Here is a 72089-nt window from a genome sequence, read left to right on the forward strand (position 1 = left end):
GGAAGAGAGAGTGAGGCTGAAGAAAGCTCTTAAATCCAATTGATGCACAAGGCAAGACCTCACTGGTGATGTCATCGGTCCTTCTCAGAAACAAAGGATGAACAATAACTAACAAACTGAGAAGGAAATGGCAAACCATTCAGTGTCTTTGACAAGAAAACCCAAGACGGGTCACCAATGGTTGGTGTGAATGAATGAAATTGAAAAAATGAGTGAATAAAAAACACAACAATCAAGGAATCCTAAAAACCCAGGGAATTGTGTGTGTGTGTGTGTGTGTGTGTGTGTGTGTGTGTGTGTGTGCACTCACACACACTTGGGAAAGAGAACTAGAATTATTCAGGCTGGGTATTTCCTGGTGCGTTCCCACTTGACCATTGCCTGGGAGTAGGTAGAGGGTTAGTTTTGGTTTTGAAACAACATTGCCTTAACTCTGCCCTTATGAAAACAATAATTAATAATGGCACTTGTGATTAAACATAATTAACAGGAATGGAGGGAACAAACACATCAGGAGTAGGCGTGGGTATGGTCCAAGTTATAATCTAAGAGTAACTAGCATATTTCTCTTGGACGAGGTCATCTCAATAATATAAAATTGATGTAGTCCAAGTTATAATCTAAAAGAGTAACTAGCTTATTTCTGTTGGATGCTCTTCATAAAAGGAGGTCAGATCAATAATACGAAACTGCAAGCAGGGATGGAGGGCTAGCACAGAGGAATCTCAATGGAGGGAGCAGTCAGTCCCAGACAATAGGAAATAAACTTTTGTCTTACCAAGGTTCTGGCTAAGCTAAGGTCTCTTTCTGGGGGCATAATATGAACCTCTCCTTGCTCAGGTGCACAGGTACCACAATGGACCCAGATACTCTGACCTGGCATCTCTATTGTCAAATTATTTTTCAAAGAAATTATATACAAAGAAGATCTGACATATTTTTTAGGTTAATTTAGAAGAAAGACTTAGTGTAGCCACAAAGGGATATTATCCAATGGTATAGTGTGAATTAAGTACTATATATCATACTGCTAGAGGACCATCTATCACCAGAAGGAACTCTGGGTTAACTGTCAAACTCTCAGCTTCAGAGAACTGGCTCTCCTTCTTTCTAAGCTTTGTCCCCTTTTTGCTAGCTAAGGCTTATCTCCCTAATCAAAAGCAGTGATGTCAAACTCAAATCAAAAGGGGTAGGGGATTAAGGATCCTGAGGTGAATATTAATTTAGAAAACAACTATTTGTTTTGTTGTATTTTTGTTTATTTGGTTAAGTATTTTCTATATTTTCATCTGGGTTTAGGGGCACTCTGAAATATTGTAAATCATATGCAGGCATTTGATAGCTTTGGTCTACAGGATGGGTCAGATTACTTAATTAAATTGTCAGCTCAGCCCCCATCTTCCTGGCTTCTGCTATTCATTATGCCACTGTGTGCTTCATTGATTCATTATATGGAATATTATATGAAACTTTAATTAGAATGTTAGGACTAGATAAATTAGGCAATAATCATACACTTAATACAAGTTAAGTACTTAAATAATCAACTTCAGACCAAGAGTTTTAAAGAACTTAAAGAACTACTGCATGATTATGGATTATGGACAAAGGAGAATTTGATGATTAACCATAGTCCTATGCAGAGAGGACCCAGAATCTGAACCCAGAGATAGGAGAGAAAAGATAGAGAAAAAAGAGGAGAGAATGAAAAGAGTCATATTTCAGAGTGGCATAAATTAAGTTTTAAGTTAGAAATGATAGGCATTATAGTTGGTATTGATGAGTAAGGCTATTGGAGGAAAGTTACAGATTACAGAGAACCAGAGTTACTCAGCAGATCAATTAGTTTTGCTGAGAAGTTCATGCCCAGTTCAGGGTTAGTCAGTCCCAGTGTGGGTCATCTTACTATAGCAGTGGAAGAATCTGTTCAACATGGAAGGCACATTCATCAGGGAACTTTAATGATAGTTTCTAGGACAGAAGGAGGAACTTTAATGATAATTTCTAGGACAGAAGGAGGATATCAAATTTTATCCTTCCAAAGTTGTGAGTTATTCTGAATATAAGGGTTTTCCTTATTCAGGTGCCTCCTTGACAGTTTTCTTCTATTAATGTATGTTCACTTTTCCCTATAAATCTTGAGTGCATTGGTGGGAATGTAAACACAGGTATGTGTGTGTGTGTGTCTGTGATAGTGTCAGAATTTCTTTGTCTTATTAAATAAATGGTTATTTTAAGATCTAAAAATATCATAATTGTGAGTTGTTGGCTGTATGAATAGAAATTCATGACTGGGAACTCAAGAGCTTGTGCAGAGACTAAGGGAAGTTAACTGGATTACTCCTAGGACCCTAAAATAATTCAAGTGTAACACTGTGGTGGTGATCTTCCTACAGGTAAATATCAGTGTGAAAATAACCAGCCCAGAGAATCAGTAGATGTTCACACACACACACAGAGAAATGAAGTATTACAGAGAGTATGGATTCTTCCCTCTCATAGCGTTTGCAGTCAGATAATACCTGGCACTGAACTCTCCTCCTAGTTACCACAGTCTGCCTTGCTTGCTTCTACAGATCTGATCCACTCAGTGTTAGCTTCTCCATCTACGTCTCCAGCTGTAAGTAAAAAAACTTAAAGGCTCAATGGTCACAAATTTGGCAGAGGATGAGTTGGCCATTATTCCGTTTTTGTCTTTCACCTTTAGCACTTCACCGTGTCCCTTAGTTTGATGAAATCATGGCATTCCCCCTTGGCAATCATGGGGGCCTTTTTCCTTCTTATCCCATATCATAGCTGCCTTCACTGGACTTGATAGGCCCTGATAAAGTAAAGCAAAAATCTGGTGGCCGATAAGTTTTAGATTAGGCTCCTGTGTTCAAGTGAGGTATTTCAAGGAAATATTTGTCATTCAGCAAAAAAGATACACATACATTATAAAAGAAATGGACCATTTTATTTCTTCAATTCTATAAATTGAAATGTCATTTTACATGTAACAAAACATTTTACTTTAAGTTTATTTCTTTACAAAGAGCAAACTCTGTCTAAAAGACACTTTGATTCTATGGCACAAATGGTTTATTTGTTTGGAGTGGCAGTGAGCTGGTGCAGTGGGGAGTATAGGATTTGGGCAGGAAGGGCCTTTTTTGGATACTTACAGGTATGGGACCCCAGAAAAAGCTCTTAACATTTCTGGATCTCCCTTTCCTCACCGACTATATGGGACTATAACACTTATCTCCCAAGGTTGTGAGGAAGATCAAACGAAATAACATATAGAAATTTTCAAACCTTTAAATACTAAATACATTTGAGTTATTATTACTTGGAAATTTCCCAAAACATAAGCAAAGGTGGGGCTAGGAAAAAAGACAAAGACAGGGCGGAAAGCTTGGAGAGAGGAGGGAATAATTTTGTTCAACAGCTTTATTATTATAAGTGACTTACTCAGGGTCACACAGTCAGGAAGTGTTAAGTGTCTGAGGTCAAATTTGAACTCGGTTCCTCCTACTTCAGAGCTGGTGCTCTATCCACTGTGCCACCTATCTGTCTCAACAGCTTTTATTTGTTATGAACATTATCTTTTTCTTTTCTTTTTTCTAATGGAGGAAAAAAAATGAGAGGGAGAAAAAATGCATGATGATTGAAAAAAAAATTATTTTTTAAAGAGAGGAAGGAAAGAACCATTTATCAAGCCCCTATGTGCCTATCACTGTGCTGAGCTTTAAAAATATGATCTCATTTGATCCTCAAGACAAATCTGAGAGAGAGATGAGTAGGTGCTAGTATTCTCCACATTTTTTCCTCCCCATTTTACAGTTGGAAAAAACTGAGACAACCGGGATTATATCCCAAGGAGATCTTAAAGGAGGGAAAGGGACCCACATGTGCAAGAATGTTTGTGGCAGCCCTTTTTGTAGATTAGGCAATAAACTGGAAACTGAGTGGTTGCCCATGAGTTGGGGAATGGCTGAATAAATTATGGTATATGAATATTATGGAATATTATTGTTCTGTAAGAAAGCAGGAGGATTTCAGAGAGGCTTGGAGAGACTTACATGAACTGATGCTGAGTGAAATGAGCAGGACCAGGAGATCATTGTACATGGTAACCACAAGACTATAGGACAATCAATTCCAATGGACGTGGCTCTCTTCAATATTGAGATGATTCAAACTAGTTCCACTTGTTCAGTGATGCAGAGAGTCATCTACATCTAGAGAGAGGACTGTGGGAACTGAATGTGGACCACAACATAGCATTCTCACTCTCTGTGTTATTTGCTTGCATTTTGTTTTCTTTCACAGTATTTTTTCCTTCCTTCTTGATCTGATTTTTCTTGTGCAGCAAGATAACTGTATAAATATGTATACATATATTGGATTTAACATATATTTACTATATTTAACATGTATTAGGCTATCTGCCATCTAGGGGACAGGGTCAGGGGAAGGAGGGAAAAATTTGGAATAGAAGGTTTTGCAAGGGTCATTGTTGAAAAATTACCCATGCATATGTTTTGTCAATAAAAAGCTTTAATAAAAAACAACAACAAAGAAAGAAAGAAAGAAAGAAAGAAAACTGAGACAACATAATCTTCCCTATCTAGGGAAATAGATAAAACTCATAAGCATCTGAGACTGGATTTGAACTCAGGACTATGCTGACTTTAGATCCAGTGCTCTTAGCTGCTTCTAAGAGGAGGTGCTAGCATAAAAGGGAAAACATCCAGGTTATGTTACACTTTGAGTACATGATTAGGTATGATAAGATTCTTTCCTAGAACACCTGAAATATCCCAATGACCCTGGGGGTACAAATAGCTTTCTTTCCCATCAGTAATCATTCTGGTCTTAAATAGACTAATTGTCTAATGGTCTCACTTAGTTCTTTTTCTCCTCAAAAAATGCCCTAATATTTTTACTTTAGGCAATCTAGCCTCTTATAAAATCTCCCTATGTCCCTCTTGACACTGATTGCTAATCTTATTCAATCACCTATCTGGACTGTCCATAAAATGTGCAATTGTGCTTGCTGAAGTTCCAAGGATTGTATTGTGGGTAGCATTTATTATGATGCAAAGATAGATGATTAATATCCTAAGAACCTTATCATTTTGGCTGCATCTGAAAAAAGTCACTTTTGTGAGAGTAGCCAATTTAGATCATCTCTGAGAAATTGGATCTGGAAGCCATGTGATCAGTTTGTGTTCTGACAAATGTTAGAGGATGCATTTGTTCTCTTTGGCTTATTGTTATGGATCATTTGTCACCATTGGTTTTTCATTCTGCCATGAAGCTTAAAAAATAATTATAGCATTTGTCAACATTGTAGCTCCATGAACTGACTCTGGGCAGACCTAATTTTCATCTATGGGAGGCTCAATTGGATTTTGGGGGAGGGGGAAATGGTAAATAGAATTCTTTTTATCATGAAATGAGAGAGGAGAGAAAAAGAGATTACCCTCCCACACTCCCAGTATCTAAGAATTACAAAAGCTAGCATTGTGCTTTAAGTTTTATGAAGTACTCTACAACATTATCTCATTTGAATTTCACAAAAACCCTAGCAGAGATGTGAACAATAGATTTCAGAGGCAAAATGTGAACTCATGTCTTTAGGCTTAATCCAACACTCTCTTATCTATATCACTGTCTCATAAAAATATTTCGACTACTATCCTTGAGGTAAGAGGGATACTATATCTAAACATCTTAATATCCACCACGGAAAAATCATTAGCCAATTCATGAATTGGCTATTCTATTCATTGTTCAAAGCTAATCTTTTATTAATTTGAAATCAGAGGATCATAAAATTTAGAACTAGGAGGGTCCTTGGTGGTCACTGAATCCAATCCCCTCATTTTAAAGATGAAGAAATATGTTTCGGAAATGTACCAGTAAGAAAATAAGAGCTGAGCCTAGATACAGAATAATAAAATGCAAGATATGAAATTTGCAAAAGTTGAAATATATTTCCATTTAACCATAGTCATCCTTAACTCTTGTTATAGCATGACCCCTTATGTTAAAACCAGATAAAACTAAAAACCTAAATATTAGTCTTGCAAACAGAATCATGATCCATGAATTTTCTAGTTGTTTTCTCATTGCAGACATTTCCAATTCTTCTACTTTTTCTTTTCTAGCATCACATTCGATGAAACTAGAGCTAAAAGGTTAATATTCCAAGTTAAGGAAGTTGAGTCCTTTCTTCTTAGAGATTTGAAAACATTCTAAATAGAAATCTGTTGCTACAACTCAAACTATATTTTCTGTTTCTATATCCTAGCTGCATCTTAACTTTTTTTTTTTAAGACCATCTACAAATTATGGTTGATCTTTACTTCTTGAAAACTATCTTTTACGACATTAGTCTTTCATCTTTCCTCTTTATCTAGCTTTCTTTACCCTTATTCTTTGTCCAGCCATGCATTTTTCCACTCTCTTTGGGAAGCAGGTGATCTAAAGTTGGGTTTCTAATATGCCCTACACTGATCACTTTGATCTCTTGGTAAGATGGCATAATAATATTACCTGTATGAGACACAAAAGTTCTTTGTCAGGGAACCACCTCCCTACCTAGCCAGATAAAATTGTCAGTCTCAGTTGATGGCTCTGAGGTGGTGGGAGAATTCCAAGTTATGTATGCCTTTAGCTGTCAATCTGGTGGCAGATATTGAACTGCTGTGATTTCATTTCAAGGTCTAAACAGAATTGAACAGATTAGTTTAGGCAGAAATATCCCCATGAGATGAATGCCATTTCTTTGAGGATTGCATCACAAACAGATCTGTCATACCAGGAATCTACTATAGCTCCTCTAGTCTTTAACCATCCTTTTAAATAGAATGATAGGGGTTCCTCTTTCTGCAGGGTCCGTAATGGAAGAGGATAAACATCAACACCATCAAAATACCAGACGAGAGGCAAAAGGCAGTCAGTGCTATCTTCAGAGCTAGGAAAAACAGAAAAAGGCAGATAAGCAGTTTTTATTAAGAAGAACCTAGAACTATGCAACAGAATTCATTTTCTGCTGTCCCTTGAAATTTTAGATCCTGAAATTGTTAGCCTTGAAATGGACAATGACCCATGAATTCTAGGCATGAAAGAAATAATAAAGGGACACTCATGAAGTAATCAGGCAGCAGATCTAAAAGAAATGAGTATCTCCTGCCTCTTCCTCCTGTCTCTTTGAATTGGATGGGGTTTTATAGAAGGTAGTTTTCATTTTTATGAATTTGTATTCCTGGAGAAAATCTTAAATAATCCTTGTTATATAAAGGTAAGTAATTCCAACCAAACAGTTTGATTTTTAATCTGTCCTCTCATTTTCATTTAGTCTTCTAATAGCTGGGCAATCAAGTAAGGGAATTATTAAGTAAGGGAATATCTTTCTTAACTGCTAATTAATTGTTTTTGGCCTATAAATCTCCAAAAATAAAAAAAAAATGCTTACATATAACCATTTATTCCATTCTGAAATATATTTATATATGTATATGTCCACATATATTCTTATGGAAATAAAGGATAAACATATTTGTTATAAGAAGGATGTTTGACTCATAGATCTGTCAAGGCTGAGGACATACTGGATGGGAAATCAGAAGTCCAGGGCTGAAGTCCTAGTTCTGCGAGGGTGACCTTAGACAGAGAAGGTGGGTTTTTTTAAAGGCTACATAGAATTGGGGAGAAAGGGAAGGTAATAACCTTTTAAATCATTTTCCTGGCTAATTTATGACTTTTTTCCATTTAGTTTCATTAGATATTTTATGTTTGTCAAATAGAGTAATATAGGGGTTATTGGTAAGAAAAGGCAGATATTGCCATTACCATCAATATTTTAATTAAAGATTCAAGTTATAGCAAGAGGCAAATTAGAGTACTATGTGCAGATAGTCCATTTTTTAGACTGTCAGTATTCTATGTTGCCCCACTAGTGCCTAGAATCATGTGAGCATTTGCTTTATGTGCATGTCAAATTAGACATGAGCTTAGACAGAATCTGGGAGATAGTGGAGGATAGAAGAGTCTGGTATGCTAATGGTCCATGGTATTTCAAAGAATTAGACCCAATTGAATGAATGAATACTATGTCCAGTGGTCTATAGTTTAAAAACTGACCAAAAAATCATTACACAAACAGTAGAACAATTTAGGGACAAGAAGGATAATGGAGAATCCTACTAAGACTCTGAAAATTCTGAATTACAGAATATTTTGAAGGAAATCAAGCTTTATTGTTGTCAAATATCATATCAAGAAAATAGGTTTTGCCAAATGTTCACTGTTAGAAGGCCTACTTTAATGAAAAGATAAGAGCAGTTTGTAATATACATACTAACCTACAGTAGCAATAACTTCGATTAGATGCCAATTAGATTAAATACTTGTCATTGTATTTTTAAAATGCTTCAGAATAATTTGTCCTCAAGTAATCTACATTTCCTTTCTAATATTACTTAGACTACATATTTGTCTTGCAAATCTTTCCCTGCTCATTTCCCCTCTTTTATTTTTTTTTTGAGTAGATGATGTCACTTTAAATAACTTAATCTCAGATCCTGGCAGAGTGATCACAAAGTATTAGTGAAGTCCAAATTAAATGCTTTCCCTTGATAAAAATGGATCTTTAAAAAACCTTTATGGCATTATTTATTTTCCCTTTCATAATATTAGGAGATCTGGGCTCTCTGGAATCTATATTAGAGGACATTAATACCATTAAAAAAAAAATACACTCCTGTATATAATAGACTACTTTGAAAAGACCCATTTTAAAGTCACTTTTTGAATTTCTTAATATTGGCTTTTCCCTTTCCCCTTCCTCTTATTTTATCTATGACTCATTGAGGGACTGGGAAAAATTATGTTTATCATTGAAAGCTAGGATCTAGATCTGAGCCTATTGCTTTATGCCCCAAATTATGTTGATATAATTAATCATCATCATAGTTGTTGTTTCTCTTCTAAGAGAGGGCTGAAGAGGTGTCCTTTGGAAGGTGCTGTCCACTTCTCCCCACCTGAGGCCATCTTAATTTGGAGAAGCTCTACTTGTGACTTTAGCATCTGGGGGGAACCATCTCTTGGAAGCCTTTCCCTTTTGCCTTCAGCCGTTCTGCTGACAGAACGATAGCTTGTAGCCATCTTAGTGTCATTCATATGTCAAATTCCCAGCAGCTTTTATTCTCTGACTCCTATGGGGAAACACTTGTTCACTGGAATATTTCTTTAGTTACTCCTTAGGTGCAGAAATCTGCCCACAGCACCCATCTAATCATAGCCCACCTTGCTGTTCCCCTAAGCTTAATTAAGGTCTCTGGAAACTCCTCCTGCAAGATCACATCTACTCTGAAATCTATGGCTCCTCAGTACCCTGTGTCCTTGGAGCTTCTACCTCCCTCAGATCGGAAAAGTGGACATATCAGGAAACTCTTCCTAGATTTTAAGGAATTTAAGGAAGGGTCATAGGAGACCCATCTTACTTGACTGCTCTCTTAGATTTTATCACACCCCTATTTGGTTTTTGAATTGAGACATGCAAGTACAGAGTTTGGTTTCCAGGCTCTAGACATCACCATAATTTGAGAATTTACTGTCTATACACTAAGAGATTTTTATTTTGCAAAAATGTCCATTTTTATTTGGAAAGGTCTTCTTATCTTTTCTAACTTTATCAAGCTCACCAAACGAGAGGAGGCCTCCTTCCTCACACCTTTTTCAGTTTTTACATCCCTTAAGTTGGTGGCTTCTAGAAAAAGCATGTTTCTCATCTCTTTAGGGCGTAATTCCTGTGCCAGCTCATGTTCCCACTTCCTTACCTCACCTCTCCTCTGCAATGATCTATTTCTATCCATTTTCTCTCCAGCCATTTAATCCCCTTATATTCATTTACCCATCTTAACTGTCTATACATATGACGTGCACCCAATATACTTTGACAGATTGTTTTCACTGATCAGGATCAACAAGAGAAGTTGCTTTTTCATTGGTTTTCAGAAGCCAGATGGATGGAGGACGTTTTTTTATTTTTTCAAATTCTGTTATCTAGGATTTTAGAAACAACCCACAAACCCATAACCAAATCCAAAACAAGACACGACCTGTTTCCCAGAATAGGACTGAGTCCCATCACACAGTCCTACTTGTTAGTACCTTAGCAGCACACTTTTCTTATCCACTGACCTTTTATAAATATTGCTACCCCACCCCTATCTCACTTATTTTTATCACCTCTTCCTCCCCATAGCTGCCATCTTGGCATTTTTTGCTAGGAAAGTGGGACTGGCACTCTTGCCTGTTGCTGTCAGGTTCTGTTTATGAGAAGTCCATTCCCTCACTGGCTTCTGCTCTCTCATTCATTCCCTTTGGGCCCTTGAGAATTGAAGATGGTGGGTTTGCATCTAAGATATATTCTTCTATCTGGTGCTAAAAGGGCTATCCACACCTAGAGCTGTTAAGGTGAATTCAGGGTATTCTCAGAACAAATGAATACTGATGAGGTCAATCTAGCACACACATGCTAAGAGGAGTCTCGTGAAACTTGGAAAACTTGTAAAGTTCTCTCCAGCTTTGTCCCCAACTTAATTCTGAACCTGCCCGACAGACGTTACGTCACCTTTGTTGTGAACGAAGGTAGTAGTAGATGGAGGCGTCTAGCCTTCATACAGAATGGGAGTTCCTTGAAATACCCTCCCCCCCAAATCCATTTCCCCCTAGCCACTGAGAGTAATGGCTAAAAGGAGGATCCCCAAAGCTGTGGAATAATTGCTAGGCTTTCTTGTTGTTGCTTCTTGAGCAGGAATTAACTTCCTTGATATTTCTGATTAGCTTCCTTGGTACCTTGGTCTTTACTAAGGCTGAAACACTCCTTTGACCAATCTTCTGTCATTACAGGAGAGACCAGTTCCACAAACTGCTTCAGTGGACAGCTCGATGTGCAGCCTGGCAGGGTGAGGGGATAAGGAGCCTGCCGGCTGTCATTCCGGTAGTACATTTCAACGTTGTATTGCCTGGTTTGTGGGACATAAAAGAGAGCAACTTTTAATTTTTGCATAGCTCAAGTGCCTCTAAATTCTTCTCTAGATGTACTGCAACCTAGGAAGTGAAAGATAATTATTTTAAGGACTGGCCTACCGTGGTGTTAAAGGGATGGGAGAAGTCTGTGCTATGGCCTTGATGGGTAGGGCAGACCCAAAGAGAACGTTTTGAAGGGGAGGGAATGGAGAGAGATGTTGGCCATTAATGGAGTGGGGGGAATTGGGGATATCTCAGTGGAGAAAGTCTGCATTTGCAGGGAAGCTGGGTGGGAGGGAGGAGCGATTTTTGGAATTGTCAGAATAGGAGGTTGCTGAATGTCGAGATAGAGGGGGCAAGGAGCTGGTCTTTCCCTATCCCTTAGTCTTATACTCCACTTATTTCTTCTGTGACTAGCTCCAGGTCAAATACCTAACAGAGCTGGGATTAACTCAGTTTCTCTGACTCCAAATCTAGTTCTCTTTCCATTATACAACATTGTTTTTTCAAAGTTGCGGTAATCCAGAAGGTTGAATGTAGATATAAGTCTCTTGCGTGTTTCTTTGATTCTGTGCTGGAGTGTGGTCAGCAGCATATGTGAACTAGAGGAAGATACTTAACTTGTGAGCTTGAGCTTCAGCTTCATCTCTCGAATGAGGAGGGCTGGACTTGATCACTATGGTTCCTGCCAGCTCTAAATTTATGAACTTGTGACCCAATCACCATGTTTCTGTCATTTATTTATCTGGATGTTTCTTCCTTTTCCTTCCTCTACTCTGTTCTTTGGTTTTTTATCCCTTAGATGTCTTTTTAAAATGTTATTTGTTGACTACTTAGAACTTCCCCAAAGTTCTTCATTCTCTTTAGATTAAGGCATCTTGTGGGAGGTCACTCACTTACTTTGAACTTAATGCTTCTCTCTAGAATTGGGAGGTGTTAACTTTATTTTGAAAGTTTGTTTCTTAAGCAAATGTGATAAAGCTTTTTATTGTGAGAAATTCTGAGATATGGGCACACGTGTGTGTGTGTGTGTGTGTATGTGTGTGTGTGTGTGTGTTTATAAATAGAGAAACAGAGACGATGAATTCTTCATCCTGGAGTTACCAAAACAGTTGGTTCAGGTTGGCATGGGGGATAATCTAGAACAGTGGGACAAAGCAGGAGAATAATACCAATCTAGGACCAGCCTGACATATAAATTAAAAATTCATATATTTCTATATCAGGATGTGATGAGGACAGTAAACTGCTAGGGGGCAAAATGAGGACATTTCCTCATTCTTTTCCTCTCCTATTTTCTGGGTCTGATTGGTTGTCATTCTAGGCTTTGAAAAGTCAGATGCATTCTGTGGAGAAAGGGGAATAATGAATTATGTGGAAAGTGAAAGCCATGCCCCCAAGGGCACTGAGTTGCTAGGGAAGCTCCATCCATCTACTGAGGATGTGGGGAGCAAGCTGTTTGAGCTTGCTCAATAAGTTTAGAGGCTTTGTGAGAAACTGCCAACTTGGCCTGCCTATCTCCCTAGAGGTACTTGCTGTCCATCACTGCTTGAAATGTTATCCATTTGTCACCAATATCTGGGTTAATATACACACATCCATGTAAATATGTAATACACATAACTAATATATAAACATTATATAGGTTAATAGGGGAGCGGTTGAGGATTGGAATGGACTTGCGACCTTCTAGTCCATTCATGTTATTTTATAGACGAGGAAACTGAAACCCCAAGAGTGAGATTTTCCCAGGGAACAGCAGCAAAGCTAGCTTTGAATCCATGAATCTAGCACTAAATCAGACCTATGTCCATTAGAGTATACTGCTTTTGTCCTTGTACTTATGTCTGAAGTAGAAGAATATAGCAACTCACGCTGATTTTTCTTTAATCAGAAACAAACAACCAAAAAAAATAAGATTTTCCCCATGTTTGTGACCCTTGGTTAATATTTTCCCTTGATTCATTGCTTCTGAGTAGAAAAATGTTCCCCGTCCCTATTTAACATTTATTCAGGTTATTGAAAGGGGAAAAGGAGGCAGCACGTCTCTGGAGCAGAAGGGAATAAGCTGAGACCAAATCCTGAAGAGAAGACCTCATTGCAACCTCACTCCTTGTCTACACCTGACACTCAGGCTGATGTAGAGTTCCGACTGCCTAGATTGGCCACCTTGAGTTCAACCTCTGATTTTAAAAATGAGAAAGCTGACGCTTGGACAGGGGACGAGAGCTGTCCAAGGTTCCACAAGGGCTAGGTGGAAAAGCTGGAGTTTGAAACCAAGTCCTTTAACAACAACAACAAAAATCCATGTTCCAAAATTCAGGACATCGATGTGTAGTGTACTGTGTAACTATAAACTCCCATGTTGATGAAATTCAATTTAATATTTATTATTCACCTCCTGTGTCAGATGGGCTCTAGTATTCTTATCATCGGCAATCTCTGGGAACTCCATAGATTCATAGAAATGGAAGGGGCCTCAGTGATTATAACTAATAATATCTAACATTTATAGAGTGCCTACTGTGTGCCAGGCTTTATACTAAGTGCTTTACAATTATTGTGTCATTTGATCCTTCCATCAGTCCTGGGAAGTAGATGCTATTATTATTCCCACTTTACAGATAATAATAACTTTTATAAAGCATTTACTATGTACCAGGCATTGTGCTAAGCATTTTACAAATACCCCTTTTGGTCCTCACAACATCCCTGGGAGGAGATGCTATTTTTAACTAAGACAAATAAAGATTATGAACCTGCCAGGGTCACACAGCTGGTAAGTATTTTATAGAGGTTGGATTTGAACTCGGGTCTTCTGACTCTAGGCTCAGTGTTTTATTTACTTTATCACCTAGCTGGAGAATTAGACTAATTTGAGAAAAAGCGATTTGGCTTGTGCTCATTAGTTTTTTGAACAATTAAAAAAAAAAACAGAAAATAAAATCCTTAAAATTTCCGCAATAGCCATTTTCAAAAATATATGTTGTGTCTTGCATTTTAAATGTATTATCTCTCTGGTGGGGAGTGGGTGGTATGTTATATCTTCAGTCCAACTGTTTCATTTTGCCTAAAGAGATTAGATGATTTGACTAAGACCACCCACATTTTTTGAGTCGAGACAGTGCTCTTTCCCTTGAAGTATATTGCTTCCCATTTTAGCAGACTCTCATGGATATATTTTACTTTGGGATATCCAAGGGGATCAGAGAAGATGTTCATCAACTGGGAAATGGCCGAACAAACTGTAGTTCATGAATATAATGGAATATCACCTTGGTTTAAGAAACACCAATTATTATGAAAACAAAGAAACATTGAATGTCTTTCATGAACTGATACAGAGTGAAGTCAGCAGAACCAAGAAAATGATATGCACAGTGACTACGCAATGTCAATAGAAAACCCAACACTGACAAAATAACTGAAAATGAATGTTGTAGGGTTACAAAGAAACATGATCCCAAAGAAGAGGTAGGGGAAGACACCTCCCCTCACTCATTTGCAGAGGTGAAGGTCCTCTAGGATGTAACACTGCATATGTTATGAGATTTTTTTGATGTATTGATTGGTTTTGCTGGATTTTTATCTTCTTCTTTCTAATATTTCTTTAAAATATTCTTTGCTATATGAGAACTTTCTAGGTGGGGAGGATAGATACCTAAGGGTACTGTAGGTGATCTTTTTTTAAAAAAAGATTTAAATAGAAATTTATTTTGAAAAAAGGATTTCCAGGGGCATCGCTATGTACTAAGTAATGTACCAGTTTTGTATTTGCCTTGGGTCGTCATTGATTTTATGACCATATCATGTGACTTCTCTGTCTCTGTGTAGCTAGTGGGTGATAATGAAATCAGAAACCACCTGGTCTAACACCCACTAGATTGTCTCCTTTCTACATGATAGATAAATGGTCACTTAGCCAGTGAATGGATCAGGATACGATTTTTGCTTCTTCTACAACCTTAGCTTGCCATCGATTTTGATTTTGGAAAATTTTTATATATTTTTCCCCAATTTCATAGAGCAAGGCAGCACCAATTGAATCCTTCCATGTGACCATCCTTAAAATACTTGATGTATTTGGTCTACAGACCCTTTTATGATCCCCATTCCCCAAATGGCTGCATTAGTATCCTATTTCTTTCTTTTATAATTTGTAATCAGTCTGATTGTTAATATGCTTCCTGGATGCCTCGAACTGAACACAATATTGACTCCTAATCACATGGGGTCTGACTAGGACATAAAATGACAAGGGAGGGCCAGATTAACTTGAGGAAAAGGAAATTGGTTTTTGACCATTAATTTTTCAAGAACAATTAAAAAAAAAACCCACGTAAAACACTCATATGTGCATAATCCAATAAGACAAACTCCCACATTCACCATTTTCAGAAATGTGTGTAGTGCTTGGCATTGTAAGGACATTATTTGTCTGGCATGAGGTGGATGGTATGTTGTATTTTCAGTCCTCTGGACATGTGATTTATCATTTCATTGATTAGAGTTCTAAAATCTTCCAAGTTGGCTTTCTCTATGCCGTTGACTGTGTATCAGTTGTTTTCTTAATTTTCCACATTTTACTCTGCCTTTCTTGAGAGAGCTTTTTTTTCTGGTTTTCTCTGAAACTTTTCATTTTGTTGCTTCTTATGGTATAATAATATTCCAGTACATTCCAATATTCTGTACTACAGTTTGTTTAGCCATTTTTTAATAGGAGGGTAGTCCCTTAGTTCCCTGTTTTGGGGCTACTACAAAAAGAATTGCTGAAAATATATTGATACATGTAGGGTTTTTTCTTCTTTCTTTGATCTCTTAAGGGTATAAGCCCAGTCATGTTATTACTGAGTCAAAGAGCATGTATGAACAGTATAGAAACTTTTTGGACACATTTTCAAATTGTTTTCCAGAATAATTGGACCAATTCAGAACTTCATCAATAGTGTATCAGTATGCCTGTTTTTCTTCAATCTTTCCATCTCTTGTTATTTCAATTTATATATTGAAATGTATGTTTTGTCAACTTTGCCAATCTGGTGGATAGAGCCTCAGAATTTCTTCAATTTGTATTTCCCTAATTATTAGTGATTTGAAATATTTTTCCATATGGTTTTTGACAGCTTGGATTTCCTCTTTTGAAAACTTCTTCACATTCTTTGACCACTTATTTATTTGAGAATGGCTCTCAGTCTTATGATTTTAAATTAGTTCCTTTTATAGCTTTGATATGAGGTTTCTATCAGAAAGATTTTCTACAAAGACCCCCTCCCCATTAGTTTTCCTTTCTCATTTTATTGACATTAGATTTGTTTCTGCAAAAACTTTAGAATTTTCTTGAATAAAAACTGTTAATTTTGTCTTCTATTCTATTGCTTCTCTAGTCAACTCTTTCCCCATTTTCTAGTTTTTCCTGCAACCAGTTCTCATGAAAGAGTGAGTCCATTAGTTTTTTTAAGGTTTTCTTCCAGCTCCAACATTATATTCATCTATGATTATCTTCTTTTACTACACTCCTTCCCAAATGGCTAATGGAATCTAGTCATGATTTTATATATCACTACATAGGAATACTTTAAGAATCATGGCTGGTGGAAAGTCATGGTTTCATATCAGCTTCTCTTTTTGCTTTGTTGTATGTAGAAATATTTCCCTTTTTGCATTTAAGTTCAGAAAAGAAACAAAATTTTTTTTAGAAGGTATCATGAATGGATCAGTATATGATTTTTTTTTCTTCTTCTATAAACTTAGCTTGCTATTGATTTTGATTTTGGAAAATTTTTACATATTTTTTCTACTTACATAGAAAAACAGTTCTTAACATTCATTTAAACAATTTTTGAGTTCTAAATTCTCTCCTTCTCTCCCTTTCTTCCCTCCTTCTTGAGAAAGCAAGTAAATTGATATAGATAGTGATTTTGATTTTGAAAAGGATTCAGAAATACTCACCCATTTTCAAGGTGTAGTTCCATTATGTGGCAAGCAGCATAAGGGGGGAGTTTTCCATTAAAAACATCAAGTGCCATCTGCAGGGCACCAATAGTAGTGTCATGCTGAAAGAAAGAAAAGACACTTTCCAGGTTTAGCTGTGGTTTACCCTTTTCCATTGCCTTAATGAATAATCATAAACTTTTTGGGGATCCATAGATATGACAATTGCAGAGTAATAACAAAGTTTTTGGATGGTTTTGTACTACCCGAGTCACAAATTTGGGGATAAAATTTCTTGAGAAATTTGGGGATAAAATTCCATGAAAATTAGTGTGGATTACTTACATAATTATTGAAATAGAGGAACATATATAAATATATCAGAATGCTTAGAAGTTATTGGTTTGGCTTCATACGCTGCTGGGATTTAGAAGAATATTCTATTCCCTTTTGAATGAACAAATGAGAGAAAATGGTGGGTAAGTGACCTACTAAAGATCACACAGAAAACTGGATGTATGTTGTATTTTATAAGTCCAAAGACTTAGCTTTATATCCCTGTGCTCACAGCCCTGTGGTAGCCGGATATCCTTCTCCTTCCTCCTTTTCCTATTCCCTTCTCCTACCTCCTTTTGGTTCACTGATTTCATTGGCGTAGGGAATTCCAGGTGTGGGGTCTCCTTCCAGGGCTACAAATCTGGTGACTCATTTTTAGAGCACTGCCTGGGTCACTTGAGAAGTTAATGACTTTCTTAGGATCATATAGTATGAGAGAGGGGACTTAAACGTAGGTTTTCCTGATTTCAAAGTCAATCAGTCCTCTAGTTCCATGCCCTTTTTCTCCATCCTAGGAAAGGATTTTGTCATTACTTTTCTGCTTACATGCTATTTTCCTCTAACAGGAAGGTGAAATTCCTTGAGGGCAGGAACTTTTTCATTTTTGCCTTTCCATCCTCAGGGCCTAGTCAGGTCAAGTTGATAAGCTTTTAAAAATGCCTACTATGTTGGCAGACACTGCAGTTACAAAGGAAGGCAAAAGTTCCTGCTCTTCAGCAGCTCAGGGTCTAAATAACTAAGTATAAACAAGACATGTATAGGATAAATTGGAAGCACTTAAGAGGGGCATGGCACTAACATTAAGGAAAATTGGAAAAGGCTACTTGTAGAGAACATGAGATTTTAGCTAAGACTCAAAGGAAGTCAGTAGATTACTTGCCACATAACAGGTGATTAATAAATGTTTGTTGAAATGTTGAGTGAAATGAATGGATATTCCAGGCTGTCTATCACTCATAAACTAAGGTTTACAAAGTGTTTATAAAGATTAAAAAGTTTCAATCCTATCAGGGATGTCCTTATTGTGAGACAATTGAAGAGTCCATGTTTTTGGACTTCATTTGTTATGGAAAACATCCTATTTGGGAGACAGAGTTATTTTCCTTTGTATCTTATTTTTGCTCCAACTCAGAGAAAACTAAAATACTTACTCCAGAATACATGATGAGTTTTTTCTCATTAGTTTTATTGGCAACCTTCTTGAAATGATCGACAATGTTTTTCACAAGAACACCTTAAGGAAGAATTACAAAATGATGGAGATGAATCAAACATCTGGGTACAGACAAATGCTCAGTTCACAATTAGGTTATTGTGTAACAAATTCAGTGGAAGGAAGAGAGAGAGAGAGAGAGAGACAGAGAGAGAGAGAGGGAGGGAGGGAGGGAGGGGGGGAGAGGGGGAGGTCTTAAAATCCCAATTTAGGAGACTGCTGAATTTGAGGCATTATAAAAAGCTTTTAAGATTATCTGGGACTGTTTCCAATACAATTTTTTTTTTCTGAAGCAATGGCTTACAAAGAATGCTGGATGTCTGCCTCCATCTTTCCATCCTTTATTCAACTTCTTTCCATGCTCACATATATTCATATTATTTATTTTTTTTGCTGAGGCAATTGGGGTTAAGTGACTTGCTCAGGGTCACACAGCTAGGAAGTGTTAAGTGTCTGAGGTCATATTTGAACTCAGGTCCTCCTGACTTCAGGGCTGGTGCTCTATCCACTGTGCCACCTAGCTGCCCCAAAATATATTCATATTCTTAGAGCAGCTCAAGAGAATAAACTGCTCTACAATTAGGTTGTAACGGAGATTTTTTTCAGATAATTTTTAATTACCTCTAATTGTAATTTTTATGATTCTCATGGTCCTTAGTGGTGGGATAGAAAGAATTGATCTATGACTACTTTACCATGGGTCTTTGGGTAAACCAAGGCTTCTCAGGGCTATAGTTTTCTCTTCTGAAGATAGAAGAATTTGGACTAAAAGAAGTCTAAAGTCCTTTCTGCATATTCAATTTAGTGATTCTACTATCCAGGGGTAGGTTGGAGCCATCTCTACCTGCCTTATGAGAGTTGATTATTAAATTTTCACTGTACCCCTTATGCCATGGAAATGAGCAAACACTGTAAATCAAGACTTGACTTACTATTTTGTTGAATCACTAGACTTAAGTGAAAGAAAAATGTTAATAATATAGGCTAAACTTAAAAGTGTATCATGGCACATTTTGGGGGGAGACAAGTTCAAATCCAACTTCAGATACTTCCTAGCTGTGTGATCCGGGGCAAATCATTAACCTCTTTTGCCTCAGTTTTCTCAGTTGTAAAATGAAGATAGCAATAGCATTTAACCTTACAGAGTTGTGGTGATGATCAGAAAACAAAATTTTGCTAAATGCTTAGTAGCCCAGGGTCAGGCACACAGTAGGTGCTTAATAAATATTTATTCCTTCCTTCCACTCCCTATTATCCACCCATTAAGGAAACACAATGGTCTGGCTCCTGTGTGAAAAATTAGAGACTTGTCCCCAAAGTCCCTGTGAAGAATTGTGTCTTGCCAAACACCTGTTGTTTTCTGGATCTGGCTTTTCAGAAGGACATGATGCACAATTTGCTAAGAGCTGGTTCCTCTACTGGTAGTTGCCACTTAAAGGCAGCTTCAGAATGAGAGAGAGAGAGGGAGAGAGAAGAGAAAGACGGAGAGGGAGAGGGAGAGGGAGAGGAGAGAAAGAGAGAGGAAAGGAGAGGAGAGAGAGAAAGAGAGAGAGAAAAGCAGAGAGGAGAGAGAGAGACAGAGAAAGAGAAATATATATATATATATATATACAGAGAGAGAGAGAGAGAGAGAGAGAGAGAGAGAGAGAAGAGAGGAGAAGAGAAGAAAGGAGAGGAGGAGAGGAGGAGAGGAGGAGAGGAGGGAGAGAGAGAAAGAGAGAGAGAGAAGCAGAGAGGAGAGAGAGAGAGACAGACAGACAGAGAGACAGAGAGACAGAGAGACAGAGAGAGAGAGAGAGAGAGAGAGAGAGAGAGAGAGAGAGAGAGAACGAGAACAAGAACACACACACATCCATTAGCTCTGATGGCAGCAGCTGTTGCCTTCCTGCTTCCTGAAGGTCAACTGCCTCAGCTCTGAGATAACTGAGCAGTGTTTTGGGGTAGTAAGTGAATACAGTGTGGTCTGAATTCTCTCCTATTTTCTATGGAGGGATGAGTATATCTGCTGTGCTGATTATGTCCTGAGGTTATGTTATAATGTATTGAATATCTCTGTGGCAAAAATATCAGACAGAATACTGATAACTGACATTTACATGGTACTTTAAAGTGGCCAAGTGCTCTCTGTACATTTTTTCACTTGACTCTTACCACAACCCTATGAGATGAGCCATACAAATATTATTAGCTTTATTAGATGGAGTGATGGTCAACTACTTTCATTTACTCTCTCAAATCTAAAACTCTTGAGCTTATCATTGGGCAAATTCCATTAACATCAGGCTCCTTCCCAGGATTTCTACAGCAGCAGGTCACTTTAATCAGTTTTCCCCGGAAATGTGCAAAAACTAAATGTTATTCCATAAACTATATTCAAGTGCCCTCTGGCTTAGTCCAGGATAGACAACAAATTCGTTGCTCAGAATTCTGGGATGACTGCAGTTTACAACAGCAGGACTGGGCCTCTCAAAGCATAAAGCCCTACCTAATCTTATAAATGTACAGACATGAACATATATATTGAGTTATTTTTTTTTCAGTCATGTCCAACTCATTCTGACCCTATTTGGGGTTTACTTGGCAAAGATACTTGACTGGTTTGCTATTTCCTTCTCCAGCTCGTTTTACATTTTTACACATTTTACTATGTGCCTGGCAAATAGGGTTAAGTGAGTTGTCCAGATTCACACAGCTAGTAAGTGTCTGAGGCTGGATTTGAACTCAGGTTCTCCTCACTCTAGACCCAGTGCTCTATCTATTGGGTCACCTAGCTACCTTTGTGTATGTATGTGCAGATACATGTACATGGATGTGCTTGTGTTTTAGCCACATACCTCCTTGAAGTCGAGCTTTCTCTTTCTGTTTGTATACTCCAAAGATTGACAAGAGAGATAATTCAGACAGCTCCTCCAGCTTTGATAGGGTTTCTGCAGTGGCCCAGGGGGGTAGAGTAAAATTGTGAGTTTTCTGCAATGATGGAGAAAACAGGAAATGAGTTTTTTTTTTCTTTTTGACTGTCGTACTTGTTTGTTTTCAATCTATCTTCCCTAATCATCTCAGAAATACTACCATGTTTAGACCTCACTGGTCTTGGTGCACAAAATATAAGAAACAGGTTTTTTTTTTTTTTCCTAGGAACACTTCACATTCTGTTAAGCAGCTATAAAAATGTTGAAGTTGAGTTCTCTCCTGCTTTGTATGTGACCAGGGCTTTTGATTTAAAATTCTTGGGGCAAATGGAAATTATATATCCAATGAAGTAGGAAATATTAGGATAAAGTCTACCCAACCTGAAGGAGGCTTAGGAATCTCTCTCTGCATTTAATAGGAAAGGCAAAGGCACTGGCTGAGAAATTCCATTTGAAAAAGATGAGCTAAATGGCTTAAAAAAAAAACAACCCAAGCACCTTTGTGGCCTGAAAGGTAGGAAGATAAAGAGATGATGCTCTGAAGTCTTTGGAAATATGTCCTTAAAAGGTTTCTTAAAATTAGTCCAACTATAGCCAAGGGGAAAGCGTTTCAGCCTTCAAAGTAAAGCAGGCAGAGACCCCATGCTAGGATTACCCTGCAGTTGGAGGAGACCAATAATTCCCCAAGAGGCAACAGCCCAATTGAATTGGTAAAAGTGGAGATCAAAAACAAAAACCGACAAAGCAATGAAAAAGGGACAGGTGAGAGATAGCCAGTCTGTGTCCTCATGTGGCCGAATGGCCCCAGGAAAAGGGACATTAACAAGAAGATCTCAATGGGGGCCAAGGCAGTAGAACAAAAATAGCATAAAATGAGAGTCTTAAACCTTCACGGAAGAATCTTTTACAGAACTAAGTGGCTGAATATATTTGGTGAAGTAGATGATTGTGACAAAGAAAAATAGAACCATAACACATCTGAACTAAGCAGTTCTACTCAAAGAAGACATTGTGTCATCTGATACTAGGCAATAACTATAGTGGCCATTTATGCTCCCAGATCACAGGGTCTAAAACTGGGAGGAACTTCAATCAATCAATTAATAAACATTTGTTAAGCGTCAGGCACTATGCTAAACTGGGGACAAAAAAAAGGCAAAAGACACTCCCTGTCTTTGAAAAGTTTACAATCTATTGGGGGAGACAATATCTAAACAACTATATGCAAAGCAAGTAATATATAGGGTAAATAAGAAATAATTAACAGAAGGAAGGTTCAATGATCTAGTCAGACTTCCTCATTGTAGGAGACGTCTGAAGCCCAGAGATATCATATAATTTCTCCACGTCTGTTCTAGTATGAAAGCAGCAGAACTGGGATTTGAAAATTTCTCTGAATATATTTTGAATAAACTTGTGTATATGTAGGTTATTTCTCCTTGAGGGTAGTGACTTTTATTTTTATTTTTCTCTCTCTAGGATGTAATAAATACATTGCCTGACAAATAGGAAGAGTTTAATCACTAACTGTCTCATTTCATTGAATGAGCCTGATGGAAAAGAGGCACACACAGTATTATTCCTTTCCTCCTAGCTAGGAGGTAGAACACAGTGACTCAGAAATATACATAAGAAGGCTGATGGAAGTTCCTCACTAAATACCTCACTAAATACTAAAGCAAATACCTTCTCGAAAAACTAGTAACAATTTATTTTATATAGAAAAATGTTTGGTGAGGCTCTTTGGTGATAAGTCAGTGCTGATACATGTGACCTATATTTTCCTGCTTCCTTATATTTATAAAATTGAAGTAATTTTTTTCTCCAGTAGAAAGGCATTTCTTTTTTTTTAATTAAAACACATACCAGGAGCCCAGTATTCCTCAGTGAATGAAAAATCACTAAGTGGTAGAAGATGGACAAAAAGCAATTTTGCCTGTGATTTTCTAAAGGGTGAGAATATTAATAACAAGACAGAAAAAGAAAGATGGGAGGATTTTCAAAGTTAATAACAGAAGGAACCTAAATTATGTTTTGCTGTTAAAGGAAGCAAGAGCAATTCATCTAGAAAGAAAAAAAAATGGAGACTGTGTTACAGGAGTCTACATAAGCATATTTCAGAAAATCAGATTTTAGGAAGTTAGTCTTTTTTTTTTTTTCTTGTACCTCACAAAATAAAGGATCATAAATTTGAGTCCAGATTCTAGAAGCGTCCTTGATATGGAGTCCTGAAAGCTCTGGTAAAGTATTTATAAAATCCTGAAAAACATACAAATTGACACAAAGAAAAATTATGGTGAATTAGTTCTTGCCTTAGTAAAGCACATTGGGTTATATTGACTGATAACTTTAATAAGATGAACCTAGAGAATTTTTCAGAAAAAATTAATTCTTGGAATTCGACAAGTAAAGGGGCAACTTGGGGAAGACAAGGATCCTGTCTCTGATGTTTATTAGTGGTCTGATCTTGGGTTGAATCATTTAATCTTGATGATAGCTAATTAGTAAAAATAATTACTGTCATATATATAGCACTTTGAGGTTTATGGAAGTCTTAGTGTACAATCTCATTGGATCCTCACAACTACCCTGTGACGTGGAGGCTATTATTATCTTGACTTTATAGATGAGATTGCTGGGGCTTGGGTGACTTGCCTAGGGTCAAGTTATTAAATATGAGAGGTTGGATTCAAATCAGCTCTTTCTGATTGTAGATCAAGCATGTGGTCGATCTATTAACACCATGGTCTCCAAAGGAGCTTTGAACCAATTTTACTCAATTCCAAATCCCATATTCTTTCAATTATACTGAGGCACTGCAGGCAACTAGCTAGGACTTCTCTACCGTGGCAGAGGAGGAAATTCCCATACTAGAATTTCCTGTGTAGGTGACATCATGTTGCTTCAGGTGTTTATGGAATACTGTATAAATACTGTATAAATACAAACATTATCTGGGGAAGGCTGGTTCTTCCTCCTTACTGTTGGATTTGATGCAGTGCTAAAGGTCCCATGATTTGTAAAATGTGGAAGAACCTTATCCTTAATTCAGAAAGAGAAAATCTTTCTAGAGTCTGGGCTGCCCAAAGGAAAAGGAAGCAGTTTGAATTCACTATCCAAAAGCACAACTTTTCTAATTGAAAATTCTCCTTCTAATGCTGAGGGAGGGAAACAAGAGTTGTGGTTGCTTGCATCTTAGACAAGAACAGTATCAACTATAGACCCTGAGGATGGTTAATGGAGGGCAGAAGGGCAGCAATAATGAGAGCTAAAGAAAGGGGTGAGTGGGGCTGTGGGACCTCAGATCATGATAAATAGTCCTGAGTTAAACCTAGAAAAGCAGTATGGTAAGAATAGGAGGAAAACGTGAATGTGTATTTGGTGTCTTGTAAGGTTTCCAAATATAATTTGGAGAGAAGCTAGGATAAACATGATCACATGATCCTGTGACTGGTGTGTAGAATAGTTGTCCAAAAAATTGGCTCTGCCCACAACCTGAATACAGGATGTGAGACTCATAAAGTGGAAAGATAATAATGAGTTTTGCTTTATGTACAAAGGTGATAACCTCCATTCACTGTTCTCAGTAAGACTTATGTCTTGAGATTGTATTTTCTTGATGAGGTATATTTACATGGACTTATGTGCATACCTTTAATAGTAACATTTATAGAACATCTTAAAGCCCGTTAGGGAGTTTTCTCTTGTACAAACCACTCCAGTATCTTTGCCAAGAAAACCCCAAATAAGGTCACAAGAATTGGACACAAATGAAACACCTGAAGAACATTTCTAAACAGGTTCATTTTTTAAGAAAGCAGATTAGATTTGGGGATATAGTCTGTGGTTTTATCATGGTATCATGCTAGCTGATCAAACAGTCATTACAATTCTGACTTTCAGTTATTTTAAGTCCCAAACACTTCCAATCTAACCCAAGAAGTGATCTTGGGGGTAAGGAGTCCTTTCCTGTTTGCAATCTGAACTCATTCTATAATGACATATAGAAGAATAAAGCCAAGTTGTTTTTTTTTTTTTAAACCTTATATGGAGAAATCAAGTTCTGATATTCCGTTGATGTCAAAGTTTCTTCCAGAAGCTTTTTAAATCGAGGGCATTTTGTATTAGGAAAATACAGCAACTGAAAAAACAAGAACCAAAAAAAATCCATTAGGCAGAAATATTGGGACAAATTCCATTTCTAAATTATAATATTATATAAAAATACTAGAAAAGGTATAGGCACATTTAAAGCCAATTAGGGAAACTGACATAAAAAACCTAAAATTTAATTGAACTGAATCATTGAAATTAGGTTTATTTTTTTTAAAGGAATCAATGTATTTGAGAGTTTTAAATAGGAAGAGAATAAAGCTGCACAATATCTCATTTTTCTCAGGAAGAGATGAAAGGCCTGTGATGAAATACTAGGTCACTTCCTCTTTCTTCAACTGAAATGAGACATAAATCCTTCTATTCTCTCTCCCCCTCTCAATTACAAAATAGATTTTATATATATAGGCAGTTCTTCCAACTCCCATATTTCACACAGACCAGAAATTCATATTTTAAGTTCTGGCACTGGTACAAATAGTAGAACAGGGCAGTTGGGTGGCTCCATAGTGCATAGAGCACCAGACCTGGGGTCAGGAAAACTCATCTTTTTGACTTTACATCCAGCCTTAGACCCCGGGCAAGTCAATAACGTCATCTGCCTCAGTTTCCTCATCTGTAAAATGAGCTGGAGAAGGAAATGGCCAACCACTGCAATATCTTAGCCAAGAAATATGGGTTTAAATTCTGCCTTTGATATTTACCCATGTGGATTTGGGCAAGTCTGTAAAATGCAGGTGGTAGTTGAGGTGAGCTGTGGGGTCCCCCTTTCTTGCTCTAGTGCTAGGAGTCTTTGTTCAGGAACCTTAACAGAGATCAAAAAGTTGGTCCTGTTCTCTTAATTCTTCCCTAACTAATCAAGCTGAATGACTAAGCCATGATGATGGATGAAAAACACTTGGTGGAGAGTAATTGTTAAGATGTTACCCAGCTAATGGTATCTACATCCCATATGTCAGCCTCAAGTTATTGTCTGTCTGTTTCTTGTACATATACTGAAGCCAGAGTTGCAATGACTTCTGAGGTATGAAATAGTCTTTTCTCCAGTGTGGCAACTCTGTAGTAACACGTGGATGCTTTTCTCATAGGATTATGGGACTGGATATTTCTTAATAGAGCCAGAGGAGATTTGAGTTGCTGGAAATGTGAAGAATTCTATTCTCTTTATAACATAAGTGCTAACGTAGGCGCTTCCTCTCCAGTCCATCTATCACAACTTGCCTTAACAGCTTTGTGGCTATCAGAAGAGTTTAAAGGTTTACAGATCATTTTTTCTCTGCTTGATTCTGTTTTCACCTCTGTTTTGAAGATTCTCCGTATTGAAGTTTTTATCTGAAGTCCTGACTGCACTTCTATAACCCATTTCCATAAGTCCAGGCTCTCTAAAACATGAGCTGTGGGAGCAGAGAATCATAGCATTTCACAGTTGGGAGGAACCTCTGGGGTCAGCTTGTTTCTCACTAAGCTGGAGGCTGGAACAGAGATTCTGCTTCATTCCTGGGGTCAGAGTCAGGGCTTGATTTTGTATTGCTTCTTGTTCAGGACACAGCTCAGGGCTCCCGGATGTCCCTCATTAACTTAGGGTCAGGTCCTCAGTCTGAATCTGTGACCTGGAATGAGGGAGGTACCAGTTTTGACCTGTCCCTGAACAAATCAGGTACCTCCCTGTGGGTTTGGGACTTCTGTCCTGATGCATGGTGGTGGACAGACCCTCATTTACAATCAATACTGGAAATCTTTCCATGGTGAGCCCAGTGTCCAGAAATATTACTGTCTGTCTTCCTATGATGACCTGGCCAGGAAAAAATGACTCACAGGGCTTTTTTTCCCTTGGATTTCCCAAGTAAGACTTGGTCTGGGCATTTTTTAGGTCTCCATGGAGTTCTGCCGAAGAGCTCATCTGTCCTTTGCTCTGCTGCTCTCTCTGATATAATTTAAACAAGAGCATTCTGCCCTCACAGTGTCTTCCCATAGTTGTTGAAATTCTAACATTTAGAATTAGGAATTCTTGTCCCTTCCTTTCTCACCTCTCTGCAAATACTCTTTGAAAGGCTATATTAGCCATTCACAACCTAATGTGAATTAGTTCAACCCAATTACTTTCTTCTTATATATCTACTGAAAATCTCAAAAATCAAACTATGGAAATTTTGATAGGAGATTAAGGAAGAAGGGAGAAGTAATTCTGACGCATGGAATAACCAGAAGAGGCTAGCCTGAAGTAGAAAAGGTTAGTAAATATTGAGTAAAGGAAGATATGGAAAAGAAGACTAGGAGAGAGGAAGAAAAGGCCAAGTAGAAATATATACATCAATAAATTGGCCCCCAACAAAATTTGTTAGCTTCCTTATATTGTCTAGGATTAGCCTTATCTGGAAATTTACATCTTGAAACATCCTCTACATGTTTGAACTGAGAAAAAAGAAAACCTTGGGGTTTTCGCAGCTCAGAAGTCACATGGGGCCATTTCCTTTTTCTTGATGCTTCTATTATCTGTTTCCAAGGTGCTATCTCTGACTCACTCCTGCTCCTCACCTCTTACAAGAAATTGGTTACCGAGTTTTGTTGGTGTCACTTCTGCAGTATCCCAGAGACAGAGCTGCCTGGTGTTGGAGACCTCAGAAACCAAAGAGTCCAATCTGGCCCTCTATAGTGTCTGTGATAGGTGGCCCATTCAACTTTGCTTGAAGCTATCTATGAGAAGGAACCCAAGGCTTCTTGAGGTAGTCCAATACTCCCGGAGCTGATTCTGATTGCTAGGAAAATCTTTTCTTATATTAAACCTAAATCAACCTCTTTGTTTCTACTTCTGTCCTACAGAACAATTTCCTTCCCGCAAAATGTCCCTTTACATATTTGAAAACAGTCATTATAATTCTCTTGAGAGTTCTCTTCTCTGTGCTAAAGACCCTCAGTCCTTTCCTCATAATCCCTTTTAGTACCCTGGTTAATCTCCTTCTAGAGATCCTCCATATTATCAAGGACTTTAACAGGTGGCGTCTAGAACTGGATAGATACGGGGTACAGATGAGGGTAGAGCTTTGGATCACCTTCTTGGGATGTTCTTCTTTTTTCCCTGAGGCAACTGGGGTTAAGTGACTTGCCCAGCTAGGAAGGGTTAAGTGTCTGCGGTCACATTTGAACTCAAGTCCTCCTGACTTCAGGGCTGGTGTTCCATCCACTGTGCCATCTAGCTGCCCCTTAGGACGCTCTTCTTGCATTCATCATCTTCTCTTTATTCATGCTATTAGAACTCTATAAAGATCTTCATTACCATCTATTTTGGTTGTTATAATAGCTTTGACTGTCACAAAAATGTTCACCACCTTTTCTCTCTCCCTTTCCTTTCTTTTCTTTAAACCACAGCCAGATTAATCGTTTTCCTACATAGATCTGGGGGATATGGTACCATTTCTTGGAGACTTTCAATGACTACTGGCCATCAAATATAGTTCGCACTTATTTGTCTGGCCTTCAAGGACCTTAATAATTGTCAGCATTCAACTTTCCAAAATTAATATAACCCATGTGTCATATCAAGATTCAGAGTTCCTATGGATTAAGTTCAATCTTGGGGAAATCTCCTTAGCCCTCATCCAGTATTTCTCCTGGGAACAAAAGGATTTTTCTTATGTCTAGCTGACCACAGAAAAGGAAATGGGACTTCAAATCCAGCGCAATCATTCACACTAAGAAGACACTGAATTCCGGTCAGGAGCTAGTTAAGTTCAGTGCAGGAGATTTGAACATAAAGCCATTAAAGCTTCTGATGAATTCATGCCTTTCCTAAGGACCTATCTAGGTCTCCAGACTTACAGTGTTACCCTGGATGAGGTGCCCTGTGAGGAGCAAGGACTTGGGATGCCTGGAAGCCATCCTCACATTGAGCCCCACCTTTCCTAGGGTCATACACAGTCACTCCACAGTTATAATAGGACCTAGCAGAGTCATTAGAGAGTCTCATCCCCACTTTATAATCCACATTACTTGCGGTCCCAGGGAAGGCAAGGTTTAAGCTCACTCTTTCTAATTAAGGCTCTTGGTTTTGTGGCTCCTTGGTTTCAACTTAAACTCTTGATTTGAACTAGATCTATGGCATGGCCCAGGAATTCCTTTGCCTGGTCTGGGAGCTCCTTAAACTACTTTCATTCTGTTGCTGCTAATTATACTGTCCTTGGCTCCGGTACCTGCAGCTCCCATTGGGTCCAATGGTTCATGATTCTCCTGCTGCCTCCAGCTGCTGCCCTGCTTGAGGCTGAATGACCCCTGAGAGGGGAGAACGCATCTGTCTGGAGCTCCTTTCTCTTCCTTGCTCAGGCTCTTCCACTTCCTAGCCCTTCAGCCCTGGACATTGCACATGGCCTGCTTTTAAGAGCCAAGCCCAAGGATGCAGTTCGGGTTACATGTACTAGTCATGAACTTCCTAACTGGGTGTTGTTAGTGGAGCATCAAGTATCAAGAACAGAGAAAATTCACCTCATGTCCAGGAGAAAATACAGGAAGCAGGAGCTCCTCTCGGGGCACACCTGGTAACACATGGCCTGCTTATCTCCCTCTCACATGGACCACTGGGTGATGTCCACAGTGCATAGAGCGCTGGGCTTGGAATTAGGATGATTTATCTTCTGAGTTCAAATCCAGCCTCAGACACTTAATAGCTGTGTGACCCTGGACAACTCACTTAATCCTGTTTGCCTCAGTTTCCTAATCTGTAAAATGGCCACCCACTCCAGTATCTTTGCCAAGAAAACCGCAAATAGGGTCACAAAGAGTCAAACAACCAACATTATGCTCTCTGATATAATGCCTGCTGAGCTCAGAACACAATTTGCCCTGTGCAACCTGCACTCCTTTACCTGACATATCCCCTTAACTTCTTCACTTATTGAGTTGTTATTTAGCCTTGGAAGCCCAGGTGCTCATTCCTTCATGAAGCCTTCGTGACTCTCCCTGTAAATTAACAACCTTTCTCTTCTCTGACCTCACACACCACTTGGTATCTACATCTCTGAACCAGCACTTATCAGCTATCATTCTGTACACTGTTATTTTGTGTATTAGTATACATGATATTATTATTATCTGATATTAACATCAGATAATATTCTGTATATTAGTATACCTCAGATAGTCTATAAATACTTTTCTGTATATTATAGTGTATACTCTTATTCTGTGTACTAGGCTGTAAACTTCATGAAGGCAGGAATTGTGGCTTATATAAAATTAATTTTTTTCCTCAGCACCTAGCATACCTCTGAACACAGTAAACAGTGATTTTTCGGAACTTTTAAAATGACTTGAAATTAATGTGTATTTTGTCCTGGCTCCTTCAGATTTCTCTGTAATCCTCAACTGAGACACTTGTGGCTCTTGTCATACTGACCTGGTCTTGGGAAAGTGGGACTGTATGAACTGGAATAGGCTGCCAGAGGATTTGGGGGTTCCAAATACTTGAACCTTCTGGTGGAAACAGAGCAGCGAGGTTTGTCATGGCACTCATCAGGGTCCGGTCAATATCTGTGCTTCGGATATAAACCTAACAGACAAAAAAAAAAAATCAATCTCCATCGGTAGAACCAGTCATCAGCACAAGGTCTTTTCCCAAATACATCTAGGACATATGGTACCCAAAAAGAATAGAGCAGATACCAATTTATAGGAACTGTGGGTTTGCTAAAGAACTAACAAAGCATTAGGGAAAAGGCCAGATGTGCCCACACAGGAAGCTTACGCAAGAGTAGGATATCCTCAGTTATTGGACTTATTTTGCTCTTTTACAGAAAGAGGCAATAGCACAAATGTCTCTCACTGTATGACAATCTTATCTGTACAAGTGTGAATTTATCGATAAATTAAGGGATGATTATATACATTTCAAAAGATTCTCCCCACAAGTTTTAATTAGTTTTTTCCTCCTCCTTTCTAGTCTCCTTACATTTTATTCTCCTCTCTCCATTTCAATTCAAACAGATTCCTTTAAGTTCCTGAACATAACCCTCCCCTATTCTGTCTTCTTGCAGTAGCACTGGCTGACCCATGTGCTTGGGATGTTCTGCCCCTCCCTGTACTTGCAGGCTTCCCTGGTTCCCTTTAAATCTTAATTCAAGTCTCATTTTCTGCCTTTTGGGGAGTGCTTAACCAACTGCTGGTGTTTTTTTTTTTTTTGTTTTTTTTTTTTGTTTTTTTTTTTTTTTCCATTGATGTGATTTCCCATCTGTTGTCTCTATTTTGTATGTACCTGGTGTTATTTACATGCTGTCTCCCCATTCTTTGCATTCCCAAGGTTTAGTAGAGAGTCTGGAAGACAGATACTCAGTAAATCCATAGTCAGTGTTTGATGATTGAATGAATTTTTAATCCTGATTTTAATTTCAGCAGTGCAGGAAACTCTTTCTACTGAGGAAGTTAATCCATCAACAAGCATTCATGAAGCACCTACTATAGACCAGGTACTGTTCTAGCCATTGGGGATACAAAGGCAATTCATTTTTAAAAAATGAAGTTTGCAGATACATTTTTTCTTGAATAATCTTACTGAGTAAAGAATGACTATTGTCATTAATGACATTATTGCTGTTGCTATTGAATGGTTCAGTGAAGGAAGGGAAATGACTCTAAAAATAGTGCATTTTAGTAGTGTTTGATCTCCTATAAAGGAAAACAGGTGGCAAAGTGAATAAAAAGCTGGACTTAAAATCAGGTAGACTCATTTTTCCAAATTCACTTATTAGTTGTGTGACTCTATACAAGTCACATAACCTTGTTTGTCTTGGTTTTCTCACCTGTCATTTGAGATGGAGAAGGAAATGGCACTTTAGTATCTCTGTCAAGAAAACCCAAAATGAGGTCACAGAGAGTGGGACACTATTGAAATGACTAAAACAACAACAAAAAGAAAACAAGCTCTCCTCTAAATGTAATGTTCAACTTGGTTTTTACCTTGGGCAGGGAAATTCTTTCCTCTCCCCTCCCTCCAATCGTCTCACTTGCCTTATTCGGGTGGTAAGTAGAATTCAAGAGTTTGGAATATCTTTTCCTTAGATAGGTTCCAAGCTCATAGTGCTCTTCCATTCCAAGCTGTGGAAACACAAAGACAGAGGTCAAAGCAAATGATCTGGATAAGTCATCCACTTCTTATAAATGATGGTAGTTCTGGCACAGTCCAGTACCACAGACTTCAATGACAATGAGCAAAGAAGAAGAAACTTGAGCTCTGAGTCAGTGACTCAATGAGCATTTAGTAAATACCTACTATGTGCCAAATACTGGGCTAAGCATTTGGGGATTCAAGCAAAGTCTTCAAGGAACTTCCATTTTAATGAGGGAAACAACATGGATTATTCATCATATAGGTGGTATAAATGAGAGGGAATCTCGAGAGAAGATACAAATAACAGGATGTACTGGGAAAGGCTTCCTTTAGAAGATGGCAATTAAGCTGAGTCTTGAAGGCAGCCAGGGAAACCAGAGGTTGGGGGATGGGGAAAAAACATTTTGGGTGAGGAAAGCAGACATTGAACATGCAGGGAGCCATGAGACGGAGCCCTCTGCTCGAGGAATAGCACAAGGGCCATTCTTGGAGGATTAAAGTAGAGGGGAGGAAGGTGTAATAAGACTAGAAAGAAGGAGACTAGAAACTGAAGGGCTTTCCATGCCGAATGCAATGTTCCAAAGGCAATAGAGAGCCACTCAAAGGCATGGAATAAGGTGAAGGAGACGCACTCAGACTTGAGCTTTAGGAAAATCTCTTTGGCGGCTGAACAAAGGATGGGTTGGAATGAGGAGACTGGAGGCAGAGAGATCAACCTGCAGGCTGCTGCAATAGCCGTGGCTTGAGATAATGATGGCCTGCTCCGGGGATGGCTGTGTAGATGGAGACACTGAAAGGACAAGAGCTGGATTGTCTAAGAGAGGAGCCGGCATGGCACAGAAGTGTAAAGCCCCCGGGCCCTTCACTGGTAGCTAGAGGAGCGACAGAATGGGCATTCAGGCAGAATTTGTTTATTTCATCTGTACCTTTCCCTGGTGCAGAATGACACAAGAGGAAGCTGGATGATATGTAAATAAAGCGTTGCAAATGGATTTTAAAGCAGAGAAGGACTGTTCAGAGGATCGGGTGATCCTGGTAATCATCCAGGACAGGCCCAAAGAAGAGAGGATATTGTCCTGGATATTGTCACTCATTCCATGCCCATCCTCATCTGCCACCTGCCCAACACGAGAAAGTGGAAATTAAAGGGCTCCCTACCTGGGAGTTAGTGAAAAGGGAAGAGTGTTTCTGATTTCGCAGGACCAGCTGGTGCCTTGGAAAAGCTGGGGCTCTCAGCCGCTTTCTGACAGTAGCAGAAAAGGGGCTGGATCTGAGATTAGGAGGTCTGGGCTGACATTCAGGCTGTGGGAGTTACTTAACTGTGACCCACAGCTGCAGTCGAGTCACCTAAACTGTCTGAACCTGCTTCCTCATCTGTGAAACGGAGGTGGTCCTATTGACCAACCAACCACTCAAGCATTTGTTTTAAAGAAGGAGCTAGCAATCTTTGAAGGAACATAGAAAAATGTTTGTTGTTGTTACGCTCCTCCAAGTCTGTGGCTTTGGATCGTCGTGGCTTTTTATCTTAAGCTGCAGAACTGGTCAGGCAACCCGTTCTCTTTTGAAGATTTCAAATAAGACCTATAGTCCATGGCTGGGAGGTGACCTTGAGCATCCTAGACCACATCAGAGTCACTCACAGGAGAAGCTTCTGAGCTTGAACAGCCTGAAGACTCCTCTGGGGGAAGGTCTAACTAGGGGGGTCAGAAGCATGGAGTCTCTGGGGAGGCACAGGTACTAACGAGTAGAGATAAGGTTTTCTAACCTGATTCAAATGTAAAGGAAGAGATGCTGCAGGACAGAAGAATGAACCATCTTAGAGATTTTACAGATAAGGAAACTGAGGCTTAGAGAAGGTAAGTGCCTCATAAGAGCATAGATCTAGGGCTGACAAGGACCTCAGACCATTAAGCCCAATTCCCCCATTTGACAGATGAGGAAACTGAGATAAATAACTTGCTTAAGCCACACTGATAATAAGAGTAGAATCAGCGTCTGAAGTCATCTCCAGCCAGTGTTCTTTGCACTTCAGAATATTAACACTGGATCTTAGATCATGTATTTCCAGCCCAATTGACTCATTTCATAAATTAGAAGAATAGTATTAAATTCTTTTGAATCTGATAATTGGGTATTGTTCTGTTGTTTTGTACATCTTTTCATTTTTTAAACCTTAATAACTGATTTATATTGTATAATCTTCCAATTTTAATATACCCATCAGGGAAAAAAGGATATCAGAACAATTATTGAACACTTTCTTTTGTATTTCACTCATCATACTTATCTGAAAAGCTAACCAACCTGACTCAGTTGTCCAAATCCCTGAGGCCAAGCAGATTCTTGATAGGGATCCTTAGGAAAGGTTTCAATGGGACTCCGGTCTCCATGCCGAAACAACTGGAAAAATAAATGGGAAATAAATGGTGTTTATTTCACTTGGTGTTTCTCATTTACTTGTCTTGATATTTCACTGTAAATCCAGCTACTCTCTCGTCCTCTTGGCAGTTCTTCAGGTAACAGAAAGCATGGTTAGATAACACAATTAATATTTATGGATGGATCAGTAGAGCTGAAGTTTCTAATCACAGACTTGGAACATTCAATAATCCCCTTGCTTGGAGGTCTCTAGTAAGAAAGATGCATTCTCTCTTAGGGCAGTCCATTCGTCTTTTGGACAGCTCCAACTTTTTTTTTTTTTTTTAATAGCCTTTTATTTATTTACAGGATATATACATGGGTAACTTTACAGCATTAACAATTGCCAAACCTCTTGTTCCAATTTTTCACCTCTTACCCCCCCCCCCTCCCCTAGATGGCAGGATGACCAGTAGATGTTAAATACATTAAAATATAAATTAGATACACAATAAGTATACCTGACCAAAACGTTATTTTGCTGTAGAAAAAAAATCAGACTCTGAAATATTGTACAATTAGCTTGTGAAAGAAATCAAAAATGCAGGTGTGCATAAATATAGGGATTGGGAATTCAATGTAATGGTTTTTAGTCATCTCCCAGAGTTCTTTTTCTGGGCATAGCTAGTTCAGTTCATTACTGCTCCATTAGAAATGATTTAGTTGATCTCGTTGCTGAGGATGGCCTGGTCCATCAGAACTGGTCATCATATAGTATTGTTGTTGAAGTATATAATGATCTCCTGGTCCTGCTCATTTCACTCAGCATCAGTTCGTGTAAGTCTCTCCAGGCCTTTCTGAAATCATCCTGTTGGTCATTTCTTACAGAACAGTAATATTCCATAATATTCATATACCACAATTTATTCAGCCATTCTCCAACTGATGGACATCCATTCAGTTTCCAGTTTCTAGCCACTACAAAAAGGGCTGCCACAAACATTCGTGCACATACAGGTCCCTTTCCCTTCTTTATAATCTCTTTGGGATATAATCCCAGTAGTAACACTGCTGGATCAAAGGGTATGCACAGTTTGATAACTTTTTGAGCATAGTTCCAAACTACTCTCCAGAATGGTTGGATTCGTTCACAACTCCACCAACAATGTATCAATGTCCCAGTTTTCCCGCATCTCCTCCAACAATCATCATTATTTTTTCCTGTCATCTTAGCCAATCTGACAGGTGTGTAGTGGTATCTTAGAGTTGTCTTAATTTGCATTTCTCTGATTAATAATGACTTGGAGCATCTTTTCATATGACTAGAAATAGTTTCAATTTCTTCATCTGAGAATTGTCTGTTCATATCCTTTGACCATTTTTCAATTGGAGAATGGCTTGATTTTTTATAAATTAGAGTTAATTCTCTATATATTTTGGAAATGAGGCCTTTATCAGAACCTTTGACTGTAAAAATATTTTCCCAGTTTATTGCTTCCCTTCTAATCTTGTCTGCATTAGTTTTGTTTGTACAAAAACTTTTCAGTTTGGTATAATCGAAATTTTCTATTTTGTGATCAGTAATGATCTCTAGTTCTGCTTTGGTCATAAAGACCTTCCCCTTCCACAGGTCTGAGAGGTAAAAAATCCTATGTTCCTCTAATTTATTAATAATTTCATTCTTTATGCCTAGGTCATGAACCCATTTTGACCTTATCTTGGTGTACGGCGTTAAGTATGGATCAATGCCTAGTTTCAGACAGCTCCAACTTTTAGCAAGTTTTTCTTCACTTCAAGAAGCTACCTGTCTCTCCATTACCTTTGCTCATTGGCTCTGACCCAAGCCCTTTTCTTTTATATCCCAGTTCCCTTTTATCTTTCTTAGCCCAGGAACTGTGTAGTCACACACAGTTACAGTATGTGCTTATAAGCATAATATTTGCATAGAAGCATAGTAAATGCTTAATCAATGCTAGATGTGACTTGGTTTGGTTTCAAAGCAAATAACTCTAGTTTCAATTTCCTTGCTCTCCAAAATCTGCCACAAGTTGTCATGCATGTGTAACTTGGATTCTTCCTGGTTTCCAGGAGAGGCCTAAGATTTTATCACAAGAAATTAAACACACACACACACACACACACACACACACAGAGCATAACATCATAGATGGAAAGGAATTTAGGGGTAGAGAGAGGAAGACCAGGAGTCAAGATCTGCCTCTGATCAAAACCTCATCAAATCACTTAATTTCTCAATTCCCCAGGCAACCCTAAAGCTTCAGGTCAGCTCTGGTTCAGAAATGGTGGCAGTTTTCCAGAGTTATCACTCTGAAGAAACAACAGGTTTGGATCTCCTTTTGCCCCATCTCCTTAGAAAATGGATTAACTACCACTGTGAAGCAATCAACACTGCTCTTATGAGCCTCCATGAAACATGCCATTAGCTCAGCTAAAAACAAGTTGTCTGAAAGGGTATTCTTCTCTTTTGAGTGTAAACAAAGGAATACAAAAGGATAATCCTGGACTCAAGAAACTTGGTTTCATATCCTCTCTCTGCTACCTCCTAGCTTTGAGGAGGAGAGAGTTTGGATTCAACCATTCCTTCTTTTTCATGTTTAGTTATTAATTCAACAAATACCCATGGTCTCAGAAATGAACAAGAACTGGAGTTAAATTGTCCTATGATGCTGATCCCTAAAAGTATAGAACCTTCAGGGGTCAAGTCTTCTTCAGACTTGTATCACTAATGAGGGACTATGGCTTTCCTAGAAAGACTCACCATTAATGAATAATTAAAGAAATTTTAAAATCACTTTGTTATAAATCTAAAATTATGAGAAATTGTTGCTCTATCTAGAATACATTCAATACTGGTTTGAATAACATTGAGTTTTATATATCATTTACATTCTGGGTTTCTTTTGTATAGACACCCATCTCAGAGAACCATTGAGAATGAAATGTTATATTTTCATATTTGCTAACTTGCATTATCTGTTCATAGGTAATAGACCTTGCTATCATTAATAAAATATTTCCAGGTTCACTGCCTTTTAGGATGCGTTGCCATATACCTTGTAGTATTAGGCTTAGTAGCCGAATAGTTGATTTCTTCCAGAGACAAAGCCTTAGACAAATGTATGATGTCAGAAAATTATTTATATAATAAAAAGAATAGTTTACATTTGTATAGTGCTTTGCATACCCTGCTGAGAATACATGATGTGCCAGTAAATTTTTATCCACAACGTGGCTCTTTCCAACAATGAGATGATTCAGATCAGTTCCAATAATCCTGTGATGAAGAGAGCCATCTATACCTGGAGAGAGGGCTGTGGGAACTGAGTGTGGATCACAGCATAGCATTCCCACTCTTTCTGTTGTTGTTTGCTTGCATTTTGTTTTCCCTCGGGTTTTTTTTCTTTCTTGATCTCATTTTTCTTGTACAGCACGATAACTGTATAAATACGTATACAATATTGGATTTAACATATATTTTAACATATTTAACTTTAACATGTATTGGACTACCTGCCAGCTAGGGGAGGGGATGGGGGGAAGAAAGGGAAAATTAGGAACAAAAAGTTTTGCAAAGGTCAGTATTGAAAAATTATCCATGCATATGTTTTGTCAATAAAAAGCTTTAATTAAAAAAAAAAGTTTTTAGCCACATCTCAGAGGATCCTGCTTGAAATGTGAATCCTCTAAATGTTTCCCATTGCATAATGTAGGATTTACTGCCAAACAATGAAGGTCTTCCCCACTCCCTCTCCAGAAAATCACAAAGGGCCAGTTAGTCCCTACCAATAAGCTAAGGTTGGCAGAAGTCACAATAACAAGTTGGTTCTTGTCTGCCAAAACTAGACTGCACTGGAATGTCCCCTGTTTCAGTGACATTTCCCTGCCAAAGTCTTTATAATTAAAAAACAATGAAGAAACCACATCCTCTGTTTAAGCGCACAGTACCTTGAAAGGAAAGAAAAAGATTTGGTTGCTGTTCAGTCATCAATCATGACCGTGCGGACATTGTTCCTGGCATTTCTGTCCATGGCATTTTCCTGGCAAAGACACTGTAGTAGTTTGCCACTTCTTTCTTCAGCATGTTCCCATTTTATACAGGAAGAACTGAAGCAAACAAGTTAAGTGATTTGCTCAGGATCATACAGTCAGTAAATGTCTGAGGCCAGAACAGAATTCAAATCCTTTTGCCTCTGGTCCTGATACTCTGTCCAGAGCAATAGATCTGTTCTCAGTTGGCCTGAAAACCAGTGAACTACAAGCTTTGTATGTCATCCAGTGTGACATACACTGAAAAAGCTGATGTATTTTTTGGGAGGTGGATTAGGAGTGGTTAGGTGGTAGGAGGGAGTCTGGATCTGTGATTTCATTTGATATTTGGTGAGATAAATTCTACAGTGAAATTCCCTTCATCAGTGTAGATCAGCTCTACTGGTTTACAAGAGTGCAAAGTCACCTGGACAGAATAAGTGATTGTATATAGACAAAGTCACCCATCCTGTAGTTTAAGTGATTGTGGATAAGCTCACCCATCCTGCAGGATAAGTGATTGTCTGTGGACAAGACTACCCATTGTTGTGCTACCAGGAGCTATTGGAATACATGGGAGCCACCTGACAGTGGCTGCTGGAGATCCAACCCAGAATGGATCTCCTTTTGTGAGAGGATGATACGAGGAGACTGAGGGGCAGTTGCTGTTCTCTGACCTCTCTGATTGAGAGGCTGTTGCGTTGTCTGACCTCTCTCCTCTTCCCTCTGCCTCCAATTTATCTCATTCCCAATCTGCAGCACCTGTGTCAGCAAAGGCTGCCCTGCAGCTCCTTCAGATACTATGATCCACAGCTGTGGAAGCTCTCAGAGAATTGACCTGCCCCTTAACAACCCACACTGCAAGATAAGTGATTGTCTGTGGACAAGGTCACCCATCTTGCAGGATAAGTGATGGTCTGTGGTCACTCAGCTAGGATGTAGCAGAGATAACATATGAAATCAGGTCTTCTTGACCCCTATGCCATCCCTGTGTGTACCATTCCACATTGCTCACAATGTCCACCACTGCATTATCATGGGATACTAGATCTGGGTCTAGAAGACATGGCAAAGAATAATGAGTGCAATCCTTTCAGTTTATAGAATTGTATAAACAATAGTTAAGACCTAGACAGGTTAAGTGGTGGGTCCGAACATAAGATATGTTATCTTTCTGACTTCAAGCCCAGCTTTGGATTCCCTCCTTCACCCCTGACTCTCACATCCTCTCTTACATTAGTTAGTAAAGACCCAATATTCAGTACTTGAGCCCTGGTCAGGTCACAGCTGGGATAGATATTGTGTTCAATTCTGAGTGTGCCTTTTATAAGGACACTGAAAAACTGGACCTTGTTCAGAGGGGGGAAACAAGATGCTGAGAGGTCCCAGAATCCTGGAGTGTCAAAGGAACTGGAAGCATTTAAACTAGAGGAGACTGAGGTCATTATGACATGATACCAGCTCTTCAAAAGCCCCTTGTGTATAGAAGAGGAATTGGGCTTGTGCCATTTGGCTCCATAAAGTAAAGCAAGAGTTTTGGGGTCTCTCCATCAGAGAGAGGTGGAGCTCATTCAGCTCCCTAATTTTCCATCACTTTGATGGGTCTGTGATCTCACCAAGATATACCCCGATGAAGAGTAAAGGTTACAGCCAGAGCATCAGAGACTGAAAGTTGGACTTTAAATGTCTTCCTGCCCAATTCCTTCAGTTTACAGAAGGAGAAACTGAGACCCAGAAAAATTAAGTAGATTGCCTGAGGTCTTACTGCCAGTATGTCAGAGGTCGTGTTTTAGGTTTGTTAACTCAGAAATTTATTTAGGGCTTTTGTAAACTCCGGGAAAAAGGAACACAAAATGTAGTTAGTTCATCTCTCTTGTTCTCCTCTTCCCCACCCGGTCTCAGCTATCTCTGATGCTATCCTATAAGAGACAGACACTTGTAATCATGAGAATATATTGTGTCAGATTCCTTCCATGTACTAGTTACACCGAGAGTCAGTCTGACGCAATAGTAACAGTGTTGGTTTTGGAAATATCAAATCCCAATTCTGACAGTTACTAACTCTGTGACTGGGAAAAGTTGATGAATAGCTCTGAGCCTCAGTTTCCCCATCTATAAAATGGGAATAAGTTCTTATAGTCTCTATTCTATAGCATCCATTTTGAGGAAAGCATTTTGAAGACCTTAATGGATGATCTTAATGAAAATTATTATTATTCTACAAATAAGTCAGATACTTTGGGAAGTTGTACTGATCTCTTCAAGACTATCGAAATAAATTTAGCTGTGATTGAAGAACCTACAAACCACTAAAAGTCAGAGTGGATTTTTGCTTTCGCCTAACATTGTCAGAGGAGAGACTGATGTTTGTGGGGAATATTTCAGTCTCTATGTATAGTCCCATGCCTTTATGATTCCATAGTATACTCCACAAATGAGATATAAGACTTAATATGATCAAAAGTGAGGAAGGATATATGCTCAAGTGGTAGATGACAGTAAGGGACAATTAGCTGAAGTCTACACTGGTGAAAGGAAACTCAATTGATAAGAGAAAGCCAGATATATAGTACAGTATCAAGGCAGACTGTTTTCTCCAACTGCTGTTTCAATTACGTGTGTGAATAAATCTCATTTGACAAGAGTATCAAACACCTATACTTATGGAATCATGCAAAATGACAGGACGGTGGCTGAGGGAGAGAGCGTGATATAAGAGAACAAACACCAGACTCTGAATCAGAGCACTGGGGATTTGGATCTGAGGCCAATTTAATCACTCACTAGCTACATGACAATGGGCAAGTTCATTAATAAGTCAGTCAACAAGCATCTGAGTGTTTGCTGTGTGCCAGGCACTGTGTTAAGCACTAGGTCATTTCCTAGAAGTCAGTTCATAGAATTAAATCAATTTTAATATTTAATTTATTAACATATATTTATATATAACACACAATCTATTAATATATCATATAATGTAATATAATGTAATATGAAATGTAATATTAAAGAAAATTAATAATAAATATTAAAATTAATAAATAAAACAAATAAAATTAAAAGAGTTGGAGAAGACATAAGGGGTCATCTAGCCAAACTAATTCATGGTTAGGAATTCCTTACACAAAACCTTATCAATCTTCATTGAGTTTCCTATTCTGTGATGGGGAGCTTGGAATCTCTTTATGCAATCCGTTTTGCTTTTCATTTTATGCCTGGCATTGTCTTTATCCTCATCTCTACTGCTTGGCTTTTTTTCCCTAAAATCTGACCTTCTGCAAGAAGCCTTTCCCAGTGCCCCTTAATGCCAGTGTCTTCTCTAAGCTCTAAATTTATCCCTTGTTTGGATACTTGTTGACATATTGTCACACTTAATAGAATGTAAATTCCTTGAGATCAGGGACAGGTTTTGCTTTTTGCCTTTTATATCCTCAGTTCTTAGAAGAGTGCCTGGAACATAGTAGCTGCTTAATAAATAAGTGTTGACTTGATTTGGGGACATCTCTAGTTCCTAGGTCAGGCAGCTATGTGGAGCAGTGGATAGAGTGCCCAGCCTGAAATTAGGAAGATTCATCTTCCTGAATTCAAATCTGGCCTCAGATCCTTCCTAGCTGAGTGACCTGGGCCAATCACTTAGCCCTGTTTACCTCAGTTTCCTCATCTGTCAAATAAACTGGAGGAGATAGCAAACCACTTCAGTATCTGCCAAGAAAATCCCAAATCGGGTCACAAAGAGTTGGATATGACCGAAAGGACTGGACGACTTCCAATACAACAACAAATTGCTAGGAAGTTTGTTTTTATAAAGAGCACAAAACTATCTTGCTACTGCTCCACTCATGGGTATTCTTTTTTTACGAAGTCAATAAAACAGATCAAATACTTTTCTCATTTAATAGTTCTTCAGATACTTATGTTCCTCCTTCACAACTTTGCTTCTGTAGGGCTAAGTATTCCGCAGCTGACCCTCTTCTGGGATCATTTCCAAGTTACTCCATAATCTTGTTGCCTCCCTCTAAAATTGGCATCTCCTCAGGATCTTGCTTAAAAGTGGCCTCTAGGTTGGTCTTCCCAAAGTACTCTAGATAGTGGTAAGTAGACTGGGGCTCCATCGTGCTGCTCTCCCTGCTAGGAGGCCACAGTTCTGCTCTCCATGGTACCATGCTGGTGCTAAGTAAACTGCATTAGTATTAATGCAGACTGATTGTGCATGGCCTTATTTTGACTGTTTTTTTTAAAAACATGATTAGCTTATATAGAACTTTCTGTCTACTCACTCAGTCAGATCTTTTCTCATGAACTACTTTCTTTCTCAGGCACTTTAGTGGTAGTGTTGCCTTGGAGTCAGAAAGACCTAAGCGCCACTCCTATCCCAGATACTTACTAGCTGTGTCTGGCTGTGACTCCATCTACAAAATGATCATTATAGCACCTGACATTGCACATACTTTCAGACTTTTTCAATATTTTGCCAATTTTTTCCTATTCTTCCTTCTTCCTGTCTCCTCCTCCTCCTTTTCCTTCTCTTCCTTCTCTCTCTCCTCTCTCCCCCTCTCCCTCTCCCTCTCCCTCTCTCCCTTCCCCCCCATCCTTTCTCTATCAATATTATTTGTTATATGGATGACTCCCTAGGAAGGAAGAGAATACTAGAAGAAATTCTGATGGTGTTTTAAAAAAGATATTAATAAAATTATTTAAATAATTATTACTTAGCTTACATGATGGTTGTGAAGATCAAATGAAGTATAATAAGTAAAGCATTTTGTAAACCTTAAAGTGCCAGATTAATGCTAGTTATTAATTATTATTATTATTATTTTAGCCAAGCTTCTCCAGTACTTTTATAGTTTGTTTTTGAAGCCTAAGTGTAAAACTTTAAATTTGTTCCTGTTAAATTTCTTCTGAGTAGATTTAGCCTAATCCTTCCAGTTCTTTCCTGATTCTGTCACCCAGTGCATTCTGAAAAGCCCTCTCAGCTTTGTGCAATCTGCCAGTTTGATAAACAGGACATCTCTGGAGGCAACGACATCCTTGATTACAATGCTGAATGGCATAAGGCCAAGGACCGATTTTTCTGGGGTCCTCCATTAGAGCCTTTGATTAGGTTCATACCGATTCATCCTTTCTCTGGGTCAAAGGACATCAGTAAAATGGAGATCTTTATATCATTTATCTCACAGCCCTGTAATGAGGAAAGTTCTTAAAAGTTACTACAAGGAGACATAGAATTTTTTTTGTTAACTTAAGTAATTATTGGTGTAGAAATGCTCTTCCTTCATGTGGACCAAGGAAAGAGTGGCCTGGGGCTCTAAGTTTCAAGCAATTTAGCCAGGATCACAGCTAGTATGTATCAGAGATAGGACCTGAACCCAAACCTTAGGAACTTTATGGCCAGCCCTCTAACCACTGTATTATGCAGCTTCTTCTTGACCTCAGAGAATCCTAGATTTAGCACCTGGGAGGAAATCTCCTCCAGCTTCCTTATTTTAGGGATTAGGAAAATACAGCTCAGAAAAGGAAAGTGCCTTGATCTAGTTCATAAATGTCACTATTATCATGAATAAAGGGATTACAGTTTTCACCATTTGTCAACTGGAGGCTATGTTCCCATGGCTGCTTAAGAAAGTGACAAGGGCAGCAGAAGAGGCCTAGGATATCTGTGCTAGTTTCTCCTTTGTAAGATAAAACTTCTGTTTATTTCCAAGCATTATGCAAAATTTATATCTCAGTAGATAATGCAATTAGACAGAAATCACTGAGCTGGAATGAACCTTTCTCGATTACCAAGGGATGTAGTGAATGATGATTACAGGGCATTAAATGATGCCCTACTGACTTGGGTGAATGAACATATGTCCTTCCCCAAATACTTACTGTTATGAATGATTGAGACATGGGACAGATTCTGCCATATTACTAGTTAGTTAATAACTTGGTCAATGTCTCCTTTAATCCCCAGGCCATTTCCTACCATATTTTCCCGGATTCAACAACTTGATTCACTGACATTATTACAATTCTAGTAATAAAAAAGGAGGTTGCTATCTAGGAGAAAAGAGGTTGGAAGAAAGAAACTTTAATAAAATAGTCTACTTTATCTGTAGTCTATTGGCAAAACATAATATTACTATGCAGTAAGAAACTATGACTATGAGGAATCCAGAGAAACATGGGAAAATGTGTATGAACAGATGCAGAATAAAGAAGGTGCAATCAGAAGAATATTATAATGGCTACAATATTTTTTTTAAAAAAAGATTCCCATAAGGAAGATGAACTGAGTAAATAAACAAATAAACAAAAAAAAAAAAATCCAGTAATAATTCCAGAGAATGGATAATGAAACTTATCTCTACTTTCATGGCAGAGGGGTGGGAGACTCCTACAGCAAGATGTATAGATTATTAGACATTGTCACTTTTATCAGATACTTTTGATTAATTGTTTTTCTTTGTCAAAAAGGAAGGATACCATTCCAAAGGGGAGGGTCAAGAAAGGAGAGATATTTCCAGAAATTACTGACCTAAAAACCAAAAGCATTATTAAAACTTATTTTTAAGATATACATAAAAGTAAAATAGCTCATATTGTTTCTTAGTCATTTAGAAAGTTGTGGTTCCTGTAAGCTAAACTATCACTTTTAGAGTTCTATCAGTCTAGTTGGGCAAGATTCCAGTGAAGAAACCTGTCTCTTTTCTGCGCTAGGGAAAAAAAAAACTCAACTTCTTAGATCAGGAGGAAGTTCCCAAATGGAAATGAGTATATAAGCAAAAGACCTGGTTTTATAATATGCAGAAGTCCCTGGGACAAAAAGAGCTCAGTAGCTAAGGGAGGCTAAATTCCTGCCACGGAATTCTGGAGAATCTACTTCTCCCTGTCATCAGAAAGGCAATGAGGTAGCATTAAAAAAGAGCATTAGTGGGGGCAGCCAGGTGGCAGAGTGGTTAGAGCACCAGCCTGAAGTCAGGAGGACCTGAGATCAAATTTAGCCGCAGAAACTTAACACTTCCTAGTTGTGTGACTCTGGGCAAGTCACTTAATCCCATTTGCCTCGGGGGGGGGGGGGGGGGAAGGAGTATTAGCTTGAGAATCAGAAACCTTACTTAGCTAGATCATTTTAATAAATTAACTTATCTTGTGAAGCCTCTATTTCCTTACCTGTAAAGTGGAGATTGTAATAGTTTTCCCACCTGTTTTCCAGGTTATTGCACAGAATCCAACAAGATAATGTATTCTGAGTGCTTTATTTAGTCAATATTATGTTTGTTCAGTTGTTTCAGTTATGTCCAAGTTTCCATGGTCCTATTTTGGGGGTTTTCTTAGCAAAAAAATAGTTGGAGTGCTTTGCCATTTCCTCTAGCTCATTTGAAAGATGAGGAATTGAGGCAAGCAGAATTCAGTGGTTTGTTCAGGATCACACAGCTGTGTGTAAATATCTGAGGATGGATTTTAATTTAGGAAGACGAGTCTTCTGACGATCAGTGTTCTATTCATTGCTCTACCTAGCTGTCCCAATAAATATTTAAGCCCCAACTATGTGTCAGGCACTCTGCTAAACTCTGTGAACAATAAGACATTATCCAGAAATAAATTATAAAGCAATTACAAACATAAGGCTTTATACAGATGTAACAGTGGACATATTTAATGACCCACCCCATAATTTGGTGAGCTAGAAGGATTTTTAAGGGCAGCTCTTGAACATACTGTGCCATTTTTATAAAGTACTTAATGAATACAAACTAAGCCACCGTCATGAACTGGGAACCAGTGGCTTTGTAAAGATTATAGGATCACAGCTACAGAGTTGGAAGAAGACTCAGAGGCTATGCAATCCAATCCCTTGTTTTACAGATAAGGAAACCGAGACCCAGAGGTAAAGTGGCTTACCAAAGATCACCCAGGTAATAAGTAGAAAAAGAAACATTTCAAAGAAGTATGATTTCTCCCCCTCCCCCCACCGAGTCCAAAATCAATATTTTTTCATCAGTCGTACAACTGAATGAAAGTGTGAGATTCCATTTGTGGCAGAACCTGAGTCACAAGGCCTTATTTTTCCCACTCTTCAAAGCCCAGTTTCAGAGTCAGTTGTCACTAATGACACTTCAGGCATCTCTTATGCATAGCCTCAGAAGTTCCTAAGTCAACACCATTCTGAACTGGGCCAACTTTCTCTGGGCCAACATCTTTCCTTTCTATCTCATTCTCTCAATTCACAGATGGCTATTTTTATCCTTATTTATATGCAGATTTTTTTTTTTTTTTTTTTTTTACCTTTCTTCATCTTCCCTCAAATCTGTTTTACATTTTGAACTAGTGAATAGGCTTCTGTACTCCCATTCCAGTCAAAGTACCTTATTATTATTATTATTATTGACTTCCTTGTCTGGTGCTTGTGTAGATCCATAAAACTTGTGATATTCTGGACTTTCTGGAAAGGACACTGACATTAAACTACACCCTAAAATAAAACGCGAATACAAACCTTCAGAAACAGAACTTCTAGCATGTCAGCCTTGTTTGGAGGGAAGAACATCAACATCTAAGCTTCTATTGCTTTCTCCCCCACCCTCCAAATTACTTTCTGTGTATTGTACATTCTGTTTCCAGAGAAAGAAATGATTCTTTTTCATTTTTATGTTCTAGCCTCTGGCATGGTGCCTGATAGTAGAAATTGCAGTAATGGCTAACATTTATATAGGGCTTCCTATGTGCCAGGCACTGGACTTAGCATGTCACAATTATCTAATTTGATCCTCACAGCAACCCTGAAAGATGGATGCTATTATAATCCTATTTTACAGATAAGCAAACTGAATCAAATGAGCATTAAATGATTTATCCGGGTCCACATAAGTCTATTAAGTGTCTGAGACAGCAAAGTGGTGCAGTGGATAAAGCATCAGGCCTGAAGGCAGGAAGACCGAGTTCAAATTTGCCATCTATACAGGTATACGACAGAGGCTTGTTGAATTAATCTGAATAGCAAAATAGCTTCTTCTGTCCTATAGCTAGACTAGAGGTGAAATAGCCACACAAATGATACTCCATCTCAGGAGCTCGGAGCCTAAATATATTGGATTGGATGAAGAAGAAATCAGACTCAGAGTATGGTAGACTATTTCACTAAAATTGAAGGAAAAAAGAGGCCTTAAAAAGTTAAATATCCTATGTATAAACTAGATTGTTTATGTTCTCTCTCTTTATCTATATATATAATCTATAAATATAAATATATATATATAAACATATTTATATTCTATATATATATAAATATATTTCAGCAAAGACAATAAAAGGCACACCCAAAACAAAGCATTTACCACAGTACCTGACATATAGTGCCATTTAAATGTTAGTTTCTGTGATTATTAGCTATTATTATCACACAGAATTAGAAGATCACAGGCTGGTAGCTGAAAGTCCTCAGGGGCACCACTGTCCACCCCACACATGTGAAAGATGGAGCCGAAGGCTCCAGGACTTGCCAAACCTCATCTGGGTAGTAGATGTCATTCTATGAAGGAGAAATCAGTTATAATTTGTCTTCTGCCCCAAACAGGGCTGAGCGTGGCTGAAATGGATAATGATGAAGTTAAATTTTGATTCACTATTTTACAAATGTAATGATAATTAGCATTTAATATCATGCTTTAAAGGTTAGTACAGCATTGTTCAGATGTCCTCTCATTTGATCCTCACAGCAACCTTGGGTCATATTCCTATTTGTTCTGTTTTCCAGATGAGGAAACTGAGGCACAGAAGGCTAAATGATTTGCCCAAGATCACAGAGCTAGAAAGTGTCTGAGGCAATATATGAACTCCGTCTTCATGATGTCAAGTCCAGTGCTATATGCAGTGTTGTCTTATAACTAGCATTCATATAGCACTTTAAGGTTTGATTATAATACATGAAGTCCCCCCACTAAGTAAAGTATTGTCCATATTGGATTTTTTTTTTTTTCATAAATGCCTCCCTGAAGGAGGTATCTCAGTCCCACAGAATGTAAGTTATTGTTCTCTACTGTAGGAACGATATCCCAAGAGTCAGGGACAGTTGTCTCCGCCTGTGAATCCTTGCACTAAACTTTGCCTAAAATTTCAAATGTGAGTGCTTCATGCAGACACTTCAGGTACCACTCATCTAGATACAAGAGCCCTGATCAGCTTGGTGGTGGTATACAAGAATTGCTTGATTAGCCTAAGCCTTGATTCTTAACAAATAATCCTTTGCTTTCTTCTTTTTATATCCCTTTAAATTGCACCTGTGTTATAATTCAGTTTTTTTTTTAAATCAAAGAAACCAAGAATAATTGGTAACAATTAAGATTTTCTCTGAAAGTAGTTTCCATTTTTGTTCCTAATAATTCAGTACTTGTTCCAATTAATATGGCAGGCCATCTTGGAAGCATTCTTGGGTTCTCGTCAGAGCCCAGAGAAAGACTGAGCTATTCTTAGGAACCATCACAAAGGAGAAACTTTGCTGTTTTTGTTTTTTGTTTTCCTGAAAACAGGGAAACAATGCTGGGTAATCTATTACGTCTGGAAATTGCTACTTGCCCTGGAATCATTGGGGTTTGTTCAACTACTTTATGTAAATAGACTAAACCTGTTCAAGAAGTATTGTAGCTTTTTTTCAGTCTATGGGTATTATGGTCACAGTGCCTTAAGTGGAAATTTGTACTAACAAGATTGAAGAACTGAATAAATTATAGAATCTTAAGAGTTATAAGGAACCTTAGAAGTTATTGGGTCTAACTTATACCAGAAATATACATCTTAATTAATCAGCTTGATTTGTTGTCTTAGAATCACAATGGGATAATATGGAATTCTTTGCATCTAGCCAAGATTTCTGAAGAAAGTAAACTCCTTAAGGACAAGGGCAATTTCACTTTTGTCTTAGTATCCCAGCATCTAGCATGGAAATTGGCATATAGTAGGCAACTAATAAATGCTTCCTATTTGCGTGATTGACTGGCTATTTGGCTCCCCCCTTAGTGCGGGGAAGGAAAATATTTTAAAGAGAATATTAAAATTATGATAACAATATAAAGTCAGGTTTGAAAAACTTGTTCTTCCTACCAAGAATAGGAACTTCCAAAGAAGTGATATAAGCCTATTTTTCTTAGCTCCTTTCCATTTCTGTTCTTTGGAGGCTGTAATGTTCTATGACTTGTAGTCTTTCAACAACACAGAAAGAAACTGGTATTGAAAAGGTGGGCCTTTGTTTCAGGGACCAAACAGGCATCATCATGAGAACTCTGCAATTTCCCAAAAGCAAAACAAGACATTCTCTTCTTGTTCAATTCTAGACCCAGGTCATTCTCTTTTTTCAGCATCTAAGATATATAGATACAAAGACATACATAAAAGTATCTATCCACATGTATGAGTAACATAGGCTGTCACAGTTGGTACAACAGCATATTTTTTTACTTGGTTGTGCTTGTCTCAGATCAAGCTCTGTTGAATAATTATGGATCTCATCCAAGTGAAACACTCTTGGATGAGTGTTTCTGAGTGTAATGGATTTATAATCAGCAACATGTCACATACAAACAGGAACATCTCTTTGTTAACATAGTCAAAACTTAAAAAGAGAAATTACTGTCTCCTCATCCAGTGATTTTGCATATTTATCCCAATTGAAAATTATCCGAAGGGCAACAGAGTTGCATGGCATGGGCCTAAGTACGTTGCTACACAGTAAAGAAAAGGAATTTCTATGAAGAGGAATAACAATACAAAATATCATTTTAGAATATTGTAAAAAGAAGAGAGATTAGTTATATGGCAAATGTGAGAAAAACCCGATGGATAGATGGTCTTTGTGCTCCAACAATATCCTTGCCAGATCAGGGAAACTCACAAGAGTTGCTTCCTTCTCCCAGCATATTGGATGGGCTTCTCGTGGCAAACTTAAGTGAGGCAATAGCTAAAAATTATGCAGGATATCATTATCATCGAGGGAATATGCATGTTGAGGAGATCAGTGAACCATTTGAATATCTGTGTAACATTTACATTATTTTACATTTCTTGAACATATATTCACATGGATCAGTGGAGGAAAAGGACCTTAATCTAATTAGAAATAAGGGGGAAACTAGTCTGGGATAAGAAATGTTCTACAAATAATTCACAAACTGAAATTAACTGAGTTAACATGTAGTTAATTGAGAGCTGACTGTAACTCTCTCAGTAGCAGATTCCATGCATTTGATGATGTGAATACCGTGAAATCTTAACAAATATGGCCCTCCTCCATACAAAGCATATGGAAAACGTGTCCTACAAATGCCAGCCCTGAGGATGTACTGTAATTGAAAATCTCAAAAGTTTTAAATAAAAAGTCCAACTTGCATACATCACACCCCCCAAAAGTGAGTGGGGATTATTGTTTTATAGAACAGAAGTCTTCGGTTTCTTTTCAGTATAAATCATGTTTGAATACTTGAACTTTGGCCTCTGTCTACATTGTTAACTCATGACCTAGTGGAGGCTCACTGGAATAGGCAGCAAAATGTACATAAATGGTCACTGTATCAAAATATGCTACTAAATCATAATATAGAAGGAACTGAACCTCGATCTACTCGGGTGAGAAAATGGGAGCTTCATTGCAAGTAAAATTAAATTTTTGGGCTCCTTTAAATGAGAAATCTCACTTATAAGGAATATTGACAGAAAGATGTCATTAAAAGACTGTCATGTATTAGTCTAGACTAGACACAGAGACAGGGTAGGTGAAAGGAGAAGGGGAGGAGAGGAAAGTAGGGAGAGGAGGGAAAAGAGAGAGAGAGACAGACAGACAGACAGAGAGGAGAGAGGGAGGAGAAAGTTAGGTAGAGTGGGGAGAGGAAGAGCCCAACAAGATAGGAGAAGAGAAGAAAAGAGAAATGGAGAAGAAAAAAGTGAAGGGAGGGAGGAGAAGAGGAGGGAAAAAGTGGTTAAGATAGATAGGGAAGGGGAAGAGAGGAAGTGGTTAAGACAGGTAGGGAAGGGGAAGAGAGGAAGAAAAGAAGAGATTATATTAGGATCCATATATAAAGATTTCCTCTGTACCCAATCACTCATCCTTTCCCTTCTCCATTTTATTGCATTTTTTTCCCTGAGGCAATTGGGATTAAGTGACTTGCCCAGGGTCACACAGCTAGGAAGTGTTAAGTGTCTGAGATCACATTTGAACTCGGATCCTCCTGACTTCGGGGCTGGTGTTCTATCCTCTCCACCACCTAGCTGCCCCCTTCTCCATTTTATACCTTCAGTTATATACTTCCTATCCCTTTTCATTTCCTGACTCATTTTCCTCATATTTTCACAGGTGTCAGGAAGGAAAAGAAGTGCATTAATCCCCAAGTTTTGAATGACATCCTTGAACCAGTGAATTTCACTTTCAAGGCTCCATGGTGAATTCTAAATGGGTCTTTGGTTTATGGACGGCCCCCCTACCCCCCAATTCAGCCAGCTAGAGTTTAGAAGCCGGCGTGGCTTGGCTCCCTCTGAAGTTAGGGGGCTGCTTTTCCTCCTCCCTCCGGGGCTGTCTCTCAGAACCAATCACGGGAGGCAAAGATGAGCTCCCGGAGGGCCCCTGGCTTTGATGCACTGGGGAGACTGGGAATAAATAGGGGGCACAATTGAGGGAGGGAGCGAGAGAAACCTTGCTGTTTGCGGGTGTGTCGGGACTTGTTTTGGCCTCCAGGTAGAAAAACTTGCGAAACTCGCTTATTCACCGGAGGCGAACTGGGAGCGCGGCGGGGGCACTTGGGGCGTCCCAGGCCAGTCCACCGGGGACCCGAAACCCGACACCGCGCCCCACCTGCCCTGCCGGCCCTCCCTCCCGCGGGGGACAAAGGAAGGCAACGGGAGGAAAGTCTACTCACTACCACGGCGAACTTGAGCTCCTTGGCAGCCGAGGCTTGGCCGGGCCAGGTGAGGAGCAGGGAGGCGAAGGCAAGCAGCGAAGAGGAGGGGCCGGACGCCCGCATCCTGGAAAGCACCTGTGAGCCCGGCGGCTTCCAGCGAGCACCCAGCCGCCTTCGCGGGGGAGCTGCTTAATCAGAGGGTGGCGAGGGGCGGGGCCAGGGGTCCGGAGAGCCCGCGAGGGGAGGAGCTGGGCCCGCTCGGCCTCGGACGTCTTCTGTCCCGTTCACGTCGTGGGATTCCGTCGGAACCGGCCAACCCCGGGTGGGAAGGACTCTCCCGCCCAATCCCTCCATTCTCCCTCCGGAAAGAATAGTCGCCCGAGGAAGAAACTCTTGCCTTAGCCCTCAGCTGAGGACTGCCCAGCGTTTTGGAATTTGTAAGAGTGGAAAAATTGGCACAATTTCCCCAAATCCCGGGATTTCCCAATTGGACGTGATAATGCATCAAGCAGTTTATTTATTAGGCGCTTACTCAACGCAGAGGGGAAATGGGGACACGGTTGTTATTGGCTTAATGTCAAAAAAAAAAGAAAGGCCTATCCTATATTCAGTTAACAAGTTTTAATTAAAAGTCCCTGACCTCAAGGGACTTTTATACCATTCCATGGTCAAACAGAACCGGGCCCTGGAGTAGCAACTGGGTCTGGATTCATGGGATCCTAGATACGGGACTTCGAGTTGAACCCTCTTATTTTAGCGCATTAAACCAATATTATAGGAGAGGTCCTGTGTTTCAACTACAACCGATCCATTTCTTCTTCCACTGTATCACTCTGTTTTACAAAATCAAATCCTCTCCTGGATTATAACTTCTTCAAGGACAAACACCATGCTTTACACTGTTTTTATTCTCCACAGGTCTTAGAACAATGCATTGAATATAGTAGGAACTCAGCTAGATAATTGTCGAATGAACAATTGAATGATTCCAGCAGTTATCCAATTTAGGGAGGCATAAAGGTGCCATGGCAAGAGTGCCTTATCTGGAATTGGAGGTGATTGTTGTTATTTCAGTCGCGTCTAACCCTTTGTAACCACATTTGAGATTTTCTTAGCAAAGACACTGGCCTAGTTTGCCATTTCCTTCTCCAGTTCATTTTCACAGATGAGGAAATTGAGGTAAAATAGGGTTAAGTGACTTACCCAGGATCACACAACTAGCAAGTGGCTGGATTTGAATTCAGAAACAAAGATGAGTCTTTCTGACTCCCAGATCCAATGCCCTTATTCACTGTACTACCTGGCGGCCTCAGCTGGAGGGCCAGAGTTCAAATTCTAACTCCTCTTACTTCATGTGTGACTTCAGGCTGGTTATGGAACCTGTCTGGATCTTACTTTCATCTATAAAATGAGAGTATTGGACTAGATGAATGCTAAGGACATTTAGTTGAAATTTATGATACTATGTCCTCCTTCATTAACCAAAGACAAATATTAAGTGATCTACATAAGGGGAATTTGGACAATCATCAGCTTCAAGTAGCAGAAATATTTTTTGTCCTAGGACTAGAAGAGACGTATAAGACAGTAGAAATTAGTTGGTGGGATCAGTACAGCATTGGAGGGAATAAAAGTGATAGCTCCTTAAGCCCCACTCTTCTACTATTCCATTAAATGTTCAGTTTTTACCAAGTGAAGTGTTTTAAAGAAAGCAACATCCAGGGTTGCAAACCCCAAGGCTGTTATTCACTCAACAAGTCTATAGTCTAGCTGGGCTAGTACCTTCCTCCTGCTTCCTACCTGCAGGGCATCAGGCTCTCAGGGAACCACTCTATCTGCCCAACCTGGAAAGGTCTACTGAGGGACTGTACTTCCTTCAATACTCCCTACTTCCTACTTAAAGGTGTTACTCCAGGTGTTGCGATTCCTATTTATGGCTCTGTTTATTGATTTATTTTTAAATGCAAATGAGTTTCAGTTACTTGGATGTTAAGAGTGTTGTGACATGTGTAGTCCAGATGTTCTTAACCATTTTTGAATTATGGACCCTTTTGGCAGCCTGGCAAAATCTACAAACCTCTTTCTTAGAATCATCTTTTTAAATGCATAAAATAAAATGCATAGGATTGCAAAGGAAAGCAAATATATTGAAATAGGAAATTATCAAGGTCACAGATCCCAGGTTTGTGTTTTGGAGATAGCTGGGGACATCCTTTCAACTGTAAGAAACAAAATTAGGAGCCCTTTTCCTTCATCGATATGTATTTTGGAGAGGCTGAAGCTGCCAAAGGTTTAGCTATCAAGTTATCAGTTCTCATACTCTGGGTGTGCCAGATTTCTCTTCCCTAGCCATGATCTCATACCAGAGAGATTTTGAAAGGGGAAGAAACCAGAATAATGAATCCTGTCCCTTGAATTGTTATTATAATTATTTTAAGTGGCTAAAACATACTTCCTTAGCTGGAAAAGTGGGGATGTTAGCAGATTTGTGTACAGATCTTCCTGGAGGTGAGGCTATATGAAACCAGAAGCTTTGATCCTAAGCTTTGATGGTTGAGTAAGCAGTTAGAGATGAAGGGTCACCTATTGGCTTGCTCATTGTGTGATGATTGGATGCCGTGGAATGTGATGTTTGGTACAGGTGTTGCCTCTCTGACAGTGCAGAAGGGGAAGGAAGAATCATGATAGCTGGTACTAAATAGAGTTGTGACTTTCCTCCTCCCCTTCTCACTGTCATTCTTCTTCATCTTTATAAGTCTCTCTCTCCCCGATCCCCATTTCTTGTAAAGAGAAAGAAATCAAGAATCAGAAATTATCAAAGAAAAAAGGAAAATTATGTGGGATTGGGAACAATGAATGGTCCATAAATCTGTTCTCTTATCTCAGCTTTCCCTCTCTTATTAGGGGGAATATGAACATGGACAGAAGGATCATGGAATTCTTATAATAATGAAAATCTAATATAATATGAAGCTTATTTAGAAAGATACTCAGAACAGTTTGGGGATGAACAAATGAAAAGCATTTATTAAATACTTACTAAGTGCCTAGCATTGTGTTAAGTGTTGGGAATATAAATATAAAGGGACTCAGTGCTCTCAAGAAGTTTACACTCCAATGGGAGGCAGAGTTGGGGAACCATATATAGGAGAGCAGTAGCCAGGGAAGGGTGTTTTGTTCTGGAAAATTCACAAGGATACAAGGGGACATAGAAGAGTTCATCCATATACCCTTTCCCAGAAGTAATGGTAGTGCTGTTTGATTATGGCAAGTCCAAGAGAAAGAGAAGCAGTACAGGATAACGATTCTGAAAACCAAGAAAGCTAAGTTTAAGTCCCACTTCTGTGTGATCCATATGAGTCACTTAACCTATTCGGTGTTCTAGAGATCTGTCTAAACAACAAATTGTAGGAGAGGGTTCCCCCCAAGACAAGTTCCTGTGTCTGTTAAACACTAATAACAAGAAAAAGCTCCCCATTAGCCATTCCACCCACATGGAAAAAAAGAAATGCCACGGGTTAACAGTACATTTCCACACAAACTCAAGGCCTAGACAACCTGACCTTTGTTGGAGTGTTGAAATATTATTTTAGGGCATTGCACTGGTACAAAATGTACCAGAAGGTACAAGGTCTAAGATCCTGTGAACCTTGAATTAAGCATTAGCCTTTAAAAAAAATTGTTTAACACAAGGCTTTACTATTCAAAGTATAAGTTAGAATCTAAAGGTTCCCTGAGTGTGAATTATATTTGTTCACAGTTTGGGGCTCTTAGATAACTGTAATTCCAAATATTCCATCTCTGCCCTTGAATAATTCAATTAAAAAGCAACGGAGAACCCCAAAGTCACTTTTAGATTCAACACTTACTAGTTGCTTGACTTGACATGAAAAGAGAACAAGGTAAAAACCAAAAATGTATATTCTAAGAAATGTTTGCGATAGCTTGGACATTTTTCATTAACTCCAGGCCTACTAATGATATACCTGATATCATGTCATTACTGAGGATCTGGGGAGAAAAGCTCACTGTGGTTCATATTTTCCAAACTTATCTAATGCTGGAAAAGGTATCTTTCCTGTCTCGAGAAGGCTGGGTCTCAAACCTTCCTCTCACACACACTGGCTATGTAATCCTAAAAAAGTTACTTAACCTCTCAGTAGCTCAGAACACTTTGAATTCTCTAGACTAGTCATTTGCAAACTTTTAGTTTTGAGACTCCTTTATAAGCCTAAAAATCATTGAGGATCCCAAAGAGATTTTGTTTATGTGGGCTCTATCTACTAATAGTTATCATATCAGTAATTGAAACAGGTCAATTTTGACATATGTATTTACTAATTTATTTAGAAGAATAATCACAAATATATATGAACATAATTGACATGTTTTTACAAATAAAAATAACTATTTTCCAAAATTAAAAAGTTAAACGAGAAGGATAGCACTATTTTATTTGCTGCTTTGTAACTAGATAGGAAGAAAATTTATGATCAAGAAAATGAAAAACTTCCTAGTGAGATTTTTCAAATGTTCAGTCATGTCCAAGTATCTGTGATCCCATCTGGGGTTTTTGGGGAAAATATTAGAGAGGTTTGTCATTTTTTTCTATAAATCATTTGACAGGTAAGAAAACTGAGCAAACAAGGTTAAGTGACTTGCCTAAGGTTAGTTACAAGGCTAAGTGTCTAAGGACAGATTGAAATTCATGAAGACAAGACTTACTGTCTCCGAGTCTACATTCTATCTGTCCCTTCTTATAAGGATGATTCCCAAACGGAATGGGCTGCCTTAGAAAGAACTGACTAATTTAGAAGACTGCATGCAAAACATGGATGACTTTTTATAGGGAATTTTGTCAGTCAGTCAACCTGTGTTTATTTATTTTTATAAAGCTTTCTGTTTTCAAAACACACGCACAGATAAGTTTCAACATTCACTCTTGCAAAATCTTGTGTTCCAAAAATTTTCCCTCCCTTCCTTCCATGCCCTCCCCTAGATGACAAATAATCCAATATATGTTAAACATGGACAATTCTTCTATACATATTTCCACAATTATCATGCTGCACAAGAAAAATCAGATCAAAAAGGAAAAAATGAGAAAGAAAACAAAATACAAGCAAACAACAAAAAGTGAAAACACTATGTTGTGATCCACCCTCAGTTCCCACAGTCCTCTCTCTGGAGAGATGGCTTTCTTCAGCACAAGACCATTGGAACTGGTCTGAATCACCTTGCTGTTGAAAAGAGCCACATCCATCAGAACTGATGTATAATCTTGTTGCTGTGTACAAGTTCTCTTGTCGATCTTTATTTATTAAATGCTTACTACAAGCCAGCCTGGGTGCTAAGCAGTGGGCACACATATAGAAAGACAAAAATCTGGTCCCAGGCTGAGGAATTCCATTAGAGAAGTGGTGGATTCTGAGACCCCCTTCCACCTCAAAATTCTGAGTCTGTGATTCAATGGAAAAAGATACAGAAATAAGCCATGGGTTTCCAGCTCAATGAAGCTATCTAGGCTCTTTCTCTGAAATCTTCCTCAGCAACACTGAGAATGTGCTGAAGATTTATTTCGAATAAGACTAAATAGTAAGTCATTGTAAGACATTGGACCATATTGTGAAACTTTATTGTGGGTTCTTAAAAGTTCTTAAAAACTGTATAAGCAGAATAGGAAATCATGGAAATTCTCCCATGATAGAAAGGTTTTCAGAGACATATGAAAGATGGACTCTGTTTCTTGAAGACCAGACTAAATATTCATCACCAGTAGCTGGGAACTTAGGGATGAATTTTGGGCAATGATACCCGATAGGGTGAAGTATAATGGGAGTCTGGTACATGGGCAAGTCTTTCAACTTCATTGGCTGATGCAACCTTTTCCCATGGAAGATCCTAGAGAAGTCAGGGAGATTCATGATGTGTAAGAAAAGTCCTATGGAGGGACTGGCTAACCTTGAAGCAAAGGAGACTTTCTCTGATGAATTTTGAAGGCATCAGAAAGTCAGCCAGCACAGCCATCACTCCCTCCATCCCGTTTTTTAAACTCAGTTGCTATTGGGGGATTTGGAGATTCTTTCACCTCAGTGTCTAGTGAAAGCCAAAAAGAAAAGGCCTCCAAGTTTGCTCTCTCTGAGGCCATGAGACCCCAACCAGGTCTTGGATTTTTTAACCTTTTTCTTTCTTTTTCTGTTCAATGTGAAGGGAGTGAAAGACTCTTGGACCTTCCTTTATGAATCTGTGTTTGTTCTAGTGGCTTCTAGAGTAAGTGTTCTTAACCTGAGAGTCTGGGAATTTTCATATTACAATAGAATTTATCTCCTTTGTTATCCTCTGTATAGAATTTCTTGCATTTTGAAACATTTTCCTGAGAAGGGATCCAAAAGCTTCATCAGATATTGTCAAAGAGGGTCCATGATACAGGGAAAAAAAAAATCCAAGAATCTCTGAACTCTAGAGGAGCAGCCTGAGGGCATTGGCCAGAGTCTTTGTGGAGGACATGGCCAAAGGTTGTCTAGATGAGAGTCTGGAGGGAATCTGGAGCCAGTGAGATAACAGATCTCCCGTCATGGATTTGAGGAGACTGCTCATCATCTTGTAGCATTATCTGATTTTCTGTGTGTATAAATCTCTTCTCCCAAGGCATTTTGCCAGTTATTTGATTGTAGGGACAGGATCTTACTAAACATCTCTTCCCTGCAGGGCTGAGCAGAGCAGTAATGACTGACATTTAGGCCTTACTCTTCTTATCTCTCACCTATTATTCTCGCCTGGGTGCGCATCTGCTGGGTGAGCACATTGGGCCTAGAATCAGGAAAATCTGAGTTTAGATCTGGCCACAGACACTAAGTGTATGACTCTGGGAAAGTGACAGTCTCAAGGTTCCTCAGCTGGTAGAATGGAGATCATGATAATACCTGGATCATTGTGAGGATCAGATGAGGTAATATTTGGAAAAAGTGCTTTGCACATAGAAGGTGCTATATAAATGCTTATTTCTTTGCTACTTTCTGCCAGTCTCTGTCACTAAGGATAATATGAGCTCACAGATGTAGAAAGAAAAGTAATGTTTTGGCTTGACCTAGATTACAGATGAGGAAACTGAAATGCAGAGAGGGGATGTGATTTGTCAGTAGTCACATAGCTATTAATTTAATCCACTTCCCAGAAGGCCTAGGTGTGGACCAATGAGCACTGCATGATGAAATTCCTAAACCTACACTAAAAGTTTCAAAAAACAGCTCCCTTGCTTAGTGGCTAGAGGGATGGACTAAAAGGGAGGAAGACTTAGACTCAGACATTTACCAGCATTTGACCCTGGTTAAGTCACTTAATGACTCTCAGCTTCAATTTTCTCTTCTGTAAAATGGGTATAATAAGAATACTATAATCTGACTTCAGGATCACATGAACTCATCTATACAAAAGGCTTTGGGAACGTGAAAGTACTTTATAAATTGCATTTGTGTTTCTCTTATTATCTTCCTAGGCTGTCCAATTTTCCAAATTAGGCAAGAGTGTGAAGTATGGAAATGTCAAATGTTTCTTAAATTTTTTTGGTCTTAGGACCCCCTTTAACATACTTAATATTATTGAGGACCATTCACAATAGCTTTTATTTATGTGTGTTATATTTTCCATATTAGAAATGAAAACATCCTACTATTATTTTGAAATAGTTTTGACCTCACAACCCCCTCTGAAAAGATCTCACAGCCCCAAGGAAGATTCCTGGATCATACTTTGAGAACTGTACTTTATCTCGATCATTTCCCTCATTTTATAGAGAAGAAATCAAGGTGAAGTGAGATAAAGTATTTTACTTGTTAATGCTCTTTCCTCCTAAAATTACCTTGTATTCATTAATTTATTTGTACTTTGTACCTCTGAGTAAAATGTAAGCTTCTTGAGAGCAGGGGCTGTCTTGGGGTTTTGTCTTCCTATCTCTCTCCAGAGCTCAGCATATCATTCTTACCTGTAGTGGGGGTTTTAATAAATATTCCTCACATGGTCTTGGATTATCCAACGCTTCATAAGGAGTAAGAGAATCCATCTGATTCCAAATCCCCATTTTTTTTTTTTTTTACTCAAAGGCATTCTTTAAAGAGGAGGACTTTTAACCATGTACCACATGAGCCTCTGTAGATGATAAGTGTAGTTCATATACCAGACTGGTTTTTAACAAATTACAAAAGGGATTCTGTGGATTTTATCCATCATCTTCTTCACTCTGTGTGCTTTTCCCTTTTTTGTGACCCAATCCTGGTGTAAAGAATCAAAATTTATCGTGAGTGATAATCAGCAGAGAAGAGCTAATTTAAGAAACCTTCAGAAGAGGTTATCTTAATTTGAATGACCTAAGTATACATTGAGTTTGTTGAGATATAATAATGCTAATATTTTTATCATATTTCCAAGTTTGTAAGAGACTTTATCTACATTTTTACATATCTTTTAAATCTTTTTAAAAATTAAATTTAGTTTTCAAATAGCAAGCATTTGTTTTTTCTACCTTCTATCACTCTTCCACTGTGATAAATGTATATAGTCAAGCAAAATAAATTTCTATATTGTCCACATCCAAAAAAGTCTGTCTTCTTAGACATATTTAGTTTTTAACCTTCTTGTCCTAGTCTTCATCACCAGTGCTCTGGAATTATGATTACTCATTGAGGGAATGTGCAGAAGTGAATCTCCCTTTCATCTGAACTGATCAAGGAAGGGATTTGCTTTTCTCAATAGCCCAGTGAGTTAGATTATACAAGTATCATTTTTATTATTACCACTTACATCTGATATAATTGGCACAGAGATGTTAATTGACTTGGCCAAGATTACACAGCTAGTGAGGGAGATGCTGGACATCTAGTGACCTTTCCACATGGTCAACATAAAGATAGAGCACTTCAGTCAACTCAAAGGTACCCAACGAGTGGAACCAGGACTGGCCCCCAGATCTCCTGACTACAAAAGCCATTACTGTCTTTGGCACACCTCAGGGTGGATGCTAACCCCTTCCACGTTGCAGAGAAATATGCTTTTGGCATCTCCTAACAATTACATACCCATGAAAATAGGTCCCAACCCACCTCTGACCTAATGTTGCCTCTAACCATTTCCCATTGCTACAATATGTTAGAGGTAAGGTAACACGTACCTGTAATCCCTGCTCTTGAAGAGTCTGGTGCATGACTAAAACTCATGAGTGCTGAGCTGCAGGTGGCTGGCTCGAGTGGGTGTTCACACTAAGCAAGCATCAATATGGCGACCCTTTGGACAGGTTGCCTAAGGAGGGATGAAGCAGTCAAATCAGAAATAGAATACCTCAAAATCCTGTACCAGTCACTATTGGCCATCAGAGTGAGCAAGGAAGACCCAATTCTGTCCCCCCCCCCCAAAAAAAATCAGAAAAGTCACTCAAACACTTCTATTTTTTGGAACATACTAGTGAAGGAACAAAAGGCTTTGCATACATTTTTATTTGGCTTCTGTTATTTAACTGGTATAAACAAGACATGATTAACGTAGGTTAAATTGGTTTGGTAATATATCAGTTTGACTGGCGGAGTGATATCAGTCTTGTCTGATGAATTTAAAAACCACCTTGTAGATCTCTTGCTCATTGGCTTAATTACCAAATCTTACAAACTACCTTGCAATCTCTGGGTCTTTTTTGTTGAATGAGCTCTTAATTTTTTATTGCCAGAAGGACCTGATCTTTATTATAACCCCAACTATAGATAATTATTGTCTCTATCAATTCCACTGTCTTAGTACCTTATAAGAATCTTAATCCTGATCTTCTTCCCCTACCCATGAGATTTAGCCATCTTGGAGAGGGGCCAATAATGTCAGATTACTGAACATTAGATCAGCCACCTTCTCTTCCACCAAAACTGGGGATAACTTATTTGGAAGATGTGCAAGTGAATAGAGAGGCAGAACTTTGGAAAGTGATTCAGTGCAGGGGTTTGGGGCCCATCAGAAAGACCTTGAAGTGGATAAAGTGCCCTCAGGAACTTCAGCTTCTTTAGAGATCTCTTTCATCTAGCTTTTCTAAACACTTTTCAAAAAGTAACAAGTAAGGAGACACTGAGAAACAGGCTTGCCACTAGTTTGGATGGTAAAGAAATGGGAGACTAATGGGTATAACCCAGATTTTCAATTACCCTTTTGGAATGCAAAAGACATTGTCCTTAGTGAACATTTCCTCCTTAATTTCTTTGATGCTATTTTGATTTGGCTTTATTTAGACTTCAGGGAATTTTGTGGGTTGACATCCCACAAAGCCCATTCCAAGCACCAGGACTTCCTGCTGAGCTGGCTCAACCACTCATCTCTTTAGTAGGAATTAGGGTGTAGCCATGTACAGGTAATCTCTTCATAAACGGAAAACAAATTGGGATTAGATTGTTCAGATCTCAAAGGACATTTTCTTCTTTCTTAAGGACAGTTATGTTTTCTTTTCTTTCAAAATTAACTTGTATTGCTATATTGTGCTTTTACATCACCTTCATTCTTGACTATATCTGTAATGTTCTTCTCTAAAATATAATGTTCTCTGGGAGCAAGTTTCTTGGGGAGCTTCTGGAAGCAGCCCTCCTTTCAGTTTAGTAATCACCAGTGCAGCCAGGGATTAAAGTCCAAATCCTTTGTTTTCTCCTTCCTTGGGCCCAATTAGCTTTCTTAGAGGCCTATTTGTCTCCTTGGTCAGAGAGCTCTTGCTTCTAGTTCTTTGTCTCTTCCAGCTTCTGCCCCTACCTTCCTTCCTTATCTCTCCAGCTAGCACAGAGGAGGAAAATGGAATGAATCTGTCTCCTCATCTGAGAGTGTCCTTGTGTGTCTGGCCCTGAGAGCTTCTTATATGCTGTACACTGAGTACAGACCAATCATTATATCACTGGGAAACCATTATTTGTTGTAGGATTAAATCAATTCTAAACTAGATTTAAACATTGTCTCCTCAATTCCACTTAGTCCCTTGTTTCAAGTTCTGGCCCATAACATCTCCTTGTAAGATCAGATCAATCATACTGAACCATGCTAAATTAGATGATTATTGTTTCTATCAATTCTTTGTACCTTATAAGAATCTTAATCCTGATCTTCCTTCCTCTACCCAGTAAACTGTCATTTGGAACAAAAGATTAAAAAAAGAGAGAAAAAAACCTAATTCATTAAAACAAAGATATACATTTACCAAATCTGACAGAATATATAGGTTCATAGCCCGAAACCCACACCTCCACAAAGAAGGGAATGAGATATGTTTTTGGATCTTTCTTTTGGGATTGAGCTTGGTCATTACAATTCTATAGGATTCAGATTCATTTTTGTTGTGGTTTCTGTCTCTATAGTTGTAGCCTTTGTGTATATAGTTTTTTGGTTCTTTTTGTTTTACTCTTTATCTGTTCACATATCTTCTCAAGTATCTCTAAATTCCTTGTTTCTGACAGCATACTAATACTCAATTGCCTTCGTGTACAGTCATATCATCTGCTGGACATCTCCACTGCTCTGATAGATTTAGAGTCAGAAAATGAATAGTTTATGTCTCAAAAAACCATTTCAGAGACTCCATCCACAAAACCCAGGGTTTTGAATCGGACTGGGCTTGAATGACATGTAAACCTAGGAGCAAGAACTAAAAGGGGTATTCCAACATAGGCAAAAGTCTCCGTTCCTATTTCACATTCATGACTTCATTATGCATATTTACTAGCAACAATATTGATGATAAGATGCCTTATATGTACATAGGGGAAAAATTTTCATCCCTCATTTGACTCTGAACTACTGTGCCTTTTAATTGTCTTAGAAAAGTACATATAAGCAAATGGTTTGAGTGAATGATTTTCGAAATGAGAATTGCAAATTATCAATGATCACAAGAAAAATGTCTCCAAAACAAATTAAAGCAATTCAGGTTTTACCTCACAACCAATTGATTAGAAATGATTATTTTAAAAAAGCAGAAATATTCAATGTTGGCAAGGTTTTCGGATGACAGTAACATTCATACATAGTTGATGGAGCTGTAGATTGGGCTATTCTGGAAAACAATCTGAAATTGTGAGCAAAGTTAACTGTTTGTATCCTGTAATCCAGAAAATCCCCTTCTGGGTATTTACCCCAATTTTTGTACTGAGAAAAACAGCAAGTGAGACTTGGTATAATTTCAAGTGGAGTTTGCTTGCCGGTGGCTGCAAGGGGCATAACAAGATCCAAATCAAGCAGCCCCAAACAGAGGGTTTTATAAAGGCTAAAACCATAAGCTAAAAGGTGTTAATTGTGTAAGCAGGAAGATATAGAAGCAGACGTCAGCAGTTATAATCTCATCGAGAGCAGGGGAGTACCGAGAACAGGGGTTCAGGATGGGGTGCTCTGACCACAGAGAACAAGGATGTTGCATTCTGCTTAGACAAAACACTTGGGTAAAGCGGGGATGGGGCAAGCAGGAGCTAGTGCAACACAATATGTATTTTAAGATTCGTGCATAGCAGCACTTTTTTATGTAAGAAAAGAACTATAAATGGGTTCATAAAATGAGTTGATTGGGCATTGGCTAAACAAACTGCAGTTTAAGTATATAATGGTTTTTTAAAGTGATAAATTATGGGAATTCAAAGAAATATGATAAAAATGGTAGGAACTGATTCAGTGATGAAAACAACCATTTGACAACAGATTCGATGACTATGATAATGTAAATGAAAATATGAACAGAATGAAGTTAAAAGTTGTGTGATCTTAATAACCAGTCTTGACTCTAGAGATGAGGAAACACCTCCCTTCTTTAAACTTGGAGGACTATGCATACAGAACACTGTACATACACATTGTCAGGTTCAGTTGTTGAATTGGTTGTTTTGCTTAAATGCATTTCTTTGTTTAATATAACAATAACAACAGAAAACAATTATATAGGGTTTACTATATGCCAGACACTGTACTAAGTATGTGGTTTTTTGTTTTTGCTTTTTACAAATACCATCTCATCAGATCTTTACAACAATCTTTTTAAAAGGAATATTGTTCTTATTCCCCTTTTACAGTTGGGGAAACTGAGACAAATGAATGTTAAGTCCTTTCCTGAGGTCACACAGCTAGTAAGTGTCTGAGGTAGAATATGAACTCAGGGCTTCCTGACTCTGGATATCTAGAAAAGATTAATGTTAAAAACAACAACAAAGCAAGCAAAACTTTTTTTTTTTTTTTTTTGGTGAGGTAATTTGGGTTGAGTTGCCCAGGATTATACAGCTAGTAAGTGTCTGAGGCTATATTTGAACTCAGGTCCTCCTTACTCCAGGGCTGATGCTCTATCCACTGCATCTAACTGCCTTCAAAAAATTTTATTTATTTATTTTATTTTGAAAAAAAGAATATGAAAAAAGAAACACAGAAAAGGAATGCAAAACAAAATGAAACAAGACAAAACAGAACATTGTCATGTGCCCAGCAGAACATCAGGGAGGATTCAAAATATGTAACAAGAAACTACCAGTTCTAGAAAGTATATATATATATATATATATATATATATATATATATTAGAAATTATATTCATGGTACCATATGTACCATATGTAGTGTTGCCTATTTAACCTATTCCCGTAGGCTTTCAGAACTACAAGCCCTTCTCCCTTCTCTAATGCCTCTGTGTCTCTTCTTCCTCTGTACTTCATTTGTATGACATAATACTATTTTTTTAACCTTAACTCTGCCCCAATCTTTCTTTTAAGCTGCCCCATTGTTAATGTCAATCTTAAACATATAGTATTTGTTTCCCATGTGAAAAAACAAACAAACAAAACAAAACAAACAATTTGTCCACGTTGACTTCCTTGAAATTACTCTTTGATTTTGGCTCTTACATGTTCAATTTTCTATTAAGTTCAGGTTTGGTTGATAGAAAGTCCTTAAAATCTGCAAATTCGTTGAGTCCATTTTTTCTCATTCAGTTTTATAATTTTGCTGGATATGATATTTTTAGCCATAGGCCTAGTTCTTTAGATTGTCAGCAGATAAGATTGTAGGACCTGTGATCTTTTATTCTGGGTGCTGCTAAGTCCTGTCCAGTTCTATTTGTAACTTCAGCATATTTGACTTTTTTTTCTCTGCTTGCAAAATGTTCTCTTTGATGTGGGGCTTTTGAAATTTGGCAATAATGTTCCTTTGTGTTTTCCACAAAGGATCTCATTAAGGTGGTGATCAGTGGATTTTTTTCTGTTTCTACTTTCCCTGCTGTTCTATCACTCTAAGACAATTTTCTTGGATTATTTCTTGCATTATTGTGTCACAACTTTTAGGCAGTCTGATTATTCTTATATTTTTTCTTCTTTATCTGTTCTCCAGATTTTCACATTCTGTACTATTTTTTCATTTTTTTATAATCTTTATTATAATTTATAATTTTTTTAAAAGAGAAAAACACATTGGGTTTTGAGTGGATGCTGACAGAGTGTCTTGAATGTCAGGGATCTTGCTAGGACCCAAGGGCTAAGGTGGGTTCTAGGTACAAAGGATTCTGTTTCTCTGCCTCATTCTGTTGCTCCTTATAACCTAAAGAAGATATAATTAAAAATAGCACCTTTAGAGAGCCCCTTTCCTTCCATCCCAGGCCTAGACTGAGAGCCTAGAACCTGGGAAGGTAAAAGGACAAACTGTGGAGCTCCTCTGTAGCTGGTTTTACCTCTCAGAAAAAGCATAATGGAAGAGCAGGAGAGGAGCCTGTTGCTGAAATTCCTGGGGACTTTTTCCAATCCTTCTTATCTCCCAGGCTCCAAGACCTGTTCCAATACAACTAAGCAGGTATTTCCCCTGAATTTCTCCCCTCCTTCAAATATGTGCCAACTGCCTCCTCCTCTATTGTTAGCATTACTCCCTACCCAAGAACTACATGTTCCCAGTCACCCTTCCATAACTAAGCATCGTTGTGTCTTACCTTTTTGGGGAATTGAAATAGAATGAAATGAAAACACTTAGAGCTGAGGAAAACATATACACTTGAAGAAAAAAATGTCCTGTGATCTGTACCTATGAGTTATCTTTTGGTTTCATCTGTCAGTGAACAAACCATATTGGTGGTGCAATAAATAGAGCACTGGACTTGGAATAAAGAGGACATTATCATGAGTTCATATCCAACCTCAGATACTTAATTTCAATTGAAATTTTTTTTTGATGGCAATAAAAGTTTGGACCCTGGGCAGGTCACTTTATTCTGTGTGCCTCGGTTTCCTCATTTGTAAAATGAGCTGGAGAAGAAAATGGCAAACCATTTCAGTATCTTTGATAAGAAAACCTCAAATGAAGTTATGAAAAGTCAGATAGGACTAAAATGAATGGACAACAAAATTGTAAATTGGAAGCTCATTTGGGAGAGGCTAAAGATGGATCTGAGCTCTTGTGTCTGGGGGCTGACAAGAATATGATTATTTCTACTAGCTACCTGTAGCATGGAGACAGTGATAGGTCATTGATAGAGAGCTAAGATTAGGATTTGAGTTTCACCTCTGACAAATAAGGACTGTGGATGCCCCAAAGTGTATTGATTTTAATCTCATTAGCTACAGGAATGAACTTTCCCAATTTCCTCAATGTCACGCAGATTTTATGAATCAATATTTTCATGGATGGATCTGTAGCTTAGAGGTATTGGGCTGTTTTTGTGATAAGACAAAGGTCCTTTGAAGTAGGCTTTGTTTGAGTATTAGTTGGGAAGCAAAAGAAACATGTTATATATTGGATTATTTACTGTCTAGGGGAAGAGAATAGGGGAAAGGGAAAGAAAAAAAAATTGGAACACAAAGTTTTGCAAGGGTGAATGTTGAAAACTATCTTTACATGTTTTTAAAAATAAAAAGCTTTATATATAAAAAAGAAACAAAAATGTTGCTTTACCCTTCTCATGAATAAGGAAATTTCTCCTCCAGTGATTGTGGAAGAATATTAAAAATCTCCTTTTTAGTTCTATTGAGAAGCCCTTTCCAGATTTGATGGGGAGAACTTAGAAAGGTGGGTTAGGTCAAGGATAAAAGGCCTTTCTTAGAGAAATGGATTATTAGTGGTCACCAAACATAGATCCAAGAAAGACTTCCTCTTTTCTGCTTAGGAAAATCACCTTCCCCATTGCTTGAAGTGATTGGGCTTTTCTATTCAGAAATGTTTGAGATATACTTGGGAAGGGACCCTTTTAGTCCTTAACTGGAGTATTTTAGAGAAGAACTTTGACTTTCCTGAAACATTCAATCCAAACTGTGGCCATGGTCACATCCTATGTAGAAGTACAATGAAAATTATCCTTATCCTACTTTTATTTGAAAACCTGTGGATCCTTTTCACCTTGGGCCAATCTAGGGGACAGAATTGTTTTGTTCTAGTTGAGCATGCAGTCTTGTCCCTGAGATGTTGAATATTTTCACCACAGCCTAAATCAATCCTCACTTGACCACATAGCATTCCTATTTCCTTCCTTCATTTTACATGTCCCAAAAATGCAGTTTTTCTTGTTGGTTGTTCCCTCAGATAGTCATGGAGGAAAATAAAGCTGGGAGAGTTTGATTTGCCTAATTTTGTGTAGCAGGTAGAAGACCTAGATTGCAAAGCTTAGTTTTCAAAGCTTAGTCCAAATTCTGTAAAGAGATATAGAGTGAAGAAAGTGGAATCAAAATGACATACACAGCAAGACTAATAACAACAGAATTCATCTGGAAGGACAAAAGGTCAAGAATATCAAGGGAATTAATGAAAAAAAAAAAAAAACTACTAAAGAAAGTGACCTAGCAATACCAGATCTTAATCTATAACTCAGTAATCATCAAAATTGTCTGGTACTAATATATAGAGTGGTAGATCAGTAGCATATATTCTATATTCAAAACACAATAGTCAATAAAAATAGTAACCTAGTATTTGATAAACTCAAAGATCCCAGATTCGGGGATAAGAATTCACTATTTGACAAAACTGTATCAACAGGACACAAACTAGTTCTAGGTCAAATCTCATCACATATACCAAGATAAGATCAAAATGGGTGCATGATTTAGACATAAAGGGTGACACCATAAACAAATTAGAAAGGCCCTTGCCTTTCTAGTCTACCTGTCAGAAGGAAAGAATTCTAGTCTACCTGTCAGAAGGAAAGAATTCCTCACCAAACAAGAGATAGAGAGCATTATGAAATGGTAAATAGAAAATTCTGATTATGTTAAATTAAAAAGCTTTTGTACAAACAAAACCATTACAACCAAGATTAGAAGGAAATCAGAAATCCAAGAAACTATCTTTACAGAAGAAGTCTTTGATAAAGGTTTCACTTCTCAAATATATGGAGAACTGAGTAAAATTTATAAGGATTTAAACCATCCCCCAATTGATAAATGGTCAAAGGTTCTGAACAAGCAGTTTTCAGAAGAAGAAATCAATGCTATCTATCAAAGCTCTAAATCCCTTTTGATTAGAGAGATGCAAATTAATATAACTTTGAGGTATTACCTCACATTTATCAGATTGACTAATATGACAAAAAAGATAAATGATAAAACTTAGAAAGAAAAAGCTTGGACCTGGAATTTCTTGCTTTGATTTTAGAACCTCCCCACACATTTCCCCAACATCAGGGCTATGACTAGAGGCCTTCTGTGAAACATTCACCCCTGATGGGAAAAAAGTAGCACATAAGGGAGACTGCTACCTCCTTCCTTGTACAATATCTTGGGATCTCAAACTTAACTCAGGCTATATTGAAACACTTTGGGGTTAAAATATGTTTCCTGTTAAAAAGGCATCTTCAGCTTCTTGGGTCCTTCACCAAGAACACTCTATAGGTCCTATTTTTTGTTCTGACCCCTTGCCTCCAATTTTTTTGAGTCTAAGAGGATACTTTGATCTTAAAGGAGGAAAAGGGACCCAGATGTGCAAAAATGTTTGTGGCAGCCCTTTTTGTAGTGGCAAGAAGCTGCCCATCAATTGGAGAATGGCTGAATGAGTTATAGTCTATGAATGTGATGGAATATTATTGTCCTGTAAGAAATGGCCTGCAGGATGATTTCAGAAAGGCCTGGAGAACTATTACATGAATTAATTAATTAATTACATGAACTGATGCTAAGTGAAACGAGCAGGGCCAGGAGATCATTATACATGGCAACAATAAGATTACGTGATGATTGAGCTAGATGGCTCAGTGGATAGAGCACCTGCCCTGAAGTCAGGAGGATCTCAGATATTTAACATTTCCTAGCTGTATGACCGTGTGCAAGTCACTTAACCCAAACTGTCTCAGCACACTCACACACATACAAAAAGATTATGTGATGATCAATTCTGACGAACATGGCTCTTTTCAACAACAAGATAATTCAGCCCATTCCAATGATCTTGTGATGATGAGAGCCATCTACACCCAGAGAGAGGAGTGTGGGAACTGAGGGTGGATCAAATATAGCATTTTTATACTTTTTATTGTTGCTTGCATTTTATTTTCTTTCTCATTTTTCCCTTTTTGATTTGATTTTTCTTGTGCAGCAAGATAACTGTATAAACATGTATGCATACATAGGATTTAACTATATTTTTAACCATGTTACTTGTCATCTAGGAGAGGAGGTAGGGGGAAGAGGGGGAAAATTGGAACACAAGGTTTTGCAGTGTTTAATGTGGAAGAATCATTCATGTATATGTTTTGAAAATAAAAAGCTTTCATTTAAAAAAAAGGAAAAAAAAAGGGGGATACTCTGGGTTTATTACTATGGTGACATGTGTACATGTGTGTGTGTACCTATGAGAGAAAGAAGGAAAAAGGGACAGAGAGAACTGATAAACTGGATTGAACTGAAACAATAGAAGGGAGAGTACACTTTAAGGGAAAATGTAAACATTTTGAGCACAGGGACTTTTTTTTTTTTTTTTGCCTGTGTGTCTTGCACAATATATTTTTGTTTGTTTGGTTTGGTTAGTATGAGGGTGGTGGGGCAGTGGCCTATTTTGAACCTGTGATTTCTCCAGTGTTTGGAAATTTTATCAATGGTAACTGTTCTACAGTTTAGAGTCATAAAGAGAGTTGAGGGCACTGAGAAATGCAAAGTAATGCAGTCCACCGGAAGTGAAACTTGAAGTCAGGTCTTCCTGGCTCTAAGACCGGCTCACTGTTTACTCTGTCTGGAACACAGTCGCTGCTTAATAAA

General features: G+C 38.3%; 1 protein-coding gene across 1 annotated transcript; it reads right to left on the reverse strand.

Annotated features, from left to right (window-relative positions):
- Positions 1-4697: 4697 nt before the first annotated feature.
- Positions 4698-53275, reverse strand: ACP3 (acid phosphatase 3). Its single transcript, XM_003771998.4, has 11 exons — positions 52912-53275; positions 34925-35020; positions 32521-32607; positions 30914-31066; positions 25457-25555; positions 23581-23673; positions 21340-21472; positions 18444-18526; positions 16975-17078; positions 10852-11021; positions 4698-6964 (listed from the first exon to the last, which is right to left on the reverse strand). The coding sequence occupies exons 1-11, from the start codon at positions 53014-53016 to the stop codon at positions 6849-6851; spliced, it is 1239 nt and encodes a 412-aa protein (XP_003772046.2). The 5' UTR covers positions 53017-53275; the 3' UTR covers positions 4698-6848.
- Positions 53276-72089: the final 18814 nt, after the last annotated feature.

This window comes from Sarcophilus harrisii, chromosome 5 (assembly GCF_902635505.1).
Source record: "Sarcophilus harrisii chromosome 5, mSarHar1.11, whole genome shotgun sequence".
NCBI lineage: Eukaryota > Metazoa > Chordata > Mammalia > Dasyuromorphia > Dasyuridae > Sarcophilus > Sarcophilus harrisii.

What these genes read in the sequence shown, in the direction of transcription:
- ACP3 (XM_003771998.4), bottom strand. Translation starts at nt 53,016, where the DNA reads ATGCGGGCGTCCGGCCCCTCCTCTTCGCTGCTTGCCTTCGCCTCCCTG. An exon ending in ACTTGATTTCTCCATATAAG is followed by an intron (nt 23,674 to 25,456) that starts GTTTAAAAAAAA and finishes TATGTTTTTCAG; the next exon opens with GATTTTATAAATACTTTACC. An exon ending in AACTCATCATGTATTCTGGA is followed by an intron (nt 17,079 to 18,443) that starts GTAAGTATTTTA and finishes TCTTTCTTTCAG; the next exon opens with CATGACACTACTATTGGTGC.